Source organism: Lottia gigantea (assembly GCF_000327385.1).
Source record: "Lottia gigantea unplaced genomic scaffold LOTGIsca_38, whole genome shotgun sequence".
Taxonomy (NCBI): Eukaryota; Metazoa; Mollusca; class Gastropoda; family Lottiidae; genus Lottia; species Lottia gigantea.
Window position 1 is genome coordinate 650,112 of NW_008709295.1, and position 72,089 is coordinate 722,200.

At 33.9% G+C, this 72,089-nt stretch overlaps 2 protein-coding genes across 2 annotated transcripts; both read right to left on the reverse strand.

Moving 5' to 3' along the window:
- Positions 1-12,132: 12,132 nt before the first annotated feature.
- On the reverse strand, positions 12,133-16,719 carry LOTGIDRAFT_163128 (hypothetical protein; the record flags this gene model as incomplete). Its single annotated transcript, XM_009059194.1, has 4 exons — positions 12,133-12,203; positions 13,913-14,098; positions 14,890-15,117; positions 16,560-16,719. 4 exons carry the CDS (start codon positions 16,717-16,719, stop codon positions 12,133-12,135), a joined length of 645 nt encoding a protein of 214 aa, XP_009057442.1.
- Positions 16,720-53,986: 37,267 nt separating this feature from the next.
- LOTGIDRAFT_121808 (hypothetical protein) lies at positions 53,987-54,241 on the reverse strand (the record flags this gene model as incomplete). Its single annotated transcript, XM_009059195.1, has 1 exon — positions 53,987-54,241. The coding sequence occupies one exon, from the start codon at positions 54,239-54,241 to the stop codon at positions 53,987-53,989; it is 255 nt and encodes an 84-aa protein (XP_009057443.1).
- Positions 54,242-72,089: the final 17,848 nt, after the last annotated feature.

The window sequence follows — 72,089 nt, forward strand, 5'->3', positions numbered from 1 at the left end:
TATTTAACACTTAAACTGAAAATGTTAACGATCTAACACTTGCTTTATGTTAATCTATGATTAGATTATTGGACTTGTCATATATTGTGATTATTGTGACACTATTTTAATGTGATATATAATGATGATGCCCAGATTTTGGGAAATTTTACGTATAGAGTTTTACTTTTAGTGCCATTGACCGAATACCTATTAAATAAATCAGAATCTGAAATCCTATAATCTTTGTTCTATCGTTAATCCAATTTGTTTGCACGGTTCCGTTTGAGTCTAAATATTTTAACTAAATAGGAAGTGAAGTTGTTTAATCTTTTGGAATTAAATGTATTATCACACTATTAAATACACCAATATAAAGAAATGTTCAAGGATCAATCTTTAATTCACAATCCTGATTAATCTTATCAGTAACCTTATATACTTTCTAAGACAAATAAATCAATAGTTATCTCGTTTTTTCAAGATTAACTTTTTGATTTTAAATTTTAAGTCAATATTCTACTTTTAAACTCCAGTGTTTTGGTGCGATAATACAAGTATAATAATAATGTATTTTTAAACAAAATGGATAATGGACTTTAATATATAGGTACAAAAATTAAGTAGACATATTCGGCATTGTCAAAGTGGTATAGTACCTTGAATATCAGATTTAACCTCATAAAACTGTCATGTTAAAACTATGATGTCGGGAAATGAACACCGACAAAGAGGGCGTTTGAATTGATAACTAATAGAATTTCATAATTTACTAAATAAAATATTGATTATTTTCTATGACCGTTATAATTATTGATAAATTGTACGCGTTATTTATGAATCTCCAGATTCGGAGTTTTCCTCATCGTTTCCACTCGTTAATATGGCAAAACGCTTAAACTAACTTAAGAAAACCTGTCAGATGAGCCACTTTCTAAGAAAAATAAATCAGTAGTTATCTTGTTAACAATATCAAGATTAACTTCAGTGTATTTGGTTTAATTCAAAATTTTAAGTCAATATTGTTCTTTTCAGACACCCGTGTTTTAGAAGAATGCTACAAATATATAATGTCAATGTATTTAAAGAAAAGATGGACTGTGCCTTCTGTTGAATAGTGACTAGTTGCCTGTCAATAATAACTGGTGTTAGGGTGTATTGAGACGAGTCTCAATGAAAGCACTGGCCTAGGGCACAGAGCAAACTGGTGTTAGCATGAGATGGTTTCACGCACAAAACTTCGGCATTGAAAACATGGTAAAGTGATTTTCTTAAAGGAATGATAATTTGAATAACAGATTTAACATTATCAACTACGTTCTCATCACCATCTAACACAACTGTCATGTTAAAAATATGTTGTCGGGAAACGTACACCGACAAAGAAGGCGTTTGCAATTATTATAATATAAATAGAAGTTCATAATTTACTATATAAAATATTTATTATCCTTTATGACCATTTCCATTATTGATGAATTGTTAACGGTAATTGTCCATCTTTAGGTTTAACACCTTTTTGACAAGAGTTGATTTTTGAGGTAATAAATGTCCTTATTTTGATAAATAGCTGTAGTAATGAGCTGCAAGAAAAAAGATTTTTTCGGTCGGTATTCGTTTATGTGACTAAATTATATATAACAAAAAACACCAGGGAATATTATTATGGTGTTAATCAGATGAAATGAAGAAGTGGGGGTAAACATGAATAAATAAGTAAATATATAGCAATCAGACTTTTAATTATGTTGATACAAAATTGGAAAGTGAATCAAAGTGAGATTTGAATTGATCGACACTCAGATTCACTGAATAAAAATACAACAATGGAATAAACGTTTCCCCGAAGAAGCCTTCCTACAGTCTAAAAAGTTCAATAGTTCATATTGTACTGACTTTATATAAAATCAATGCCAGTGACAGGAAGAAAGGTGATTAATATTATTTACAGGTAGTCCCTCTTTATAATTGTTTAAAATGAAGATATTAAACGAATGCTTGTGTCATATGACATTTATGAAATGAGTTGCCGGATTCTAATATTTGGAGCGGGAAATACTAATTAATCCGGATACGAATTTCATATGACAAAAGCACTGGTTTAAGATCTTATACACGAGTACGACCACGAGTGACAGATTCTATTAATCACGCAACTGTCAATAAACGAATATTTTGCATATTCAATGCACAAATTCTAAATAATAGTTGATTGCCTTCATTTCAAGGTTATCCTTTTTGTATCTTCTGTAAGATGCCCTTGTGCGTTACAAATAAGATCGTAGTAAACAAGTTCTCTAATTTGAAACTTTATAATATTTGGAACAATTTGGTAACTATTTCATGCCCCTAACCTTCAATTTTAACTGAGTCAAAAACAAAGGATGTCATGTTGTTTATATAACCCAATTTGCATAATTATTAACCTATGCTACGAGTTCATATCGTTTTCACGAACTTTGGGACGGTATATTAAATATTTTGGTTTCTAAAATTTATTTTTCTCAAATAATTCTGATTCTTAGTATATTTGAGTGGAGAAAATGTAAACTGTCACTTATTGTATAAGCATGCCACATTAATAATAGTAATTATTATGGTTTAATCTAATAATCTCTTACATTTAAAATGATTAGATCTAGAAATTAATAAGTGATAATCTGTATAATATTTTGATATGATCTAGTGATGCTGTAAGGCGTGTCATACCGAAAATATGAAATCTAAGGAGTAGATTATTGGATATGATCACTGTGGCACTAATATAATTAGATTTGATCTCTTTGGCATAAATATTATTCGATATCATCATTGTGACACCAATATAATTCGACTGATGTTTCTGAAGAAAATTTTGCATCACCAACTTAAAGATTTTTACAAACGTGACAATTATGAATATGCAATGCATTTTGTTTTATGACCAGTCATAAGTCTAAATGAAACTCATGTATCTGATAAGAGAATTTAATTACAGAAGCAATAAAAATAAAATAAAACATTAATATTACTAGAATTGACACGAAAACTGTTTACACAAAGTGCATATTTAAAGTAACAAATTATTTCGCCCATGAACCCAACAGAAAATGACCAAAGAAAACAAGCAAACGAGCAGAAAAACGACCTCATCATATGTTGCGATGAATTTTAAGCAAGGTAATTAGACTAATCAAGTAAATTTTACATTTTTTCAAAACACAATGGCAGGGAAAACTTTCCTAATGAACGATATACTTTCCTGCGCTAAAAAAAATCATTAATAGGCATCGATCCTTAAAGTTAAATGTTACGTATATGGAAAATACAGATCGAGAACTCGAAAATTGTTGCTTTACAAGTTTTTACTATCATATAATCTATTTCTCAAAGTAATCTCGACAACAGGCATCTTAATGTTTTCCCTACTCTAAAAATAATATTACTGTTTCTATCCCGAAGGCTAATTTTTATATATAGATTTTAATTATAGATACTTATTATTTTTTGTGAGAAAATACCTTTCCTATGGTACCCCAACAAAAATACATTGAATTACATTTTTTAATACTTGACCATGTTTTTATGAGCTTTTTTTTTTATCTCACTGTAAGATAAGACAGTTATCATAAGAAAATAGTCGCGTTGTCTTGCAACATGAATGTAAAATATATGGGCCAGTGCTTCTATAAAACCTGATACTAGATCTTGGTCGGCGACTAGTCTTAGCAGAAGTTCACCGACGGCGGTGGGCACACGAGGAGACACTGTGTCCATATTCACATGCGGATCATGCAATGGAAAGGAAAATGAATCTGATCGAATGATAACGCTCTGTATTGAAAACGATAAAATAATCGACGACAAATATCAAACTTGTTTGCTATTATAAAGGCTGTCGGCAACGCGGTAATCTTGTGGAAGCGAGGGCCACACGGGATTTTACTCAAGATTCGAGTATTAGCATCCGAGACTTAGTTTCCCCACACCCTAACATGGCTAAAATTAGACAGAGACATATGCACACAAATGTTATCATATACCGTTCTATACACATCGTGTATCACATTTAGTAGTGACCAACCATTGATCTTTGGTATAGTTATATATGACACAGATATCATAAAATGCTTACACTTACATCTATGAACTGGGCAATAAAATGATGAAATAACGGTGTTTACTTTTACTTGATATTTTGATTTAGGAAAATTAGTCATATATTAATTTTCAGATACTAATGGTTCTTGATACTAATGGTATGCATTTAACATAAAAAATCTTCGTAACTGTTAGTTAATTTACTACAACGGTTTCTTTAATGTATAATGTGTTAAATGAAGACGACAATGCAAAACAAGTGAGGTCATTGGAAACCCCCAAAAAACTACGAGTAAACATACCAGAATATGCACAGGGAAGTTAAACGAAGTGTATTTCCAGTTTTTAGCAATAATTACTTCAAAGACTTCAGGTGTTGTAATCAACAATGGTGTGTGTGTAAACAGTAGAAGATTAAATCGTGATATGCTTTGAGGATGTAGTTTCTTACTTTTTTTTAAGAAAAGAGGGAAGTTTCCCTCTTGCTATTTTTGTCTGAATTGGTTAAATTGACTGCAAGGCATAATAAAATCATTATTTCACATTAGTAACAATTTTACCCATTTGACATAGTTTAGCATAATATGGGTACCACACAAGGATGCAATTTTATTTCCAAAAAAATGAGCTTCTGTCAAATTTTGATGTAAGGATGATGCTGTAGTGATCACTGTGAGCAGCACCTCATCGAATAGGCTGACCGTCATTATGCAACTGAAACATTGGTTGCTACGTTTTCCATTCTAAATATTATTACCCCTTTAATTAATCATTATATTTTGTTATACCGATTTAAAGTCGAATGGATAGCTTGAGGTTCCAGGCATATCAAAATCCAGAGATGCAAAATGTATGGTTTAACTTCAATAACAGGGTCACCCCTTAAAAAACAATATAAGAAGCAAGACATGTTATTGTGATTTAATACCATTCACTTTGCATCTCTGGATTTTTACATGTTGTAGGGTAGAAGTTACTCTTTGCTTTCGTTTGTAAGTAAGGTCAAGGTCGGGTGTCCCACAGCGTCAAGGTGGAAGGTCGCCGAAAAGAATAATCACTCGTTGACAGTTAGATAGACAAAGTCTATAGCATTTTACCTTTCCAATGACAACAATTATAACTGTTAAGGTGACTGAGCTATGTCCATTCGACTTTGGGAGGTAAGCGAAAGTCAAAAGTCCGACCCAATTTGAGCTTTTTTCCACCATAACTGCTAAATGACTCCACATCGCTTTTAAAATTCCACCTTCATCCAAACGTGGATCATTTTTTTAAGGCTATGTAAAATGTATGACACAAAAATGTGCAAAACAGTGATTTAAGGATGACAATCCAAAATTTTGATGAAATAAAAGCTTAGAAATACTTTGTATTCCTTAAAAAACATAACGTGAAGCAATAGTTTTCCATCCAGAGTATCCTTAACTGCTCAGACAATCTGTGATTGCTGCATTTGTCATTGTCCGAAAGACTCAACAACTAAGTTGGAGACATAGCCAACAGCCAACCAAATTATGAACAGAAAGAAAAACTGTTTCGATTGAAGTTACTAATTCGCACGACGAGATAACTATATTTGGCCACGTTTCGTAAAATAATGGCGGCCATGATGCCAAACTAGTTTTATATGGGTTTTATGATAGCGTGGTAAAAGTGTGATCGACTAAATTTTTGCAGATAGTTATTTTTTAAACCATGAAAGAAGACGAAGAGGGCAAGATTTTAATGTGATATGAAAATAAATTCTACAAATATACATAACATGATAATAATTCTACATAGTCAATGATACATTTCAATTCAGAGGGTACTATAAAATGTAATGATTTATGATGTTAATACAGTCCAATTGTGAGGACAAAGAAAAATACAAGGGTCGGCTGAAAAGTTCTAGAACTTTGAAGGGCTCTACCAGATCTAAAGTTTCATTTATTTCTCTACTTAATCTCCATCAAGGTTTCCACACTGAGGCAGTTATGCAAGATTTTGGATGCAAGCCTAGAAAAAATATTATGCAGCAACCCTTAAAAAGTCATGCACAGCAGAAATGACCATAAATTTAATAGTCGACAGGAAACTGTCACGTTTCTGAAACACTGTCAAGAGCTTTGGAACCAATCTTGTAGATGTTTAGGTTCACATGATGGTCTGGTACACCGAAAGTAACACTACAGATCCAGTTCTTATGTCTTCGATTCATTAATTGAGTGTACTTGTTGGTGGTTAAAGATTGATCAATCCGATTAGAAAATTTTCAACCATCCCTTGGAAACTTCTCAAGTCATTATTCGAAAATAAAAAGCATAAAAAGTCAGAAAATTTATCAGTATTAATTCTTTAAAAAAATTATAAAGCTTTCTATCTATTAATCTTTGATAAAGGTTACATAAAATCCTCATAGAGGCTACTGATTACCAAATATGGTAGACTAAATTATGACCTGTCAAGTATATTCCTCCTGCTACAACAGGAAATCATTTTTTGGCTTTCGAAAATATTGATGACATATACATAGAATATTCATTAATATAGTTGAACAGATGTAAGACAGTACAAGTAATGTCAAGGCAAAGCAAATCCACAGCTTAGATTTACCAGCATTTAAGTCGGGCATTAGATAACAACTTAGTTATCATTTATAATCTTATCTCAAAATGCATCTTTAAATCGCTTCTTAAAACTGTTCTCATAGCCTAATGATATTTTTCCCTTGCGTTGCTCAATTGTTAATACTAAAATAAATATTTACATAGAAGAATAATACTGTAGCGATGGGATTTCACATAATTCTTTTTTTTAAATAAAATGGAAAACCCTAACAGGGTGGCGGGTAGTTAAGTAAATACCTATCGACTAGTACTGAATACACGCATGGTTTGTACAGTTTGAATTCATAGAATCCATATTGAAACAGACTACCTTTAAGTGAATATATACTAATTTTGAAGATGTATTGTGAAAAAAATTTGATTTAAATAGAATGTCAACAAAATACATATTTTCATTATAGAAAAACTATGGAATTCCTGGTCTACATCCTGGTGTTTTATCATTCGTTGAAGATGACATCATATTCCATATAGGGGCTCGAGCTGAAAACTTATATACTAACTTTTTTCCAGGAACTCTTTCAAGTATACCAACTTTGTAGTAATATCTATGAAAAATAAATTTTAAAATAAATTTTATACTATTTATATTTGTATGATTCATATAAAATAGCAATGAGAAATTTTTTCTGTCGAGACGTGTATATCCTTGACTCTTGTTTTCAAATACATTAAATTTATTTGTACATGTAATAATGAATATATTAAATTAACACGACAACTCAACTATGCATATTTCAGAGAAGCTTAAAATATAAATTGGTTTACTGCATAACATGTAGATAGCTATAAATGTGCCCTTTATAGTGAATGATTTAACCTACCTAAATCCGCGACTCATCTTTTCATAATTCATACAAGAATTGTTTTTGCATATTCCCCATCGGCGGGCTATCTCATTTGGATCAACTAAAGCAAACATTCCTTTTGATCTATCTACCCATTCAATAAGAGATGGATTAGTTTCAGAACTTTCTAATAAAGTCATAATGAACCTGTATAGCCTTGGTTGACCTTGTGTTTCTGAAAAATTAAGAAACTATTGCTGCAAATTTGTAAATGCTTAACATACACCCAATCAAATAAGCAGCAAAAACTGCTCCAATTTTTTCACTAAAGAGACACATTATTTATGAAGATCTTTGCCAGCTATTCAAAATCAATTGAAATAATAGAGTTTTACGCCCTACTTTTTTGAACGTAATTGGGCTAATGAAGACCCCCCCCCTTTGCAGTGTGTGGGAAAATTTTCCAGGACTGAGGCGATAGCCTACTCCGTTTCGATTTCCAACTGTCGAGGGATCTTTAACGTGCTCAGCCTGTAGCACACGGAGCCTAGGTGTATTGTCCCATCCGAACGACTAGACGCTTTTTTCATGTCAGCCCCTCCGACCAGTATCTCTGACGGGAAAACCGGGTTGAAAAAATCTCGACCTATGCCGGGATTGAACCCGGGACCTTCGGTTTAGCGACTAAGCCATCGCGGCTTTGAGGACTTGGCAACAAAAAAAAGTGCTTATCAATATCAATATATTTTGATGACAAAAAGGAAACATTGTTGTGTGTGAGTACCTTCAAGCTATGCTTCTATTGGTAAAATGCTTGATCGGCTAACTAAAATGTATTTTTGTGACAGTTCTACCTAACTTGCATCGCGAGGGATTTTCGACTCACAGAATCTATATTATTCATTAAAATTGACCTTTTATGTGAGCGCTTTTCAAATCATCCAAAACGCATTGCATCATCTTAAACTTAAGCTTTAACAAATTATAGTCACACAGTCACAATGGTTGACATTGACGTTTTCATCCAGTTAAAAATAATAACTATTCACAAGTGATATTATTTCTCTTGACACATGTGTTCTCTTTACAAAATACTAGGGTATTTCCCTATTTTCCCCCGTTTCATTTTGACGATCTAATAATAGTTCACCTAAGTATGATACCAACACTCATATCATAAAGTACTTCAATATCGTCACGTTTTATATTCACATATTATCGTGAAATAGTTTTTACTTAGAATTGTTGTCATTGCACATCTTAAGGGTCTCGGATGTTATGGTGGCTCAATTGCATAATATAAAATTTCTTATATTATTGCTGCTAACGAAATCACTGTTTACTCGTTAAAGTAATGCAAAAAACCCTGACGTCACGAATTAGGTGCGAATAAGTTATATGTCGTCTTCCTATCAAGTTCATCTCGAAAAAACTTTCAATTGATGTGTACGCATAGCATGTTAATTTCCCAGTAGCGTTTTCATTTATAATTGTGTGTTATTTACACAATCTAGACAGCACATACCAGCACAAATATGCATGTAAATAATAAGATGATGTTATTAGTATTCTTGAAAACATTGTTTGTAATGGACGAACAGAGAAAGCAGTGCTAGGATTGTTTGCACCGATATCAATTAATCGTGAGTCAATTGCGTGATAGTACACATTATTCAATAAATAACCTTGCAATAGCTAAGTCACTGTGCCAACATGTACAATGATCGCATTACTTTGTCTAATAATTAAATATCGATATAGCTCATGTCAATGCATACAATTACAACCATTAACTGCAAATGCATTGTAGAAAAACTGTTCGTTTGAGTATGACATTTTGTATAAACATATACTAAAAAATACAACGCTTTGGCATAAACAAGGTCCATAATCAATTCTTCACTATCTATTAAATGAATGGTGATTTGTTCCTGAACAGTGTGGATATGTGTGTAACGCAATTTCTTCCCTTTTAATCAAAATAAACTTGGCCAAATTACATTATCGACTGAAAGGAAAAAGAAATACTGAAAATCCTGATCCAATTGAACAGAAACTGTCAGTTACATTTTCTGTGGTCAATTAACTTTCTTCCATTTTGTATTTTAATTGACTTACATAAGCCTTTGTAAATATAGATGTATGTAGGATACATCCAAATGAAGTTTCTGTTGAAATACTCAATATTAATGGGACGTAACTCCTGTTTGCCGCCCAACCACTGCACCCACAAAAATGTTTCTTTAATGCAGTCGATTTTGCTTGTGTATAACTAATAGGTACCTGATCCAGGAGCAACCTTTTTGGTCAAATTTTGCCCGAGGCATTTGCCTTGATGTAGTTACGGACGGCCCTGGGTGATATTCGCATATTAGATAAACCAAAACTTTAATGACACCCTTGTTCATAACAAACTTAAGTCGATAAGTTCATATTTAATTAACTTTCACCCATTACCCAATACCTGCTCCAATGAAAAAATTACAATTACAATTTCTCAATGACGTATGTGTTCCTTCCCATAACTGTACATGTTAAATTGTTGACAAGATACTAAGAATTGGCCAGAGACAGAAATGAAAATCAGAAGAATCGAAAAAATATTTAGTTTGAGTTATTGCCCTTGTTCTTAAAAACGCGTTCTAATTTTAGCATGTAAACACTAAGGAAGGTACAATTCTTAACAGATTTTGACTAAAATTGGTAGTATTATACAGTATAAAGGTAGAATATTCCATACTAGTTGTTTGTGAATATGATATAGACTACAGTTTTGACCGATCTTTGTCGATACTCTGGATTTTCTCTCGTGTTTAGAGATTGTGGATGATTTCTGGTACGAGGTTAACATGTGAATCCTTTCTTCTAGCCGGTACTTGGCTATTCCTCTTGGCATGGATTTTCCCCCAGATTATCAGTAAACGAAAGGTTTCCCTGCTTATGAAAACAGTGTTGTTTGCAACCTACCTCCATACCTAACCGGCCCACCATGAAAGTCTAGCTAGCAGTCTGCAACGGAAACCAGGTCTGCTGAGTGCTACATGTCATAGTGTCAAGCTATTACGAAATAAGTGTTTTACCGTGACTAGAATATTCACCTTTCTTGTTTCACACAAGTGTGTAAATGAAACGATTTCATTGGTTTGTACGGTAGCGGATACCGCCAATAAAGGGCCTGTATTCTGTGATACAAGAACGGTGGATATTTCAGGCAAGGTATAAGTCGAAGTTCGTAACAACTTGTGAAAATACATATCAAGTGAAGTTTAGTCAGGTCAAGTTTCATGACTTGCTACTGTGCTTTCAATATTCGACAAAGCAGATAAGTCTGGCATACGCGCCAGGTTTCCAGAAAAAAGGCGCCGGGGAGGCTTAATTCCAACTAAGTGAGCTAGGTACATTTAATTTTCATGATTCTAGGGCAACTTATTTATAATCATAGAATTTAAATCATATAGAAATGAAGAAAGGTTATGTCAAATATTCATTATAACCTGGAGTATATAACCAAAAGACGAAATGAACGTTAAACCTCAAGGGAGGTAACTTGTTAGAGCATGAGTGGTTTTGTGCTCGATAGCACTTTTGAGCCTTCTTTTAAGAACTTTGAGGTGTTTCATCATAATCCAATGGTACTATCTCCGGGGTAGTAACTAACCTTTGCGCAGTTAAAACAGGACAAATTTGTTCGTGAACACAATTGAAGCATCAATCGACGGTGGATGTAAATTTCGAATTCGCGAACTTTCCGCATTGAGTCAGAAAAGATCTAAGAATCGAGACAAAAGTTGCGCCAAAGGCTAGCCACAAATATATGATCAAATTTCATCAGAAACTCATTATTTTGTAAGCAACTCTACGAATAAAAGGTACCCGATCCAGGAACATCTAACATGTGAACATTCGAATGTAATATATTTAATTTCATGCAAGAAATGCCCGAAACAATATGTAGGAGAAACTAAGAATAATTTACGAACTCGTTAACTCATGTCAGACATCAAATTAAAGAAAGACAAGCCTGTTTCTAATCATTTCAACCTCGACGACCATTCAATAGACGATCTCACTCTAATCCCAATTGAGCGTATAGAAATAGACTTGCCCGAAGATGAAACTACCAAATTCCGTCAATCTAGGGAAGCCCATTGGATTCAGACATTGAATACAGCAAGACCTATAGGACTAAATATTCATCATAATGTAGGCATAGCACCCTTTGTTGTCCCGTTTAATACAATCAGCAATCGAGCAAGCAAGATAGTTCATGCCCATTATAAGAGCCTTCAAGAGAAATTCCCCCATGTCTATAAGCAGAAAATGATAGTTGCATATTCAAAAAATAAGAACTTAAATGATAATATTGTTCATAGTAAACTAAAAACAATCAGTACATAACAGATAATATACATAGTGTCTGCTCCACCCTAGGCCTGTACATTTGGGAGAATCAAACCCCCCCTTCCCCGAAAACTAACAATCAGCTTGCCCATGGATATGAGAGCAATACCGTTTCTTAAAATCATAAATTCCAGTCTGGTTCAATCAGTTTTACAGCTTCCAGTCTGTCAGTTAATGGTCATTTATTGCACGATTTGGGTTAGTCCGTAAGGTTTCTCTAATCTTTTATGTCAGTCGACTTTGCTAAATATTAAGGAGAAAATTGTTCAACCTATTCATTCCCTGCGACCATATGGGGGTGTTAAGTTGGAATAATCAAGTTGATTATTAACATAAGGCAAATTATCTGTTCAAGAAAAACAATAATAACTAACATTTTATACAGACTCTAAAACCCATTTCATAAGAGAACAGATTATGTGTCTTCACGGCTTGTTACCCCCATTCTTGGTCATTAGGTGTCGTAAGATTCCCCGTTTTCGGAAATATAGATTTCCTCCTACTCAATCTCAAGCCAAGCAAATAAGATTTGGGTATCGATGACTCTGTTTAATGTTCATGTTGATAATATACTAATTATTAATTAAATTCTATCAATTGATCATCAAAATTATAATGATTAAGCTTACTAAAATATACACGAAAACAAAATTTACTTTAAAAAATATTATTTCGTTGTTTTGGCGGAATTGAAATTTAGATTCGTAGGTATTTTTTCTGACCCAATTCGGAACATTTGGAGGGTTCCGAATTCGGAAGTTTACACTCACAGATCAATCAATTTTGATGAAAATGGGTGTTATTAGTGAAATTGATATTTTCGATAGATTCGAATCAAACAACTTTTCTATCAACAATTTTTGGAGAGGTAATAACCTTATTCAATGAAAATACGTAAAAGTCCTTTGGTGATACAATAGAAACCGAATTTTCAATCGATTTTGATGAAAGTTACACGACGAAATCTTACACAAGAATAGTTTTGGAGTTATTGCCACTCTCGCGTTAAATTTTTTTCTTCGAACAAGACATTTTACCGATTCGCTATGATTAATGAAATTGATAAAAATTAAACAGAGACTTTTTATCTGATGTTAATTAAATTTTGTGTGATTATTTATATTATTGAGATCTTGGATCTTCGAATTTGACGATTTTTGTTTGTTTAAAGGAGTAATATCTCTTAAAATTGACATAAAATTTGAATCTCAACTTTGGCCAATAAAAGTAAGTATTCATTAGTTACCTGGTGCCAATTACTAAAGAATAGAATCTGTATATAACACGGTACACCCATTAAACTAAGTAATTTTTGAAAAACGCTTTTAAGCAGGTAGATATTAATTAGTTTATGGATTTATTAGATTATAGGGCGATTTTATCATATACCAGGTAAGTCCACTGATGAACAAAGACTCATTTTGGCCAAGTTTAAAAATTTCAATTTTTTCGTCATTTTAAGAGATGACATGCCTTTAAATCAACAATATCTTCTTAGCAGCCTCTGGGTAGACAGCCACTGGTTAATTGAATTTGATAATTTGGATTGAGCCTTGAGATACGTAAGATTGTGAATGAGTTTAAATTTGATGTTTTATCGAATGAATAACAGCTCTTGGTTATTGCTCTTAAGTAGTTAAGTCAGATGTTTTCTAAATAAACCGTTGCTGTCCTTCACCTATTTGAAATTCTTCTGTTTGTGCGCATAATAAAAGCTAAAGTTTCTATCGATTTTGGTTTGATTATTTAGGGTAAGAAGTTTATTACTTTTGGAATGAAAATTATCTTAGTTATTGAAATCAACTGCTCGGATTGAACATGATTCAGAGTTTAGCACATCAAGCCCGGAGCAATGTTCTGCCATGTACAGGCTTTTATGTTGCGTACTACATCCGCAAGAGATGTGGCATGCCAGTACGTCTTTTGTTGAAATATGCCAAAAATATACCGATAACTCCCGATTTGGTGGCAAAGCTGTAATGGACACTGGCTATTGTTACAGCGAAGAAATTAGTTGCGTTGACGCTGAAAAAAAATAATTGAAATGAGACCAACCTTTGCACATGCTATGAGATGGACATGAAGAGGACGGCTGTAAATGATGTCGTTGGTGGTGAACGTTGATATGAGACGGTGGTGTGGTACCAGCTACCTTTGGTCTGCTAGGTTCCAACAGTCCGAGATCTTTGAGAGTTTTATCAAGCTGTTCATCGCTGATTCCGTCTATATCTGGAGGTGACCCTACAAAACAGACCATAGCTTGAAAGGCGAGCTTATTATCCTAAAAGTGTAACATGCAATTGGTTTCTGTCATCAGACTGAGTTTTAAAGATAGCGTAACCCGACCCGAAATCGATATATTATGTTTAATATATATTATACGATATGTATACAACATTAATTCATTTTAAAAAGTAAAGAATATTCTTTTTTTAAAAATTAACCGACAATATTAATTCCAATAAAAGGGGTATGTCCGGTAGCTCAAAATGTGAACTATTAGATAATAATAACATATAAACACCTGAATTTTCTGTTATTATTGTCTTATTATTAGAAAGGTACCGTCTGTAAAATCTGGGTCCCTGAGCTATATTAATAGTAACATTTGGCACATGTTAAAAAATGTCAAAACTTTGAGTACTGCGACGACACTCTTGCTAAACCGGCATTGTTTTTCGGCCCCAGTGTATGTCGGATTACTCAGTGTATATTGCATAAAACGTTAGATAATCCCACACTTTTGTGAAAATCGTTCAAAGAAACAGTAAACAGAAGACTACGAAATTGAGAAAAGGATAGAACCTATATGCATATTTAGTTATCTTTCAAAGAGTAGTCTCTTTGTCAGTACAAAAGATTTAGATTTAACAAAATAAATTATAAAAACGGACTTATTCCACCGTTGCATTTACATGTAAGTTCTTGACCAAATGATATCGAAAACTGGAATGGCGAGAAGTAATAAGAATCAATAGAACACCTATTTTGTTCTTCATTTTGAAGAAAATAAGTGAGCATGAATTCCTTACCTCCTTGGACCTGGTAAACAGTTGATGGTATTGATGGAAGTGTATGTGATGATAAAGTGGATTGATAATTGCTGGAAAATGGCGGATGTTGAGGGTAATATGTTGGTGAGACTGATTGGGACTGCGGGTAATAATATTGTGCTTGATAAGGTGAATAAGGGGGATATCTAGATGATTGGTGTACGTAATTATGTGAAACGTCCATCATTGTAGTAGTTGAACAAGGAACTGAAAAAAAATGTTATACTATGCAGTAAGTGTTACTTATAAATTAGATATCAATTTTACGAGATATGAAACTTAACAATTTCTTCCGCAAGGGAATTCGAGACATACATCTTTTCTCAAGAAAATGTTTCACGGGGAAAATTTCAAGTTTTGAAAAACTTTAAATCAAAAACACAAATTTGACAATGAAAATAGCGACGAAAGAAACTGAAATATATATGAGATTATATTTTTCGAACAAAATTCCAACACGTTTTCAAGTGATCTCTTATTTAACAATGTTCCGAAAATAAGCTACTATAACAGATATAGTAATTGTCAACTGTAGATAAATTATGACTTAATATCAACTATCAATTTAAGCTATATTATGTATTTGTGCGTAAAGGTTATCTATTTTTATCTTTTGCTTTTTATTTTCTATTTTTTGTTTGCTGAATTACAATTTAATTTTTGTTATTTCAAAATTTTGTTTCCGTTTTACACTCTTCCATAAACAAAAACTTAAACCATATAATTCATTCAACAAAAATTTAGAAATAAATAGTAAAAGAAATGCTAATTCAGTAGAAAAATAATGCAGTAAACGAAAATGCCTCTGATTGATTTTCCTTCAAAACTATATTCGCAGTAAATTTTAATTCAATAATTTTATTTCGTAAACAATATTTTAATTCACAAATATATTCAAAGATAGCTTGCCAGGCAAGGTAAACATATCTCCACACAGCAGCCTTGTTAAAACTTTTAGATTCAATAAAGAGCGACATGAACCATAATGATTAATCTGTCCCGCTTCTATTCAATACCCAGAAAAGTAATCAACTCAAGACCTTATTATTATATCAATTCCAATGATCACACAAAGTTTCAAATCAAATGAAAAATGGACTTTATTGAGCGCAGAACATATTGACAGTTAAAACTTCCGGTAAAATGCAAACTTTTCCAATATATCAAATAAATATGATCACACAAAATTTTATGCGTTTTTGACAGAGTCAAGGAACAACTCATCCTTTCACCCGTTCATCAAAAAATCCCTATATTCGAAGTGTCCAAGATTTCATCATTATATATGATTACACCAAATTCCATTTTAATTTAATGGAAACTCAAAAACCGTCGATTGAAAAATCGTTTAATTCAAAGAGATCGTTTGCGGAATTATTCATGGTAAAAGTTAGCTTGCAATTAGTAATACGTTTGACACAGTCAACGCCTCTGTCAAGACGTGGTGAAAAACGAATGGTATGTCGATTTTGTTAACTCTCCCTGCTTGTAAGGTCACTAAGCTCAAAGCAAAATCATTCATTTCAATCCAAAGTTTATAGCAAATTCTTTGTTGTGTTTGATGGGTTTGCTGGCACTGGGAAAGTGAGTGCTTAGGACGAAAATGATGTGCAGGACGGTGTTGATAGGATTAAGTAAGTGATTCAAACCTCTCTCGCTGCTATGCGGTACTGTATGATGATGGTGATGATGACTATGCTCAGTTTTTACTAAACCAGACAATACTGCATTCATTATTTCTTCTGCTTCTCCAGGAGGCGATGAATTATACTGAAATTTGAGGCCACCAAATTTATCTTTCTGACCCATTCTTTCAGCCATTCATCAATAAAAAAAATCTAAAATAGAAAGTGTAGAACCTGACTATATGCTTTACTCAAGTACAGGTATATTATTTAACCAGCCTATTGAGAGTTAAAATTACAGTTCCATCCAAGGGTTGTGTTTCTTAAGTCAGTACACTGAAGCATACAGGGCTACCATTTATTGCCTCTAACGCATTTCTCAATTCTTGGTTGCCTATGTTTCCATGTATTGAAGAAACTTTTTTCGAATCAATCAACTCACAATATCGAATATAAAAAAGAACATATTTATCAAAGTAAGAGACGGTATCCTTCAGAGCACGTAATGTCCAAATTTCTTAACAATTGCCTTGGAACCATAGGCCTACCAAAAGTTCAAGCTGTAGGGAGGGAGTATTCGAAGAAAAAAAATTATACTCGGCAGATATACCACAACGGCATGTTCTGCTGTGGACGTTGTTAAAAAATTTCTTCAACAGATTTAAGTCGGACACTCCCGGATTTTCGTCAATTCACATAAGATAATATCACCCGGTATTTCCTATCAGTTTCTGTTTGTTTTGCACCTTGTGAGGAATCCTGAATTACTTTGTACAGGGGATGCAAACTAATTCTGTGTGGTGGAACCACTGAATGACTGAAAATACTTTATTGTTCGCACTTTCGTGTCAAGAAAACTGGCGTATCTTTCATGTAAAACATATTACACAGCTCTCTTGGATGTATGAAAAGTATATATTCATTGTCTTTGAAAATGAAAAAAAATGTGCATCCCTTTGTAAACAATCTTTTTAGCCGATCTCTTGACATCCATGCAAATGCCTAGAAAGATGGAATATTTTCTGATAAAGCTAATCTAATGTTTGTATTCTGAATGAGTTGACGACACTTGATGTAGATTAAGTCAGTACGTTTTTTTATTCGTGATAAATGTCGACTATAATATTAAACTTAAAAAAAAACTCAAATAAAAGAGTCAAACAAGCTGCAATAAAATGTAATACATTTAAAAACAAACATGTTTCAATGCAATTAATTTTGATCAGTGAAATATAACCCACTTTTAAGACATTTTACATCATATAAAGCATGATATATGGCATACATCTTACAGTAAAGATTTCGACATGTCGTTTCCTCTTTTGTTTATTAATGGGGGTCGGTATGGAACAGAATGAAAGATGGGTTAGATGGTAGATGACAAGTTAACGTCTAGGTAGTTGGATCAGGATCAACTGGATTCTTTTCAAGGCGCCCTCTCTGATAGTTATAAAGACCTATATTGAAAACTCATCTATAAACTGAAGCCAAGTGTACAATCGATAAAGGCATAGCATTTTCCTCATTTGCATTGTCCTCGTTTGATGCTGTATGGTAATGTCTGCTGTCTTCAATAGCCCGATGAAAGTGTGATCTGAACTTGTAGAACGTTTTTGTTAAATCACAGAAGAAACGAACACTTCATTTAAACATACATGGAAAGATGAAATTTAGCTCGTGAAGCAATTATTTCAAGAACCTTTTTGAAATAGGATTATTATTGAGTTCGTAGAGAAAATGGAAATTAAATACAATTCTTTCGTGAACTTTTTTTTAATGAAATTGATCTTCTATAAAAATTAAAATAAACAAACTGAATTTAGAATTGATGATAATGGGTTACCGTTCATCATTACAGATTCCTATCATGCTTAACATTTTTCATTTCACCTAATAACAGATCTTCCAAGAATATCCCCGAATTCTGAAGTACATGTTTTCATTGACTTGTAGTCTTCTTTCTTTTTGTCCTATCGTTCATATGGTGCAGAATAGTAGGACGTAAAACTCCATTTCATTTTTGTCACCTTAATAAATGGCTCAAAAAAAGTAAAATACTTTCTCGCTAACCTGAAGGTCCAGGGTTCAATCCTGGCATTGGTCAAGATAATACCTTCGGATTTTCAACCCGGTTGCTTCCTGCCAGGGATGCAGGTAAGAGCCTGACATGGAAAAAGCTTCAAGTCGTTCTGATGGGACAATAAACCGTGGTCCCGTGTTGGAACATTTGGAAATCGAAAAAAAGCAGGTTAATGCAGCTGTCCTGGCAAATTGTACCTCGGGCGTTGCCCGTCTTCATTAGCCCACATGGTACAGAAAAGTTAGACGTAAAACTCCATTCATTTCATTTTTTAATCAATAACCGCTTAACGGTTAATTCTACTGCGTCGTACCTATGTAGCAAAGAATAAACTTTCACCGTGTCCCATGTGTTAGATTAAGAAAAGGTTAAAACTTACTTAAATAATTACTCCTCAAATTCAATTACGAATCATCTCAACTGCACAACACCCGAATTAGAAAGGAGAAAAGACACAAATTACATAAATGTATAATATTATTGTTGAATGATTTTTTCTTCTTCATTTTTGTGACAAAACGACAAAATGTTCAACATCATCAACTGTCAGATAAATCACACTATAAAAGTATAGAATATCATCGTGATTTTAAAATTATGATAAAACACCATGTTAACCTATATAAGATTTTAAGTATAGACGTCTGTCAGAAAATGATCGTAATTGTCTCATCAAACTACTCGATTTTTTTCCTTTTTCTATCCCAAAAATTGTCATCTTAGAGCATGTTACATATTCTGCACATTTCACTCATAAAAGTTTCAAGTCGCAGTAGATCAAAGAGTAAAAATGTATTTTATGAAACATTAAATAGTGACATGACCCTCTATTGCAGTAACCTTTACAAATCTTCTGTAGCCAGGTGCTTTCATAGTCAGGAGCAAAATCAAATATGTTACGTGCATATCTACTAAATTCATATTTCCGCTAAGACACTCTACACGGAGTGAATGTTTAGACAGTGAAAAAACAGAAAAAGCAGCCACTTGCAAAGTCAGTAACTATCAAAAACTTGGTAAGTGACAATCGGACTTTAAGGTCAATCAACCATAGCCAAATTTACCGTTCGATAACAAAAACCGATAGAAAGGGCAAGGTTTCAAGACATATTACACAGCAGATATATTGTGGCATCTACCGGACAAGAAACTTGCTAGAGTAAAATAAAATATTTATTCTACATAAATCAAATTTTGATCATTACTGAAAACAATATCTTCGATGATTAACACTGAAAATAACACAATAGAGATGGAATGTATTGGAAAGTCAAAGTAAAAGCATTTATAGAAATTTGAACATAACAAACAGGCAGTTATATTATCACATTGTTCACATTGTTAATTCATAAATCTATACCAAGGCGGACTTCTATCGTGACAGCATAAGACGTAATTAATTGAAATATTCTCAACTGCAAACTTGTCAGATCTCATCAATTCACATAAGCATACATAAATTCATCAGCAAGTCGAGGGCAATGACCATGAGTACAGATGGCATAGGTGTCTATTCGTCAGATCGGATGAAACATTTTGCTTCTTATCACAAGAAAGGTTGACGTAGAACAATCTTACATTTTAGTGTAATGGGTTATTAATATCATGTATGTCTTGCGGTAAATTTAGTCCAGTAGATGACTCTTACGCCAGTGGACTCATCTTTCATTATTGAAATGGATGAATCAAGACTATGAAAACACAAGGCAACAACACGAGGTCCAAAATAATGGAAAAGTTTTTTTGTGACGCTAGTTTAAATTATCCAACATATTCATTGCATATTCGACGGTTAAAATGCCGAGATGATCTGATTTTATAGCATATTTACAAAATGATACATCTCAAGTCGACACGCACCTGAAGATTGACTTCTTGTGTGTGTTAATGTCATCTGGTTTCTGTCAACATCAGTATTATGAATATATGTTATGTATATATGTGTAAAACTGTATTTCTCTATAGAGTTTATTGTTTATTAACGTTTACCTTTTGAAACTGAACTGCAATTAATGTGAATTTTACTTTCAATGGTAGTAAATTCATTATATAATGTCTCATCATTACACACCCTTTACTTTTAGCCTGATAGATGAGCTGAGAGCTGGGGAAAAAATTTAGTTTCATTTACATGCCTAGTAGACTTTCTAGAAAAAAAGATCCAAGGAATCTCACTTGTTTTTTTAAAATAGGGATTCGGTATTCAAGTCGATGACATGATTTTCTCAATCATATGTTTTCCGGGTCACTGAACCCAATCCAGCTATTGTTTTTCATATTGCAGCGATGGGGATCAAGATTTCTCAGATGACTGTCAAAATGGCGAGACAACTTCACTCGAAATGTGGTGTTTTTCAGAATTAAATAAAAGCGACGTATTGATAATGAACAGACTTCATCAATATTACAATCAATTCAATGGTATGATTAATGACGAACAAGATGCTTTTCCGATTTTATTCAACGCTCTCGACCATCAAAACTCCTGCTTTGCAACAAGCATGTCCGTGATAACTGGTGCATTCAAGGCTAGATTTGTGTGGCACTCCTGGCTCATCGATGAACAAAAGAATCCTCAATCCATCTTCCAACCCCACTGTAGAAACTTAGTCTGCATGTATACATAGATGAGATTTCGGTCAAGTTTAAAATTGGTAATAATTGGATGAGCGATTTCAATTGACTTGGTATAAAAAAAAAAGGCAAAATATACTACAGTTTTAAACTTGGTATGCATGTATTTATAGATGAGATCTCAGTTAAGTTTGAATTGAATCGGATGATCGATTTTGGAGTTATTACCCTTGACTTAGAAAAACACTTCAAATTTGGCTTGTAACCATTATAGTATCAGACAGGGTGCAGTTTTTTTTATCTGATCTTGATGAAACTTGGTATGCATGTATATATTGATGGGATCTCGAACTTCAAAAATGATAAAGAATGATATTTTAGTTATTGTCGTTGAATTAAAATTCAATGCGTCCAATTTGACCTGTACAAGCTACATTGTTTATCTGATCTAGATGTTACTTGGTATACATGTACATATGGACAAGATCTCAGTCAAGTTCGACATTGGTAACAATCGGATGAATGGTTTTGGAGTTATTGCCCTTGAATTAATCCAATGCGTCTAATTTGGCTTGTAGGCCGGATTCTTTGGGATTTTTTTCTACGAAGTCTACTAGATATGTACTTTTAAATAAAACAAAAATCATTTCTTTGTGAATTTTTTCCCTAGGTCGTGACAAATGCGGATTCGTCTACCAGGCTATTAATGTGGACTGTAATGTTAACCTTAGTTTTGACCAACAAGAGGCCTACTTATAGTTATCTTGTCTTGTGGTTCTATATTTCCGGTTCCCAACCTTGGGTGTTTTCACTCCCTGGAGGTGTCGAGTTGTAGCCAACTGGTGTAGGAGAAGAATTTTGTTTTGAATTGAGAGAGTATCTCACATCACATGCTGCACCTGCTGGAAATGTGGATGAAGCAAAATTTGTTGGGGTGTGAAAGGTCCAGGTGATTGCTCCAGGGAAGTGTAGGTTGAAAAGGGTTGGGAACCACTGTTCTATATCCTGGATGAATCGATTGTTTATTCAATAGTATTTTTACCCTTTTCCCACAAGCATATCACATATAATTTTCACTTGCAATTTTATTTTTGGCAACACTTGCACTGACCTTTTGTTGGCGTTTTTTTGTTGTTGTATGGATATATGTGTATTTTGATGTCTGTACATTCTTGCGGTCATGTACTTAATCACATTAGCATAAACTTGTCCATCTCATACACATATTTTCTACAATATTAAATAAGTGGGAGCTCTTTTATGGATGTACTTCTCTTTTCCTTGATTTTTGCGGCGCTTCAGTTCAAATGCGGGGATCTTTGTCCGGCGATGGTAGTGGTGGGGGATAGAGCAGCAAGTGTATGCGTGATGAAGGCTGTAGCTAGCTGCGATTGGATGAATGGGTGGCAGTGAATGGAAGATGGCATGCTAGGTAATCGTGGGGTACGGGGTGAATGAGCTATTGTGTTCTTTGTGATTTGGTTGACTGCAAATAATTGTGGCGCTCCATTGTCTGCTGGTTCTGGCGTGTTTTAGTCTTTGACTGTTGTTGTTGCTGCTTGTTTGTCGCTGGTCTTGGCCTGTTGTGGACGCCGACTTTTTGCTTTATGTATGCTTTTTCTATCGTTGTTTTGAGCTTGATGAGATCCTTGTGTGTGGGTTTGGGCGTTGGGGGGAGGGGGTATCAATGGTGGTGTTCTTATTTGTTTGGTGTATATATTATTTATATTGTGATAGCCTTACATCTTTTTGTGGTCATGTATTTTTATAGCACTAGCACATGTACTTATTTCTAAATAAATTGTACATCGAAATATTGTGTTTATTTTCTTTTTCTTTCTCATTCATTCATTTATCATATCATCATCACCCGTCTAGAGTAAAGATAGTACCTGTAAATTTTTCTACCGTTTGCCGTTGTCATTTATGCTGGTCCGGGGACTAATAGCAACAGGCGTCTAGGGCGGATAAGGAATAAATCCTTTTTTCCTCATTGCATGACATTTGCCCGTTCTCATTACCTCAGCAGGTGTACATTTACAGAGCATTATTTTGGTCCCGATTGCACCAGATACTTTTTGGTCGATCGGCTGTATTTATTCGAAAAGGTCAGAGCACCCCCTTTTATCTACGCGAGAAAATCGCGTGCGATCGCCTCAGTCCTCAGAGGGTCGGGTACCGAAAAAGTGATCGGCTTCTTGTCAATCGATCCGTCTGTTGTAATGTACCACTTCCAGTCGTCCTTTTTTACCCGATGAGTCCCAACCAATTGACCATTATGGGGGATGAATAACGAAAATTCTAATAATTTGATATTGTCACGTGGTAGAACGAAACCGAAACAGCATTCATACAATACCATAGAATATCGTCTAACAATTAACAATATTTTAGGCGAATAAACATTTCAAACTTATTTCAATGTTGGCGGTTCATACTGCCTACATTGAAACGAAAGATCATACATTTTGGAGATGAAGTCATTCTTTGAACGCGCGAGTAAAATCTGGAGATTTATTTATTCAAAAACAATTTAACGATTTTAAAGGCGTGCGAAAGTCAGTGGTTAAAAACCCTATAAGTGTGAATATCAACGTCCTTAATCAGAATATGTCAAAAAAGTTACGGTTTGCAATGATATTAATGGCAAGTTGATCCATCGATGCGACAAGTTGAATTTTTTGAGTGAAGTTGACTGGCTCTTTAATATTTTTACTTATTGCTCTTGACTTGAAATATGGTAGGTATGCTCTCTTAACATGTTAAGTAAAAATAAGATGAGTTTCTAAAGTGCTTCGTGGCACGTTTAATCTTTCTTGAGTGACAGTCCGTAAAGTTATTGCCCTTGACTCAATAAAGACACAAAATCATCTAAAGACGACAGACGCTATAATTTTTAAATACATGGTGTATTATTTTTGTCTTAGAAATATATTATTGCTTTCATGGGTTATTATAGTTTATTGAGGGTTATGTGTTGTATGTTAACCATGTTGAATAGACTACTACTTGTTAAGTGGTACAATGGAGAAAAAATAACTTTGATAATCGAAACTATAAATTCCTAGAGACGTTATTCGAATAATTTAACCAGCTTTATACAGACTCTCGCAAGTGAACACTAAAAAATGCAGGTTATCTGATTTTGACTTAACTTGGGATGGAAATAAATATTGGTTAAATCTGTAACTAAACATTAATTTTGCTAATCTAACTAGCATTGAAATCTTTTATTGATCATCAGTATGGATTACGCCACAGATTTCACAACTTCCTCTTAGATTATCACATTTAGACATATATACATATCTTGATGTTTAAAAAATAAGGTGACATTAAAATCATTAACAATTTTATGGAACAACAATAGTTGATCATGTTTTCGACAACGTTTGGACCCAGATGTCACAGTTGTCCTTGTTAACAAAACACTATAATCTATTATTGTTGTTCAATATCATTGTGTCAATATCGCTGGTATCTATAACAACTTACCTTCAGCAGAGCGTTTCGATCTTTCTGAGACCATTGAACAGTTTGATATAAACTAGCCGGGTTGGAACACATAATTCTTATTATCTAATTTTATTTCCCCAAAATTCTTAATTAGATACTATGCTATTAGCACATATTGATGACGAAATAAAAATTGAAATTCATAACGAGGAAGTCACGATCTCGAATACTGAATGAAAGGTCAAAGGTTATGTTTACTATTTCAACCAATCAAAATGGTTAAAAATACCGACTATGAAGGAAAGATGCTCTTCATTGGACTATTATACTATGTAAACCCACTATTTACTGTAGTTTCATTGTAATGAAAAGTCCTAACATTTATACTATTGGTTAATTTAATTTTTACTGAGACTATAAATAGCTCTCAAGTGTTACTAAATAAAGGTGCAAGATCTCAACGGGGGATTTTGTAATTTCACATTATTTCGAATTACATAATTTTCATTGGTTTGATAACGGTAAGCAATAATGTTTGGATCTTAAATGTCTTCCACGTTTTCTTGAGAATATGCTGGTTTCCAATCCGTTTTAATAATTAAAATTCATATCTATGCATTCTAGAAAATACCGAAATTATTTTTTATTGTTAAACATCTAATATGATAGTTGATGACTCCGTCAAATCCAGTTTCACAATGAGGGAACATCCGAACCGTAACAAATTAATGAAATGAAGTTATTGAACTGGTTCCAATACCATGTTAGAGAAATGTTGCCTGGTGTAGATCTTATGCCTATCTATTGCTCTGGGACCTAGGCCAGTGCACCCTTACGATCCTAAGTGGCAGTACATAACATTATGATTTCGGTGAAGGGAGGGTTTGAATCTCCCAAACATACAGGCCTAGCACGGAAGAATCACTTTATTAAGAAAATGGCATAAACGATCTGCAAATGATGGTTATTTTTTCTGTTATGACATGAAATTGAATAAAATAATAGGTTTAACTGTAACATACAAATGAGCTTAAGTTTGCTATGAAAAAGGTTCTGTTTTTGTATAATATGTGACCATCATATCATCATTAATAGACATTGGTGAATTTCTCATGCGGACTCTCATATTGGGCATGGACTTTCTTACTTGCTCGATTGCTGGTGGTATGGAAGACAAGAGAGGGTTCTATGTCAGCATTATGATGAATATTCAGACCGATCGGTCTCGCTGTATTTAGTGTCTCAATCCAATGGGCTTCCTTATCTTGAAGGAATTTTGTAGTTTCATTTTCAGGCATGTCAATTACTATGCGCTTAATAGGGGTTAGGATAAGATCATCTGATGAATGGTCTTCCAAGTTGAAACAGGCTTGTCTTTCTCTAATTTGATATCTGGTCTGTAGGCAGGAGAACGAGTACGTAAATTATTTTTAGATTCTCCTACATATTGTTTGGAACAAGTAAAATAAATTTGATGTTTCTCATGGATACCTTTCTTAGTGGATTTACTCATGAAGAAGTGTGTTTTGGAGATAAAGGGACACGATAAGCATCTATTTGACTGACAAGCCTGGGGGTATTTTGACAATTATCGATAAGCCGAATTTTCATTTTGAAAAGAATTACTGGTTCTACAAACCAGTATTGGAACAATTTCAGTATTATTAAGGGAGATAAGAGTTTGTTTAATTACCATGTGACTAAATATATCCGAAAACGAAAAAGGTACGAAAAGGCACCTTAGTCAACTTCACTCAGTCAAAGTTCTATGCCATACGCTCCGAAAACGCTAAGTAGCGTATTCCTCTGTTTTCTTTGCACAGTCTCTTAGGGAATACCAACAGTTTCTATTTTGGTAAAATCCAATTCAGTGAACTCGTGAACATCGAGGGTTAACTTTATTCCAGATTTCTTCATCATGGCTCCAGAATTAATACTAATCAATATTTGACTACAACGTGAGAACACCTTGATAAATTACTACAAAATCAGAAAAATCTAATACTTTACAACCTGGTTGACGATTCATTTGCTGTCCTACCTGGTGATGGACCCAATTGGCTGACATAAATGTATGCCCTGGTTCAAAATATTTCAAGTTATGTCTTAAGTTTAAACATTTTTTATACGCCTACGTGAAATGTGGGGCGTATATTGCCGTCATCCGTGTCCGTCGGTCCGTCCGTCCACAATTGCTTGTTAACACTCTACATGTCACAATTCTTTAACGATTTTGACGAAACTTGCTGAAATTGTTTATTATCACCCAAGGATGAACCCTATTGAAAATCAATAAAATTGAAAAATATTTATTATGAATTACTGCCCTTGTTCTTTAAACCGCGTTCGATTTTTAGCTCGTTAACACTCTACAAGTCACAATTCTTTACTGATTTTGACAAAACTTGCTGAAATTGTTTATTATCACCCAAGGATGAAAAAAGAAAGAAAGAAAATCAATTAAATCGAAAAATATTTCATATGAGTTATTGTCCTTGTTCTTTAAGCTTGTATACACGAAACTTGCTAAAATTATTTAGGATGAACCCTATCGAAAATGTATAAAATCGAAAAATATTTTAGGTTGTAAACACTCTAGAAGGCACAATTCTTGACAGGTTTGGATGAAACTTAGTGAATTGTTTATTATCACTTATGAAAGAATCCCTATCAAAAATTCAAAAAATTACAATATTTAATATGAGTTATCGCCCTCTTTCTTTAAAACACATGCAATTTCCTCGCAGACACTCTAAACGACACTAGTATTACTAAAGGATGAACTCAATGCACTTTAAAAGACACTGTTCTTGATGTATTTTGAAATAATTATTGCTCAAGGTCAAAGGGATGAACTGAACTGAATTTTTTTCTAAAAATAAGTATAAATACTTGTAGCCTAATATTCAAAGAGATGTTTTCACTTTTCAAATAGATGTCATTGTCCTGAGAAATTTGATTATCAGATTATATATTAAAAGTAGAAATAATTTTAAAAAACAAATCAGAAAAATAAATTTAATCATTTAACATGTCAGTATTAACCTACCATACATACTATGACATAATAAAATCCTATAAATGGACTGAGCATAAAATACTATAAATAGACTAATGGAAATCCCAACAAGACAATTATCCAATCATAGCTCAGTAGGTATATAAAGTCATGTGACATTGCAGCATGTTACTTTATTTTAGAATTGAATTCAACAGAAAGGTTTGCTTATTCATTTAATTTTGCCTTGTAGTGTTAATACAAAAATGAAATTCTATATGGTTTAATTATGTCATTCAATATTGGTCAAGGGGGAAGGTTTCTTGGCATGTTGAACTGAGTTGCTGAATGATATTAGATTATGCTACAATAAATTATGTCAGACTGTGGTGGCTGTGTTTTACCAACTTGCCCACAGTACTTCTCAATATTATTCAAGATTTTGTGATATCACAAGCTCATTTTTAACTAAAAAATGACAGTGATAACAACTTTTAATGCAAACATAATTATATTTTAATATTTTAGATTAAGTTTATTATATATGCCAAGAACAAAGAAGCAAAGTAAATTATCCAGACGAAAGAAGCAGGAAGAGTTGATGTCTGCATTGAGAGAGAAAAGAGACATAAGTGATGACTCGAACCTCAATGCAGATTGTTTTTCTGATGTAGTGGAAGAGATGTCCATTGCAGATGATGGAAATGTCAGCCCCACAAATGTGATGAATTCAGATGTATTGGAAGGAAATCCTTCTGTTACAGATGATAGTTCCCATTCTTAAAAAAATGGGTGAAAACTTGAAAAAATATTTTAAATTTGAAGAAAAGCAGACAAAGGTGATTCGACTGAAAGGGTTAAATTCGGATCAATAAAACAGTCGAAAGAGGTATTATAAAGAATACAAAAATTTGAGAAGAGCTGATACTGAATTCAGAGCAGCTGAAAGAAAAAGTGAAGTCTGTCATAAACAGACAAAACGGGTTGATCCCGAATTCAGAGCAGCTGAAAGAAAAAGTGAAGTCTGTCATAAACGGACAAAACGAGCTGAACCTGAATTCAAGTTAGCTGAAAATTTGAAAGGAACTCCTAACGAGGAGAAAAAGAAATGAAGATCCCGATTACAGAGATTTGAAGAGAGAGGTTTGAGCTCAAAGAGCCAAAAGAGCTGATCTTGCTGTAAGAAAAGCTGAAAGAGAAAGGGAAGTCTATGGTAAACAGACTAAGAGAGCTGATCCTAAATTCAGAGCAGCTGAAAGAGAAAGGGAAGTCTATGGTAAACAGACTAAGAGAGCTGATCCTGAATTCAGAGCAGCTGAAAATTTTAAAGGAACTCCCAACAAGAGGGGAAAAGAATTGAAAATCCTGATTACAGGGATATGAAGAAAGAGGTTGGTGCTAAAAGAGCTAAAAGAGCTCATCCTGATTTCAGAGAAGCTGAAAGAAAAGACGAAAATGTGTCAAAACTTTTTCGAAGACAGAATAAAGAAATGTCATCAACTGATGAATTAATTGCTGAATTTCATAAAAATATTGAAAATGGGCCTACTTATGTATGTGTGTCTTGTCACCAATTGTGGTTCAGACATAGTGTAAAAGTAATTCAAATGAAACTGCAGAGCTTTGTTTGAAGAATGATGGATTGGTATGTGGTACATGTGAAAGGTACATAAAGAAAAACAAAATTCCACCTCGTTCGATTGAAAATGGAATGAATTTTCCAGATAAACCGAACAATCTGGAATTATACCCTTTAGAATGGCGACTTTTGTCTCCAAGAATACCTTTCATGAAGGTATATGCTGCTCCCAGGGGAAAACAGAAGAAATGTTGTTAATGTGCCTGCTAATGTCACTACAACTGTCCGAATGCTGCCTAGAGCAACAGATGACACAATGACAATTGCAGCTCAGTTGAAAAGACAATTGAAATACAACCATGCTGTGATAACTGAAAACATTCGGCCCTACAAAATCAGAGAGGCTGCCGAGTGGCTTCAGGAACATGGAACTTTGTATAAAACAGAAGGCATTTGCTTTGAAGAAAATTGGAATCAGGATCTTGAAAATCAAGACAATGGAAAAGTCTTGAATGATTCTGAATTTGACGAGATTCCAGTAGTCGTAGACTCTGATCTAAAAAAAAAATGATAGAAAGGAGGATCTTGAAAAGCAAGGCAATGGACAAGTCTTGAATGATTCTGAATTTGATTCCAGTAGTCGTAGACTCTGATGTCAAAAAAGATGATGGAAATGATGAAAATTCTCTAGCACAGTCTAATGAAGATAACTGGAGTGAAGATGAAGGTGATGTAGAAGTTGCGAGCTCTAAAGACACATTTCTTACATCACCTGACTTTATTGAGAATGATGAGAAAGAGAGAGTTCATAATTTTGCTCCAGGAGAAGGTAACTTTCCCTTGAGTATATTTATGGACAAAAACTCTGAAGAACTTGCATTTCCAAACATTTTCTTTGTGAAAGGTCGAACTATAATTTCTGATAGACCTACTAAAGTTTATTACAGTGAAATTTGTAAATCAGAATTGAGAAGAGATGATCGGAGGGCAGCCAATTGCATTGACAACATTTTTTTTAAGTTAAAAAAGTTGCAAATGAAAACATTGCTTGGCAGTGCTCAAATTGCCCTTCGAAAAAACAAAACTGATGAACGGAAAATAACAGTTGGTGATTTAAAAAATTCAGCAACTGTTAAAAATTTGATAAATTTTGATGATGGATATATGGTGTTAAAAAGACTAAGAGGTTCACCTCCTTATTTCAAAAAGGCTCCTAGCGATTTATTTGCTATGATTAGGCAGCTGGGGCCTGCAACTTTTTTTTGTAGTTTCTCAGCTGCTGAGACTCGTTGGAGACATTTGTTACGGATTCTTGGTAGAGTGCAAGATAACAAAGAATATACTAATGATGAGATTGATAACATAGATTGGGAAACGAAAAGTAGATTGGTGTCTTCGGACCCTGTAACTTGTACTAGGCAATTTGACTTCCAGGTCAAACTGCTTTTTAAAGATGTTCTAAAGAAAGAAAACTCACCTATTGGAAAAGTCACAGACTATTTTTATAGAGTCGAGTTCCAACACAGAGGCTCACCACATATTCACACATTGTTGTGGTGTGCGGAAGCTCCTGTGTATGATGAAAGTAGAAATGATGAAATTTGTAAATTTGTAGATTCTACAATTACGTGCAGTAGAATGATGGACGATGATGGACGATGAAAAGTTTGTGAAATACCCAAACAAGATACTGAAGATGCCATAAAATTGTATGAAATGCCAGAAAATGAGTATAGGCCATTTGATGAGATCTCTAAATGTGCCATCAGCTCAGCTTCCGTGTACGGGTAAATTTTTGTAAGATTTTGGTCATTCCATTCATGGCGAAAAGTTGAAAATCAAATGTGTTTGATAATTTATTCCACGAATGAACAAATGCTTGTGTGTGCCCGTAACTAAAGATATCTGCATAGAGGTAAATATATCTACGCATGCGTAGTCACGTGGCCATTCAAAATGGCTTCGCCCTGCGAGTTCGTTAACGACGCTATTCTCGAAGAAAATCTTGTTGACATTTGGCCTGATTATGCCTGTCTTTACGACGTAAGATCTAAAGATTTCAAAATTAGGGAGAGAAGAGAGGCTGCAATCACTGAAATAGCCGAAAAGCTTAATCAAACAGTTACAGTAACTATCGTATTGTGAATAGCCTATTAGCCTATTGCAGGTCTAGAGTAGGCCAAGGCCGGCAAGGACAAGAAGTGATAAGAATTTACTCTGCTTTGTGAAACCGTTTCACATCTGTTGACATGTATTGAATCAAATTGGCAAACTCCATATTAACTATTTAATCACTTAACCTCTAGCTAGGTACAGGTAAGCTATTAGCCTACATCTCAAATCACTCTGACCTAGGCCAATAGACCTATTTCCCTGTATATATAAGTATTATGAATGCCCTGTAAACGTATTATAAATTATAGCTATTATACCTATAGGCTAAATACGCCTAATAAAGCGTTCAGATAAACCTTTAAAAAATAAACTTTATTGTACCCACAAACCCTTTTAACAAAACATTTTTCTGGGCTAAGGCCTACGAACTACGACGAAGGCCTATATATTAGGAAATGCCTATAATTCATATTATATGGCGTTTCAGTTAAATAATTTACCTGGTCGTTAATGGGTGGTCGTAAAATTTAAGCAAAATGTGTGTTAAAAAAAATTAAAAGTCTAGATTTTCTGGGACATAGGATTATTAACAGGTTACGGGGTGTATACAAACGATCGGTCGCCTAAAAGAGTGCAGCCTTTGATGCATGCAATATTTGTAATTTTTCTTGTGTATTTAAGGAGATTGGGTGAGAGCAAAACTAAAGACTTTGAGAAATAGCTACACTAAAGCCAAGAAGCCACAGGGAAGCGGTAGTGCTAAGAAGAATGCGGGTAAACGGACAACTTGGCTGCTTGAAAGATTACAGTTCCAAGCCCCTTACATAGCAGTAAGGACGTCTGTTTCAAGCTTAAATACTGTTCCATTAATAGTTAATAGTTTACAGTTCTATCATGCTGTCCTGCCATGGTACGGATCCAACCTTGGATTGGAAATATGCAGTTAGACGTTCACGTTGGTCCTTGGCGTTTTTTGTGGCATTTCTGCCCATGCAAGGAATCATTCCTGTTAATAATGGGTCATTCCTCCATGATCCCGCTGTTACCCTTTACTGGGTAACATCTTCAATATCTCGTACACTAGTGTATGTGTGTTTGTTTTTTACCACCATATAATTGTGAAGACAACAAGCGGCTAAAATAAAATACGTAACCTTTTCGGTGTTCAGAGTGATTGTTGTCAGAAACACTCTAAATCTATTGGCAAAATGCCTTAAAAGCATTTTCAACAACACGTCTTGCACGAGATAACCAATAATTGAATATCCTCTTCTCCTTGCTAAGGTGTCGATATGGGGAGGGTTTCATCATATTTAGATTCATTGGAAAAGCGTCGTCTCCAATCATATGATAGCTTACTTTTTCCTCAAAAATATATTATCACTATCAGCTGGTGGTGGTATGTTAAGGGTGTTTTCTGAAACAGCCTTGTTAAGAACAGAATCGTTGAACACACATTCATCTCCTGCTGCTCCGGCATCAACGCAGATGAATTTATAATTTGCGTCAACCAGAGCTAAGAATAAAACACAGAAAAAATGTTTATAATTGAAGAACTCAGAGCCACTGTCACAACCGAGGCAGTATGGGTAGTTCCATTTCAGTTTGAATTCATCAGCAACCCATTCTTCTTCTGAAGGAGACAAGATATAGAAAAACATAAGATATAATATCTAATATGTTTATTATTTCAGCACGAAAAGTTCACTTGTGACGTTGAAGACGATATTCAGGTCGATGATGGTGACATAAGTTTTACTCAAGATGATGTGGAGTCCCCAACTACCACGCAATCAAAATCAACAAAGGAGTCTCTGAAGTCTAGAGCATAATCACGAAAGAGACAGGCAGGTGAAGAATATTTATTGATCTAAGGTCTGACTCAGTCGATAACGGAAAGAAAAACTAAGAAACAGAACTCCGATGATGCTTTTGGACGATACATCTGCGAGACATTGGCAGAGCTAGATCTATGAATTAGGAATTTAACGAAACATCGTTTCAATGATGTATTGTATCATGCTCAAATGGGAACATTAAGTCAATATGAACCACAGAGGCAGAACAGCCAATCATTTAATTCTTCATTCCCCCAGCATACATCTTGGCTCTCGAGCAATATGCCTCACTATGCTCAGAATTCCCGGATGCAACAGAGCCCATAAGAAACACAATCTGAATACACTAACATGCTGTCTCCACAAACAAGTTGGAGGGCTCCAAACCAACAGCATACGAATAGTTCCGAATCAGAAAATATATAACTTGATCTAGTTCGAAACCAATCTAAATTAAAATAAGATTACAGTTTGGTAACTTTTTGGTTTTCTGATATTTTAGTCTACGTTATCATCTACCAAAGACCTGTCACAATGATGTAAAGAAAACCAGGGTCTTGATAAGAGATCATACGATACTGTCATACTTCCCTACCTTAGGTTTCGCTTTCCCACAATTCCTTATTGTTTGTATCAAGAAACGAGTTCTACATGACTTTGATTGGTTGAAAATACTACCTTTGCTAGACAGTGTGTTAGATTACCATGGAGAATAATAATATCAGAAAGATACATTTTAATGTAGTTTTTAGATTGGTTCTAGGCGCCCGATACCACTTTTTATAATGAAATATCGTTCATTAATAATTGATATCTCCAATGTATTGCTTAACGATTATTTTGGGTTTTCGAATTTCGTTTGTTTAGCTGATACTATAATTAAAGAGGCATTATACACAATTTTTATAATCAAAAACGTCATAAATTATAGCTGAGAATATTTCGTTGTCTTACACCTACCAAAAATCTGAAAGGGTTTAAAAAGTTTACGTAAACCTTTTTGAATTGTTTTGGCGTTAAAAATTTGTGACTTTCTGTCATGAAGTTTTCGGAAATTTGAGCAACAAAATTTACCAAGCAACCAAAATGCTCCTTTCGATTACCAAATCCATATTATAAGTACTTTTGTAAAAATAATTCATTTACAAAAGATTTATAACATTCAACGACTCATTATTATACACTTAAGCATGTTAGAATGGCCTTGTTTGAAAATCCCACTGCGATGTAAGAAATTACCTTTAAGAATTGTATTAGTGTATTGAATATTGCTATGCTGGTCTCTTCCACTATCCCAGAGATCGTTCTTTCACCCATTCGAAATTAGAACGAAAGACATCGGAACGATTCTCCTGAAATTTAAATCTCTGTGTCAGACCTATTATCTGTAGCCAGATAACATAGTATAACAGCCAGATCCAGGTTCGAACCCATTCCTTTCTTTCGACGTTGATTACGGCGTAGTAACAGCGTTAATAGTAAAATTTCTTCGTCTTCTGAAGACGATGAATTGCTATCCATCAAATTCAATTCCATGGGCACGACCATTTTAAGTTGTCACATGACTACGCATGCGTAGATAGATTTACCTTTAAGCAGATAGCTTTAGTTACGCGCACACACAAGCATTTGTTAATTCGTGGGAAAAATTATCAAACACGTTTGATTTTCAACTTTTCGTCACGAATTACCAAAATCTTACATAAATTTACCCACACACGGAAGCTATCGCCTTAAGGAGAAGTGCATGAATGAATTCTGCCTGAACTGATGGCTCGTGTGTGCGCCGGACTTTACTAAGAGAAGAGTATTTACTATTTACTGCTTTTTATCTTTGTTATTCCGCATAAAATGCAGATAATATTGAATTTCACAGTCGTAAATCTTCGTGATTATTGAGATATACGTTTAAGTTGTATTTATAATAGTATCTACTTGTCACTGTGATACCTATAACACATTTTCGTCACAATTGCAGATACTGACTTATGACTTTTCTAAGGCGGCAAAGCTCTTTCAGTTTTGAAAAAAAAAACAATCTTGAGAGCTTGGTTAAAATAAGCTGATCTTGGGCAAATTCTGTGAAATCGTGAAACCTGTACCTTAATTAAACCAGAAAAGGAGGTATGCCTGGTGAAATGATTTCTTTTGCAGGAGTTATTGGGTATCATTTTATGTTTATTCGTGTCTCCTTTGTAGACAGTATTATCTCGAAAACCTATGATTTTGTGACTAAACGTTTGCAGTGATATATGGATGGATGATGATTGTGGAGAATTTCAAAGAATTCCCAAAACTTTTCTATTGAATATTTCCAAACTATGAAAATATCATCAAAAACCGACCATAAAGTAATGGGTCAAACGTTCTGAAGGTTACAGGTATGTTTTACAACTGAATGTCAATTCATTGAGACTTTAGCAAATCTCCAAGAGTTGTAGAATTTCCTCATCTGGTCTGTCTGTCCGGGTTTCTCTCAATTCCTTTACGGACTTCCATTTACATCGATGTTAGTGCACATCAATGGAAATCAAGACTGCATAGGATCTGTATCGCAGATAATGTCAAGGTCTTTGAGCAAATTCCTGGAACTATCTTGTTATCACCAGAGTGTATTGGGCAGTTGACATTTTGACTGTTTTATTTTTAATTTATGGTTTTTGAAAAAAAATATAAATGTGTACGCGAATCGTTTTCAGCCATCCTGAGTGCAACCGGATTTGCCGGATACGAAATTAGTATGGTCAATAGAGTCGCACATGAGTTATGGAACGAGCATGAAATGTCCTCTGGTTGAGGACGGCTTTTACTACAGGCTGAGAGTTATGCCGTTCTCCCATAGTTCTAGTCAGTGTTGGCCTAAAAAAATGCTAAGGAGAAAGAGGTTTCTGATCATACTTAAAAACAAAAATTACAGATTCAGATCTATCTACATGTTTTAAATAAACGATAATTATCTAATTTGGGGGTAAATTATGAGATCAGTTTACAATCTCAAAGTCTCTGTTTGAAATTTACAATAAACATTTTTTTTTTCACAAACATATTGACTATACCACACATATCCGTATCCATACGAGAATAATAACAGTTTTACGAACGTTGTCCACGTAACTCTTCCACTTCCAGCATCATCCCACATCATGACATAGGTTAGGATACCTAAGGTTTGACATTCCCAGCAATTTTAACCAAAACTTTATGCACTTTAGGTTATAAAAAATCTTGAATGCAGTTCAGTTTAGATTGTAACCCCCCTAGACATAGCTGAAATATCATTATCGGATCTCCTTAAGGATAACAACTGTGAGGAAATATACCGGGAAACATGATTGAATTTAAAATTAGATCAAGATGGGATGACTTCTATTGACTGCTTCAGATCTTCATTTACCATCTGGACCTGAAATTTTAGTTTACAGTAGACAATATTTCTGCTCTGGTTATATCCATATCGCAGTTATTGCTGGTGTATCCATATAGAGTATCACGAACTTCTAACTCATCATCTAAAATAGGGGATTTCTCGGTAAAAAGATCTTCGAAATATATAATATTTTATTGGCATCAGATACTTGTGTGGATTTCTTCGTGCTTTCAATTGTTTATTCGGGGTTCAGAGAAATGATGTACTCTGTCAGTCAATAGCCGATAATATTAAAATTATCTAAGGGACGTAACCCACGAGAAGAAAATGGCAGTATGGCGAGATATTTCGGAAAAGTAAGTAGATCTAGATCTTGGTGCCTCTGGCTGCATACTGTAAAATAGGTCTATCTAAACTAGACTAAATTTGAAAATTCACATCCCTTGATACAATATTTTCTGAATCTAATTTTGGCAAACATTTCAAAAAAACAATATAAGATAGACCTACTACTCAACTGACCGAGAGTCATGGAATTGGATTACCTTTGAATCTCAAAGTTTGAGTTGATGAAAATGTCAACCACTGGAAAGATTATTTTTTGTAAACATGATTTTACAGAAGGGAATTTTCAGTCCGGAAAAGTATGTCATTTTCACATGAATTTTCTGGGAGGAAAGTGTGTCTATTTCAATTTATGTAACATCACTATGGCTGAACCTTATATTTCTTTGGACCCAAACCGAAGATATTTCAAGTCAAATGACATGTAGATCTAGTTGAAATTTTATTTTGAATATTTATGAATTGGAAAAAAAATCAATGTTGTCAGAGAGTAGATTCTGATATATCTACTAGTAATATCCTTAGAGATGTTGACCAATAAGATTTCATAATTATTGTAGATCTAGATCTACATCTGAAATATTTGCATCTACAAATCCTAGGTTTATTAGATCTAGGTTCTGTTTGCCTAACGCATAGTGTTATTTGTTTTAGGGTAAATGCAGTTAGGATATCATGCAAAATAGCAGTAGAAAAGGTGGCAGAATGCTTAAACATCAGTAAAAAAAAAAGAGAGTGAGAGGAAGAATGAGATAAAAGGCACAGGTGTAGGACCTAAGCCAGATGTTTAATTTCGAAAATGGGAGCTGATTGTAAGTAAGTAATGCAAAAATAGAATTTAAGCTTATGTGATTGCAATAGATTTTTTTAAATGCCATATAGATCTTCATATCGTCGAAAGTGACGATTACTAGTAGCCAATTTTTAAAATGTTTATCAAGCTTCACACTATCACCTACAGCTGTCGTATGGATAGAGGGACTAGTGGATACCAGTTGTCATCCAGCATATTGTGGTAACTATTTTTCTTCCTTTTACTCTCATGGTTGGCAAATGTGGCCATAAGAATCTATTTTTCCTCGATTCGTTGTATTCAAAGATTTCTCTAAGGATAACATTTTATGCTTTTGGCTATTAAATGTTGTCATTTCAGGGAAGAGTACATTTTTGTTCCATTCTCAGTTATTTCTATTAATATAAACTTCATTGTTTTAAAACGCGGCTATTTTTATTAAATTTTTTATTGTGTACTTTATGACGTCATAGTATCACGTGACAAACAACAAAGCATGTTATCTAATTTTCCTTTTTTTCTTTTGATAATTCAGGTGCATCAAATGTCATTCCAGAACAATGTGAAAGTGAGATCATCAAGTGTACTGTGAATAATAAGTATACGAAAACAAATTCTGAAATGCATAGTCATACATTTCACTTTCTGATTATGTAGCTGGGTTGAAAGTTTTGTCCGAACTGGATATATATTTCTTTATTATAGAAAAGACTGTCAATGTTTTACCTGAACTGACTTTAAATGATATTCCATCACCTGACCCCATTTCTCAATATTACATATAATATACAATATAATACAATAAATATACACAATAGAAATTCCAATAAGTTTAACTCTGATCATCAAATCTCTTCGCCATCCAGGAAAAACTGAATCGGAAATCTCTACCCTGTTGTAATACAAAGAGACTCTCAACGTACGTTGGGTGTACGTAGCAAACTTCTATAGAAACCTTCACAATTACATTTACTAATCAGAAAATATTCATGTAAACAACATCGAAAATAAACTAATTTATATAATCAACTAAATTTTACACCCCAAAATACAAAGTGAAATAAAAATTACCATAAACATCTTTACAGCGTGCTACCAGCTGCATGGTCACCAAACAAACACTTGACTATCCATAGCTACTTACCTCAATGTTACACACAACAACTCTCTTCTTCGTTTCAGCAGCAAGGTTTATTTTGGATAGATAACACACTGCTACACCACCCAGGAATGGTCCAATCCAATACACTATAAAGTTTTCCCAAGCTATCGTTCCCTGACATCCAAGCTTGTGACCGAGCCGGATTGAAATACATCCCTGTTGAGCTCAAGCCGATGATAATAATAACACTTCCATTGGCGTTTTTTATCAATTGAATGAGGAGGAACATATTGGTAACATTGGTCTGAATTCCATTCATAGTGACAAGTGTTATAGTTCACAATAAATACAAACATTAATGAAAAAAGTATTAACATAAAAAAAATTCAAAATCCTAATAAAATTATTTGATTTCGGAGAAGTGAGGGTGTGATTATTTTTAGTTTCTCCTACATATTGTTTGGGGCATTTCTTAGAATTTTAGGTATCACATGTTAGATGCTCTTGGATCGGATACAGGCTACATTTCGACAATCAGAGGATTGCGCAAAGTGATTGAGTTTCGGTATTGATAGCTAAACAATTCCATGGAAAATAAGAGCTTATCTCTTTGTGTGAAAACATATCTTACATCGTGTTCCGACATAGAAAATTGGTCCACAAAAAGTCCAGTCTTCATGCGCCCTTTTGAATGTTTGTCACCACATCAGCATAGTTCAAAATGCACTATAAAACTAACCCCTTTATATGTCTTCCAGCTTCTTTTCTTATTTCTTATATTATTTTCACATAAATCACATTTTAATTTTTTTTAATTACTCTAGTGTCATCATTACTGTCGAGCATTGTAAAATCTTTCGAAAAATCCCACTTTACAAAAGTTCTTTTATTAACATTTTTTTCCAAAACCTACTCAGAGCCATAAGATATAACTTGGTCTGATAGAACTAGAAGCAGTGCTACTTTCATAACATTTAAAATATTTGACAGTTCGTAATCATAATCATAACTTAACATTAAAAATTGTACCAAAGAAAACGTCTGCTTAATACCGGGTGATACTCACTCCGATCTAGAAATTCAAATGATTTAGTATATCAGTAAGTCACATAACCGAATTTAGAACTTTGCGTAACCTTTTAATATATACTATACTCGTATGCTAATAAAAATATATAGTCATCAGTTACCTCCCTTGAACTATTAGATTTGGTGGTTCAGTAATCAATATTTTTTATTATAGCTTTCTTGTTAGTCGTGTATGTTAAACAGCTATAGGGAATGCTTACTCTTCTAGACACCTGGTACCACTTCTTTAATAGATACTTACTCACTTATGATTTGGTTTGAACCAAATAGAATCTGACTCTATTCGGTTCGACTTGCTTTTCCATCTAGTAAAGCCTTTACACTGTCCAGACAGGTTATTCTAGACCTTCAAGATAACTTTTTATGTTAGTAACACAGTTGATGTAATTGAACTAGGCACTACAATGTTCATCATTATAGAATGTGAAGATAATAAAATATGAGTATTTGCTTCCTTTTTTGATGCATATTTTGTGTACTTTATAATTCCTTTCTTGTGAGTTTCAAGTATTTCCATTACAACGCCCCCTATCAGTAGAACTCATTTTAAAGTGTTTATTCACGCGATAAAATGATTTTCTTGATTAAGTGATATTCTTATCCGAATAACTTCTTGTTTGTTATTGATATACTTCGTCAAAGGTTCGTTAGGTGCTACTAATGTTTCGTCAAAATGTTGTGTGGGTTTCGTTTTGCGTTTTGGATCGATAGTGCTGTTTATTTATTGGTTTCGCACATTTCTGGATCGATGGAGGTAAAATTTTATATCTGGATAAATTCTTCTTGCAAAGGGTATCAAGGTCGGTCTTACTCACGATGTCATTTAATGGTATGAAAATATTTTTTTTCTGGCAATCTTTGGCCAACATTAGCAAAATCCAGTGAAGAATTTACCTCATAATTATGTGCCATATAATTCATTTACCCGTCTCTTTACGATTCTATCATTACAGCTTTTCAAATGAGAATTCGAGTAATTTTTATTTTAAGTGCTGTGATGCACCATCAGAAACATTTTCTGGAATAACTTGATGATAAATATGCAACAGCTATTTATCATGATATTTATTATCAGACTTCATTAGATTAACATATGGCCGAGATATTGAAGAATATTCCGATTGTGAATCAATATTGAAATAGAAAATTCAGGTGTACAGAGTTGAAGCATAGTTATTTCATTATACAGACTGGATTTCTAGCTGTTGTTTATGTGCATAGTTCTCACTGAAATCATTTTGAGGAAATAAATTTCCAAAGGGCAAAGACGATTGGATTGCACAAGCTGTATATACAAATACCTTACAAAGGGAGCAAAAAAATGGCACATTTATTTTCTCCCACATTTTGCCTCCAATCTTCTTAAGCCAACATCTTTAAATCTTAATTATTACAATTCAAACAATCCAGTTCTTCTTCTGGATGATCTTCTAGTGTAGAGCATTCTTGTGGGTTAATCATCCGGTTTATTCCTTTTTCTTTTTCTTTGGTTCCATTGTTTTGTTATGTTATCAGGTGAGGTCAAGGCAAATGAATAACCACACAGTGGGTGCCGTTACAAAAGTTTATTTTTACAAAACTAAAACCCTGAAAGTACAATAAATATGATTATATAACAATCAGAGAAATGAATAAATTAAAATAAAGTAACTATGCTAATACATAAAACATAATTCTAATGCCACTTTAGTCACACATGATGAATATAATGAAATATTAAATATACAAAATGCTTACCCAGAAGTTGGGGGTTTAAACTAACTATGATAGCTGGCAAATAATAAAGTGATATATCCTAAAAATGAATATGAAATTAGTAAAACTGCAAATTTCCCGCCAAAACCAGGTAGAGAAAGAACTGAAACAGTCCTTTCTGTGTGAAAACTAAAGGCTTAGTGGCAAAAAGATAGAAAATAAGATGTTCAGAGAGATGAGATCACATGTTTATTGGAATAAATTTGGTTACAATGTTTACGTTTTCTTTCATTTTTTCCATTTCTCTGCCTTTCTTCACTTAATGTTCCATGAAAAAGCATTTCAAATCAAATGAAGGCTTCATGCATCGTATCCCGCATACAGGTTATGACATAGTCTTGTTAACCCGTATTAAACTTCCGCTACACTTCGGATGGTCAGCGTGGAAATGAGATCGGTGCTATTTATGTCAAATTATAGTTTAGGGATGAAGAACGTGTAAACAAACACAAAACGACGGAAGCAGATTGCAAAAGTGCGAGAACATGTACACCATGTACAAATCGCATAGTTGACGTGAAAAGCCACAGGAATTGTATAACATTGTTTAAATGTTACGCTGCTTTCGTTTCGTTCACGAAAATTCCGTTTATAATTGGATGAGATTTTAGAGCGACATATTGGGACAATATTTAGCTATGAATACGTAATTTCCATCACATATTTAATAACAGGGCCGAAGGAAGTATGACGAATTGTGTTAAAAAATAAATCCTTTTTTTATTAAACAAAAAAAAAATAGTTACATAATATATTTTTAGATTTTTTAATTTTGAATTGCAAATTGTGACAAACAGAGGTTTTTGTGACAGATTGGATAATTTCAAATCCAATTTTCACATTTGTTGAAATAGGCCAAATCTTTTTAAAAATTACATAACTATAAATTAAGATACCGGAGATAGCTATCAACATTTAACTGATAAATGTTACACCTTTTTGTTTATTCATAAACTTTTCAATGTATTCTGTGACAGACGCGAAAATACTTTATTAGACCCGGTTTTAACCAAGTCTACTAAATCGCTTTTCCGGGAAAAAAACTTGCCAAAGAGTATAAATTTACGAAGTATATCTACATCATATGTTAAGAAACAAAGTTAATAAATTTTACTTGTAAAAATAATTAAAGATAGCTTGCCAGGCAAGGTAACTTACGTCCAATACCAGCTCTCAGAAATAATAGCCAAGTCTTTAGTGACTTAATGAACTTTTATTGATTGAAATAATCTTAAAAATATTTATAAGTCAAGGCAAAACCTCAAATTCAAACATGAACAAGGTTTTATCGACGTACACACAAGTGCATTTACTCTGGAACCGTTTATCGTATAAATACCAATTTCGAACATCAATATATACATGCATACCAAGTTTTATTAAGATCAGTTAACAACACTGTAGCCTTTATCGTGCCTACAAGCCTAATTTGACGCGATTATATTAAGTCAACTCAAACACCGATCATTCAATATATACATGCAAATTATGTTTCATCAAGATAGGTTAAAATCTGTAGCCTCTATTGTGTTTACAAGCCAAATTTGAAGAGTTTTTACAACGTCAACGGCAATAACTCTGAAACCGATCATTCGATTTTTATGTAAAAAAAAATATAATCTCTGTCATGCCAAATTTAACGCGTTTTTACTAAGTCAAAGGCAATAACTCTGAAACCATTCATCGAACTTGATCGAGATTTCATCTATATATACATGCATACCAAGTTTCACCAAGATCGAATTAAAACTTTAGTGTCTATCGTGCATTTTGCATTTTGGTAAGTCATTTCCATGTGGGCGTATAAAAAAAAATAAAAAAGCGTCCGGTCGCGATCGTGACCTCTCACGAATCAAATTGAAGAGGAACATCTTATCTATCGTCTTTCATTGGATTTTCCAATAAAATTACCCCTACTATCACGCGACGTCAGAAAAAAATGGTCGCGATGGGAACATTTATCGATTGGCACTAAAATAGACTTTAACTCGCTAGTTACCTTTATTAATTTCGACGAATTTATAATTATTGAAGAGATTGTTATTTTAAGAAATTAATTATGAAAAGTTTGTCTGAAAAGTACGAGTTAGAACGGAAAAAATCTTTGATAGAAAATATGAAGCGAGCGGTAAAATAGAAGCCGGTTACATCGAAATATGACGTCAACTGAAACCTCTAATATGTAGATGATTACTGGATTATGTGAAAATACATACTATAATCTCCATGTAAATGCTTGATTACTATAGAGCAAATTAATTTTAGCATGCCAAGATGTGGAAAAAAATAACATCAATAATTTTAAATATTTCAATGATAACACTTACTCAAACATTTAAAATCATTTTAAAATGTTTCTATTCTATAAATCTTGTCATTTCATGATTCCTTGGCATCTCAATTTTGTAAATAGGGAACATTGCTTACGTGGGCGAACTTTGAGGAATATGTAACATAAAAATATTTGTAACTGATACTGCCATATGGCACAAGCGGAACGTTTGTCTTGGTTGTAATCTGGGACTTAATTGGATCTGAAATTAGATAAAAATAATAAATACTCGTCCAATGGACAAGAGGTTAGTTTGTTATATGCTAATGGGCTTTAGTATGCAATGAACATGCAAGGTTGTGACTATCATCCTTTGTTTATACACGTAGAGAAATTTCTCTTGTTGACTCTTATAATGACCAGAGACTATCTTTCTTGTTCGATTACTGGTGCTATGCCTGCATTATGATGAATATATAGTCTTGCTGTATCCCGTGTCTTAATCCAGTGGGTTTCGCTATCTTTAAAAAATATAGTTTTTGACTTGAAGGGAAATATTTTGCATCTGTTAGGTAAACACGAAAGTACTATTTAAACCTGGAGGCATTTCGGAATGTAGTGTCGCTGTTTCTAGAGACCAAAAAAGGTTATCAACTGCTTCGAATTTTTTTCGATGGGATGGAAGTATCGTTGCTTCGTTTGGAGTCCTTTATCCTTCTGCTGAGCTTTCTTTTTTAAGAGATTGAGTACACTGGTAAAGATTATCTTAACGCTAGGGAAGGTATGTTGGCTATTGATGGGTATCTGAGCTTGGTCGGAGGAGGAGGTTTTTTTTTATCTAACTGGTTGCGGTTGTTGAAACAACATGTAGGATAACGGAAGCTGCTTCAGAATCACGGTCGTAATTTTTGAGGATTGACTGATGTGATGAATTTCGATTTCTAAAGAAGTCTTGGATCCGGTTAGAAAAGCCTATGATTTAGGTGGGTTTTGTACGGCAGGGAGATTTTATGTTGATTTGTCCTTTTAGTTCACTGCTGGGGTTTGGCAGCGGAAAGAATTGGAACGGTGACGAGCACTGGTTTTGGAAGCTGTTGAAAAGGACTTGGATGGTGTTAATTAGAAGACCGATTGAGGTCTCTAATGATTCAAACAGCTCTTTTCGGGTTCATTTTCTGAACGGTCATTAAAAGAGTTTTAAAAGTAGTATTTTCATATAAACTACAAAATATCGAACGTCTCTCTCAGGGACATATTTTGGGTGTTTAGGTGGTTCAGTAACAATAAAGAGGATTGATTGATCGGAGATATGTTATAGTTAACATGCCCGCTACCAATAGTGGATCCCACCCCGACTAAACAAAAAGAGAAAGGATTGTAATTTTCATATTTTATTTCTACTGTCTTAAAAGATAGGAGATAAAACAAATGCAGCCACTGCTAATACTGCTCTATCATCACCCAATGAAGTGTACATTTGCCGTATGGACTCCACTAAAATATTTTATGCAAATGATTGTATATGAATGTAGTGAAGGCTATTTTAGTAAAGACTATTTTTAGAAATGTTCTTTCTCTTTCCCTCTTGGGGTTTTTGCATGTCTATTTTTGTGTCATTTTTGGTCTAGATTTGGAATTTGATGTTTGAAATTGCATTATCTTTAAGATTTGGTGAGATGATGAGAGACCTAAAGGCGGAAGGATAATTCTAAAAATAGTCGTTTTGTGAACAGCCAAACTCTAGCGGATGAGTATAACCGGTAGTAGTCAACATTCAATTTGACTAGCTCAAAATTTTCAAGGTCATCATTTATTGAATTTTTTAAGAGACATTTAGGATTGGTCAGGCTTTCATTCAACATATTGGAAAGCTTCAACGAGATTTCTGGAAAAAGTTGTAGAAGGTTGAATTTCGTGTTTTAACATGGGAAGAGATGGCAGATGAACAAGTAGTGTTTTACACTAGTGACAAACGGAATATTTCAGACATTATTTGATGAATTTTTTTATATTTATCACCAATATTGCTAATCCTATCCGATATAGATCATCGAGGCTTATTGATGATTTGTTATGGTCCCTTATGCAATTGCAACTAGGTTTGCTTTTAGAATATCTTGCATAACGTTTTAAAATATTTATATAGCAATATTGTGTGAAGGTAGATAGATTACCTGGACCATTTTTGTTTTGTAGATATATACATGTACATTAATACCCAATCGATCTATTATGTATTCTTATAAATCACCTACGACGTATAAAGCATAAATTGGTATAAACCCTCTGGGAGTAATGACATTATTTTGCTTTCTACTTGTTGGCTGGAATTATCATTGAGAAACAGCTTACTAATATTTGTGGAGGAATATGTTTGAAAAGGGTGATGTCATTGTTGCTGAAAAGGGATTTTAAATTAGAGATTTGACAACTTTAAGGGAATTGAACATTGAACGTCCTTATAGAACGAAACAATTCGATCCAAATTTGGTCAAGATTTTCGACATCATCAACAAGAACATCGATTCTCACAACAAGTCCGACCTGTGAGCATTAAAACGAGTTCGTAAATTATTCTTAGTTTCTCCTACATATTGTTTGGGGCATTTCTTGCATGAAATTAAATATATTACATTCGAATGTTCACATGTTAGATGTACCTGGATCGGGTACTCGTGCGTAAAGTCTGTTTTTAGCTGCTATCTGTGCTAAGGTGGAATTTTTTTTATGTTTCGTAAAAATCGTTTCGAGTACCCACGCTCTTTCAGTTTTGAGAAAACAATCGTACAGGCTTGGTTGAAATCAGAGGATCTTGTGCAAATTCGGTGAAATTGTAAAACTTGTGACTTAATTATACCAGAAAAGGTATGTTTTGGGTGTGCAAGAGTTGATGAGTATCAAGTTTCTTTGAAATACACTTTAATATCCAGTTTATGCGATGTCGACATGCTAGAGGTAGTAAGAAATGATCAATGTATTCTGACACTGCTTAGACTCACAGTCTGCTATGGAATCTCCCTTAAAGACAGTGGTATCGAGAAAGTCTATGCTTTTGTCACTCACGTTTGTGGTTAGTTTGATAGAATTATGGTGGTTGTTGAGAATTTCAAAGAATTCCCAAAACTGTTGGATAGAATAAGACCAAACCATAAACATGTCTTCCAAAAATGCGTCCGTTAAAAAGTGGGTCAATTGGACAGAGGGGCAATATCTCGCGTTCTGCTATTAAATGTGAAATCATTCCGAATTAAACAAATCTCTAAAAGCTGTAGAATTGCATCGTCAGGTCTGTTCGGATCTGGGTTTCTATTAAAAGCTTTACGAACTGCCGTTAAACCAGCAGTGTTATCGATATTGGTATACATAGAAGAAACGTCGATAGAAATTAAAATAGCATTAGAAGGGACTCGAAGATGTTTTATTTTATTGACAAAATCGGTTGTTTTTAAGGTATGCGCGATGTTGACATGCTAGAGATAGTAAGAAATGATCAATGTATTCACTCCCACAGTCAGATACAATTGGACGGCCTTTAGGGATTTTATTCGAGATAAACCACTCATTGGTTTGATTCTTATGGATTTTAGGCAAAGTGTACAGATGTCTCTCACGACAATCAGGTTTGGCAGACAGATAGTCATATTGTTTCTGTTTGAGATAACTAGTTTTGACTAAATCGGCAAGAATATTATTAATCATGTTAGCAGTTTCTTTGAAAATTGGTTTCGGTAAAATTGCATAATGTTTAGGATTATTCAGTTGATTCTCTGCATTTGAAACGTAATCCTCCCTAATCAGAATGACACAACATGAACCTTTGTCACTCTTTTTAATTACAATGCTATCGTCTTTCTTAAGTAAGTTTAACGCTTCACGTTCCACTCGTGTGAGATTAAGCTTTTCGTGTGTTATGGGAAAGTTTAACTATTCATACTCTTAAATGCTTTCAATATTTGAGGATGGATGGCGGCCTGACGGGGTGTCCACGTGGATTTAGGAATAAACATTGTTCTAGCAACACGTAGGGTTGGTTACGAAAAAAATATGTGCAGCTAAGATTTTGTTGAAATCGTTCAATGGGTGGTCGGAGATAATTTAAGTTGGCTACCTTCGGTGTCAGAATAAACTGACATTACGGAATTGGCCGTACAAACCAAGTAAATAAATATTTCTCCTCGAGCATAGAAAAAGATGTATAGTCCAGAACATCTTCAGGGTTTGTAATCCTTAATGTATTTGGTTTCATATTTGGGTGGATTAGAAGGGTCATTCTAGGACTCGAAATGTTCTAAAAATCTAAGATCTTTTTCCCATGTCAGAATTTTTGCCTGTCATCTTACAAAACTTGTATTCTGGTTCCATAGGTGCATCATATATACCCATGTTATTGATGCAGAATGAATATCTGCACCTTCTTCTCTACACCGTCTCTTTAACGTCTTTAATCGAAGACCTATACTCTTCCATGTTCGGTGTTGCCATCTAGTACACAAATCATTTTGACGAGTTGACTCAAAGAAGTCGACGATTATATTTGACGCATGCGCAGTATTCTGGAATATAGTCGGCTGCAGTAACATACATTCGTATTATTCCGGTTCTACGCTGGACGTCTTATTCACTATGCCCACTGCCGACTTGAAAACTCTACATGTTTCATATTGTATACTTACCTTAGTTGTTGATATTGTATATTACCCTCGTTGCGGATCGCATATACCTAACCTAGTTTGAATCTTGCTTACTTACCCTAGTTGTGAACCTTGTATACCAACCCAAATCTATTGATCGTGTATACGGACCCTTGCTGCAGATCGTGTTTTTTGTGAATCTTGTATATTTACCCTAGTTGTTGATCTTGTGTACATACCCTAATTGTGGGTATACTCAACATCTTGTAAAATTAACGTTTTTCTTACTCTAGTCTCAAAATTCTGAATTTGATCAAATTACTTATTGAAGGCCAACACAGCCTCCAATTAACCAGCCCGGCTGTCTCTGTCTGTAACTTTGTTTGTGCTTGTGGACGTACGGAATTCTTGGTGATGACGCCCCCTGTCTGGTGTGGCTACTCTATGCACTTTATCACATTTTTCCTCATATGTTTATATACATAATCAACTGTGGTAACTATCAAACTACTTTATTGTTAAATTATTATATATATTAGTACGCTAATTTACTTATTTATCTATTTATTTATATTTTCTGTATTTTGGTACATTGTATTTGGAGACGGATTAACATAAGCCTTGGCTTGTTCCGAAACTCAACTACTGTAATGATTTTCATTCACTGTCCGATTCAGGTACAGAGATGTCATCAGATTCAGCCAACGTATTTGTTCTGGAAACACATAGGTTAACAAACGGCCTTTTTGGATTTTCTGTTCACATACCATTGTTTACTTTCGAAAGTGCAATACGCATCAAATCACACCAAGAAGGAGACATCATCAGGCTGAATTCACGCTTTACACACGCAGTTCGGAATGAAAGAGTTGACACTATTTTAATGAGAGCCAGGATGTTTTGCAGATGTGACATTCGGCTTTCATTCTTATTCATCAACACTCGCCTTCATTTTTGGGGAGTTATACCTTTTTTGAATAAGCAAAGCCTTGAAATGTGAGTTCATTTGTGTCGTCGTGTTCCGGTAAATTTGTGATATCGAAAACCGTAAACAAACTAATGATAGGACATGTGCCGATGTTGCTATCATTCAAAGGTCCAAACCATTTAATATCCTTGAGAATAGGAAATAGGATGTTACACTGATCCGTTAATGATGAACCATTCCTGTTTTGCATTTGGTCATCGTCGGATCAACGAGAAGCCTTGGACCTAGTTTTTCAGCTGTTGCGCTCAAGATCCGTTGTTGATGATTGTTATTGTAAAAGGAATGTAGCCCTTCAAGTAAAGTCCTTAAATGTCAGTGAGCCACCATGAAATGTGCCCTGTAAGACACTTGCACTTTCCAGGTGTGTCAGATCGATTTTGTAAGAAAGCTCGACCCTCAACGTCTTGAATGGTGAAGATGTCGTTTTATGGGTTATTGTGTTCGTCAAGATTTGCCGGTCCAGCCATACATAATCGGATCCTTGGACTGATTGTAGAAGTTTATTCAACTAAGTGAATATTCTGACTTATGTAAAACAAATTTCGGTTTATGCGAATTTGTAAGCAATTCGGTAGCAATTCAATAAATTATGCAGTTTGTAGTGTATTTCTACCTCTATATAGAAAAATTTTATTGCATTAAGATATACCCTCAACTTTCTGGTAAAACGTTTCACTTGTCACCGTCAAGATACAACGTGCATTAATTATTGATTGGGTGATTTTTTAAATTAAATACTAAATTATTAGAGCGTAATTGGAGAATTTGTATTGTTTAATACTACATATTATAGAATTTTTGAATGTGGATTAGATGTGCCAAATATTTCTGAAAATTCCAGGAACGTTTACACACCGATTGATCTTTCAACATAATTACCAATTACTCGAATTCGGAAACGGTATACATGTGTAAGTCGGATAATGACTTCTGAGTCGTTTTTTACGAGTTAGGAAAGCCCACGAAAGAGGAAAGCTTTTCTAACTCGATAAAAACTCGTCCGATGTCATATCTTTCGGCCTTCCCTTCAGAAGTTTCCAGACATTCAACGAAGAAACATGGAATGGTAATTAAGTAGCACAAATATTTACGTGTATTCTTAGTTCATTGTTATAACAAAACACGCATTCAATATACATATTAAAAATTAATGAAAATTGATCTTAGGTTTGCTCTAAAATTCAATGAAACCTTCAATTTGTATATGCATACTTTTTTGAATTTATTTCTTTACAATAAAACCTACTAGAAACCCACGTTGGCGTTTTACTCACGAAAGAATGTGGGGCACAGGTTGAATTCCTAGCATATAATTCCACATAACATCCATTATAGAAAATGTTATTTTTTTAAAAATCTTTTTATTTTAGAGCATCTTATTCGAGGAAAGCAGTTAGTTTGAAAATATCTTATTCATGCGAGCTTATGCTTATATTTTCGGTAATCCTACAAATCCTCATGGTTAATATACGATAGTTCAGTTGTCCTCTTTCAACCTCATATTGAAGAACAATCTGCTTTAAAATAAAATACACCCCCAAAATGTTTAACTAGATTTAAGAGTGGTCATTGTGTATATGATCTTTGTTAACTATACATACGATGTCTACTTAAACAAAAACAAGAGACATCGTTATAGAGCGACAATTGGTGGTGTTTTTGTTCATGTAGCGCGTTGTTGCATACGAATTTTACTAAAAAAATTCACGATTAAGCATTTCCAATCTAGTTCTGTTGTGATCCTTCTTTAGGGCATGTCTCCACATCCATTAGTTAAGCTTTTGTTGAAACTGCAATCTTCTAATTTTTTTCCAGAATGAACAAGTTTGACATAGACAGAGACCACAAATAGTTAATACAAAATATACTGAAAAAATCCTATGTTCGTTAATATAATGAGGACAATGTTAGTCTAGAATTAAATATTTAAATAATTTTCAATTGAAATAACAACGACATTATTTATTATTTATAATAGCCAGAATCTTTTCTTTTTTCTACTTGTGGAATCTAATTACTCAGTACATTTTGTTATAATAAATGATAAAAATAGATCAATGCTACTAGATGAATAAAGTCACCACCATACGGTGAGCGGATATTCAATATACGTGATCATCACATTTCTTCCATCACAAATCACATGCATTTATATCAATCCTAAAATTCAACTTCTGTTTCGTTAATTTACACGATCGATCAATATACGTCACTTGACCAATATTCGTCTGGATCGGATATGCACCTTCGACCAGCCAGATCAAAGGCAATAGCTTAACTAACCTTGTCATAGAAATACTTCGACTTTTTGAGAAAATATGCATATATCTATGTTTGCATATATAGTTACCAAGATATTTCCAGAAATAAGTTCCCTCAAGTCTTGATAAATATAACGAAAATATTGTTCATGTAGATACTGTCAAGGAACCAAGTCCCAAAGACTACAAACTCGTCAATTTGATTACATTTCATAAAGATTGACTCACGACAATTTGGGAGGCAAGGTAAAATTCGCCCACAGCGACTGTTAGAAACTAAAACAGTGTAAGTAACTACTAAAATACAAACACTAAATATCTTTGAACGTATTTTAGTAATAATAATATATCGAAATGCACTATACACTAAGCTTCTCAAATTAGAGAAAATGTACCCAATACATTAAAGGGATTGTAAAGAGTTTTTTTTATGTGTATTGGGGACACTGATAGTACAATTTGAACCATTCCAATTTCAACCAGATGTCTGTGGTCCCTGCAATTCTTAAACCTAGCGTCTGATGACCTCACTTATCGCAAAAATATGCGATCTCATAAAGCCTTCACGACAAGCGACGTCATAAAACGCTTAATTTTAGTGGAATTGCAGGAACCACAGACGTCTAATTGAAAATCGGAATGGTTCAAATTGATGCTATCGGTGTCCCCGATACACATCTTTTTGTAGAAAACTTCTTTACAATCCCTTAACCATATCAAAACTTCCTGAAGTATCATGTTCACAGTGCCGTTGTGTTAAGGTACATTTTATGCTACCTTAATGATGAGCTGTGAGATTGCAAATCAACCATAAAAACATGTCCACCAGATATGGTGATTTTTTGCCATAACTTCTTGACCTTTGCTGTATTTTGCCCACGTGACAACCACGCGAGTGGCCTGTCATTTAGTCGTTATCACTTTAAATGGCATTTTAAACTACTTCATAATAATATATAATAATAAATAATCACTTTAAGAAGGTTAAAAATCTAGTTTCTATTGCAATAATGAACAGAATATCAATTTTACATTACATCTATAAAAATGCTCATCCCAAGTCTCGGAAGTTCATTGTTTTCGCAAAGAGCAATATTTGAACTCATGTAACTCAACAACTATAGCTAACTTTTTATTCCACATGGGAATGATAAGTGTATTAAAGACATTCAATATACAGCAGACAAGATTTTGATTGCATCAGAGTTCTTTGGATCTTTTAGACAATACGGCCTCTATATTTGTGGTAAGTGCTGGTAACGAACCTCATTTTAGAAGTAAACGGTGGTCAATTAAACTGCGATGTTTTGTCTCCGGTAATAATTGCATTGCCGCCAATATTGTTGAGGCGACAGGCCTATTTGTTCATGGTCCATATCTACCTCTCCACAAGCCTCCAGAACTGAGCTAACCCGATGATAAATTTCCGCTGTTCTAATGTCAGTTAACATCATAACATTGACGGATTAATAAATGAAAAAAAAATAATAACATTTAAGCCATAATATTTATTTGGAAATAGCACTCATATTGCAAATAACAAAGCTTAAAAGTTTCAAACACAATAACAGTTAAAGCACTAGTAAAACAATTGTAAAATTTGGTTGATTTTGAAAACTTAGTATCTTTACTCATCGCCCATACATGTTCATTAGAGAGGTCACCTGTCTCATTCGGTCATAAGTATTCTTAAAACGAATGTAGTTAATTTCACAACATAGAAAAAAACAGTGATTCCTTAATTCAATCTATTATTTAAGGCTAAACCAAACACTAAGATCAGACTTAAATGGTTATTAAAATATATGGATTTTACAATTGAAGTTATTTTACACTTTCGTCCGCGTAATTATGCGTGGCAAGTCGTGCCATTTCACAACAGAGCGCAGAGTTAGAGCATTGTACTGACATAAGTAACGCACTGTACACGAAATGCAATGACACTATTTGTGTACTTATAGGTGAATTATTGTTTGCGCATTGTTCACCGTTAGCAGAATTCATTCTAAAGGTAAGAACAATTTTGGGAAAATTATAAAATCCTCTGTACGACATAGGACGCAGCCTCGTACCCTTGACACACAACTTCGAACGACTTCACTACTAAAAAATCCGAATAAAGAACTATATTTGGTCACGTCTAGATAAAAAGGCATCGTGAAACTCTTTGATAAAGCGCTTACTAATTTGAAGGGAAAAATTGAATATCTAGTAATGTAAGACATGAGAAGAAAATTCTAGTCTGTTTTCACATACTTTTCCACAGGCATTGCATTGCCATGGGTTATTCACATTATGTAATCCCATGTGAAGCTGATAAATTGTTCGATCTAAATATATGATTTCACAATATTGACAATAACAACTAATGCTACGAGAAGCTAACAATTCCTTTGGGATGTTAGGATTGCTTTCTAATATCGGCGACGCCTCTTCTGGTTGTTTAATAGTAGATTCATCCATTTTGCTGTGTAAAATTTGTTGCCGTCTCGCAAAATTTTGTTTAGAATATTTTCGTAGCAACCTGCGCATCTTCAGCCTGTGGTAATTTTTATATTTTCCGTGATATCTTTTTTCGGATATTCTTGGAGTTTTCATTCCACCATCCAACGACCTTGGTCGAGCATCATCGGCTTTGTTTAAGACTAAATCCATTGGTGTATCCGAATCGTCTCTTGCAAAATCTACTGCGGTGTCCGATTTTGTTTCTTCGATATCACTGGAATAGGAGCTAACCCCCGAGTGGTTATTACCAATTCTAAGGTCTTGGTGAACAGAGGGTGGTGTAATAGGAGACATGTCTTCGGGTATGTCTTTAGATGCCTGTAGTTTAGAATGTTCAGTTCTGTGATCAGCATCATTTGTAGTTAGCCCTTTAATTAGAGAGTGTGGTTCGAACGCATGCTTCGAAGAGACATGTGGATTTGTGGCTCTAGCTTCAAAGTAAGACATATTATCCGTCAGGTTTACCGCTGCCTGATGAAATGCAGCTATATTTCTCGCCGCTTGCAGTTTGTTTCCTGCCAAGGCCAAGGCATTGGCATACTCTCTCATTGTCGGTAAAGCAAGCGGTGGTAAAGGAAGTGGTTTAATTTGATTCTCTTCATTTCCGTCACCTCTTGCATGAAATAACATGTGCATAGCCAAGGAATCTTTACTATGCATAACTTCACCACAAACAGAGCAGGCTAAAGTATCACTTGTTCCTGGATGGGGTCTTGGTAACTCTTGTGATGGTCTGTAATCAAATGGTTTTCTTAGCGGCAACTTGTGTAAATCCATTGGATTCCACGCGGAATGTCCAAGAGAGGACAGAATGGCTTCAATATTCATCTTAACTCGTTCACTCTTTTCCTCTTTAAGATCAAGGTTTATTTGTGATAATGTTGCTTTCGAAAGACTGCAGTTATCATTTTTCGCTCTAAGCATCATATGCATAGCATATGTATCGCGACTATAAAAAAGTTTTTTGCAACCATCACATTTAAATGTTCCACTTGTCTGCGGCTGGGGTTGTTCTGCCTTTGGAGAAAATTGGCCTGAATATGGTGAACAGGGTAGAAATGACGCAGACTGACCCTCGCTGGAATACCGATGTGCATTAGTATGCCCGCGAAACGCTCTTGCTGATCGAAATTTAGCACTGCATATCTGACATTCATATTTCAATTCACCACCAATGTCATCACTGAAAGCTATTTTGTCACTCTCTTGTGATGTTATAGAATCGGCGCCATCTCTAGAAGCTATTCTCACAGACAAAATATCAGTATCAGACATCTTTGGTTTCTCTCTTTCTTCGTTATAAGACGACTCATTTACTGCAAATGGTCCAATCAATTGATGCCGATAGCTTTTCAAATTATCTTGATTTTCTTCATCACACCTTTCAAATGTGTCTAGGGGTTCCTTCTTTATATTGCCAAGAGTGACTGGTTCGCTAACTCCATTCATGTCTTATCCTGAAATAAGAAAAATGAATACAAAGAATTTTAAAATAATCAATAGAATTTCATATATTCTTTCAACGTTTATTGTCTGTATTGCTTCAAATAAATAATTCATATGTATAAAATCTTCATGAGCGATAAAAGCCAGAAGGATGTGTATTGAGATTAGATCTCAACTCTGTCAGCTTGGCCAAATATGGTATAAGAGGGTACTAAATAACCATTTAGTTAACAAGCTGAACAGATATTATAATAATTATCATAACTTTAGGCAGAAATCCCTTTTTGCATTTAACTACGGTAAATCTTAAATTGAATAGGTTTATTTGATCTTTTTATCGGTATAGTATTTCACAAGAATAATTTGATTAAACCCAGTTTATGAATCGGAAGCATTAAGAAATCTAAAGTGACAAATATTACGTCATTACTTATTCACAAATCACGTCAAGAGGTCTAATGCAAATTTCTCTTTAAATCAGCACAATTACATAATGGCAACCAAAAACTATATTTCAAATCTGAACCGTCTTGTTTATTGACGCGGAATAAATCCAAGGCGTGTCTAAGCTCATAAAGCCATTTTAAAATTTCAAAATGTTCTCCTCGAGCATAATTATTATTGTCGATTGTGATACAGTTTTAAGTCAACAAGTAAAGAAGAAATTAAAATATTAAAAATTAGGATTTGATTCTTGCAAACCATTCCTTTTCTTAAACTTGAATATTTTGTTTTATATCTCGACGGAAAGGTTAAGGCACTGAACTTAAATCCCTAACAATAGTTCTTTAAGTCGTATTTAGGTTCTATTGATAACCCAGTCATTAAAGATTTAAATAAAATCATTCAGCAGAAAGAGAGTATAAAATTTACATTAGTTTATGTCTGATAATTTTAATACTCTTGTTTAAAATTCATCCATAATTAACTATTCTCTGTTTTATCGAATAATACCGCTGCTGATGTGAAACAGACATAACCACTGAATTTCTTAATAACATTTCTATTATTCATAAGGTCAATTTTACCAAAGGTATGTGCGCTATAATGTCACGGGCTTTGCATTGCGAATTCTTGTAAGGAAAACATTTGGTTTTATCGTATCGGCATAAACTCTCCTTTTCTTAAATTGAATACATGACATCATTAGCGCTTAATGCTAGGTAAAATCACCATTCTAGGACAATCAATTCCTTGATCTGAAACAATACGCCTGTAAGGGTACGTTCGTTAAGAACAATACAAAGCGAGATCTTCAAGACGTTTATCGCGGTCGTGAAGCAATGTTATTCTTCAAGAACATTTGATGCCATTCTGCCACAGATTTAGTCAATAAAAAAAAACGATGGAACTATTTACACTATTGTTCCAAGGCAATTAGCTCGAGATCATACTTCTACCTTATAACTAAAAGTACACGATTACACATGCATTAAATTTAAATGAAATGAATGGAGTTTTACGTCCTACTCTTCTGCACCTTGTGGGCTAATGAAGACGGGCAACGCCATGCAGGGTGCCAGGAGGGAAATTTTGCCAGGACAGCGGCATTAGCCTGCTCTTTTTCGATTTCCAACTGTCGAGGGATCTTTAACGTGCACAGCCTGTGGCACACGGGGCCTCGGTTTATTGTCCCATCCGCACGACTAGACGCTTTTTCCATGTCAGCCCCTCCTACCTGCATCACTGACAGGGGGGAACCGGGTTGAAAAATCCGAAGGTATTATCTCGACCTATGCCGGGATTGAACCCTGGACCGTCAGGTTAGAGAGCAAGCGTCTAACTCACTGAGCCACTTGCATTAAATTTAAACGCAATTTCAATATGAAATGTGTCGATACGGTTAGTTAACGCGATATAACTTAACGAGAGATATATTTAAACGACATCTTATTTTCACTCTCATAATAAAGGGACAGGTTGGCCACCCGTTAAATCATTCGTACCTTAGTTTCAAGTAGATTTTTTTTTAACGAAGCCAATCAATAATTTTTTTCACAGCTCACCGTCCAAATTTGAGCCTTAAAATCAATGTTAGAAATTATCGGCGTCTGAAAACTTAAAATGACATTTCCGGAGGCCATATATAGAAGAGACATATTTAAAAAAAAGAAAGTGAAAATCCAAGTTTGAGGTATTTTGGCTCTAGTACTTCTGAAGACTCTTTACGTATATTTCAGATCTAAATCAACCCCTAAATAGCGAATCTGTACCATTAAATGCATTAACATTAACAATTCCAGTTGTACATAGAATTGAACAATTTATTTAAGCATAAATACATAAACATGAAATCGGGCATTCACGCAGTGTTTTCTTAGGAATTTTGCCTCGACTGAGATTGTTTCCGACTACCACACACAAAAAAATGTAAATGTATGAACATAAGAGTTTTATAGACAGAATTTTGATATTTCTTACCGAGTAAAGTAATGATCTATATTTATTAGTATTGATTGAAACAAACTATTAATTTTTAATGACAAGTCCAATGTTTTATATTCACGTTCACGTTAATGACCTATTATAAACGTACATATCAATATTGGATGAATTTATATGAAGCTTTTATTTCTTGTAGACCGTAACACGACAAAATTTCATTATTAAACCAGAATACTATTAGGCCAGATGTGTTCAAAAATTGTAATAAATATTTCTAATATATTTCATTACGATAAATATATTTGTTACACCACATCAAACATATTTGTTATTACTAAATCATTCGATTAATATATAACTATTCATTACATCTTTCTTTAACAGTACTTGCAAAATGATATTACAGACAAGATTTCATGTCATTAATATTCCAATTTAATATATTATGTATAGTATAAAAGGTTATAAATGTTCTGAACAATGTCTAATTAGTACAATTCTGTGACACACGGTGAAAAGAAACAATTTCTTACTCATAAAATCTAAAGTCATAATATTCAGCTGCGATTTATCCAAACACCGAAAATATTAGGCTTGGCAGATATATCCTATCGACCGAGAACTTTGAGAGACAATAACCTTAGTACTTTACATGTTTTACAGCCATCTAATCAGTGATCTTTATCGTGAGTAAGCATAATTCCTTCGTGAGAAGTGGCTAAAATCTCATTCATTAATTTTAACACATAAAACACCCGTTTAGTTTCAAAAACTCATAAGTTTTGATCCGTGGTCAAAAATTAAACAATCAATAACATTAGTCTTATAAATTTTCGCGACATATTTCAATTCTGGTTGAGATTTTATACCTACCCGTCATTATCAGATACTTATATTATTAAAATATAGTTAGATAACCTGTTCCTTTAGGAGTCTCACAAAAGTAAGAATTATATCCCAATAAACATCGTCGATAATGCCATAACTTTTTATCAAGAAATTGAGAATATCGTACGTCATAGTATCCTAATATATAAGACAATAAGAAGACAGTAAATTTTATCCATCAATACGAATTTCAAATGAAAGAAAAAAGTACTCATCTAAGTACTCGAGGTTTTCACGTTTGTGTTGGTATTTCCAAAAGAAAAACACTGCTAAATTATATACGCGTATTGATGAAGAAGATATATGATCCGGCTCGCTAATACAATGTTTACATGCTTAAGGGAAACATTAAAATATGTAAAAGTTCTGAATGTGCTTAATAGACGATGTCCAGAATAAAACAAATAACCTGCCCAAAATTGAGAGTTTAAAACTATTATTCTAATCCACGTGCAACATGAACGTGATTTGGCGTTATAGATTCATAATGTTACTTGACTAAATAACTGACATGTACAATCACTGAACTTTGCTAATAAAAATGATTTCTGTCAACTCGAATATAAAAGGCATCTCTTGGTAGAAATTGAAAATGAGCTAAATAGATAAGGTCACTGAAAAAGAATGAATTGTCAACAACGAGGATATCTTATCAAATAATGGCTTCGAATACCAAAAATACCAAATAAACAGAACAAAGTATGAATATTCGGATTGATTTGATCTTTAACGAATTTCATAATTTCGATTTCCATTTCTTAAATTGCATTATGTTCGAAATGAGCAGCTTTGTTCAACTTTGTAAGATACTTCATGTTAACCATGTTGTTATTTAGCTCATCCTTTTAAAACAGAATCTGCAGATTTCACTCGAAACTAAGTGTGATTATTGAGGTTCTTTTTTAAGTTAAAGCTAGGATAGATCATAGACTTTTTATTTGATTTCCCATCGGCTTGATAAATAAGAGTTCGGAAAATTTTAACGAAAGTATCGCATTACTAACTTCCTGCTATAAAACTAATTTTTCCTTCAAATATCAATTACAAATTCTTGGCTTTACTTCAAATTATCGAGCGTCCAAATCGGTTTCGAAAACAAAATCTACTGTCATCTACTATAGAAATGGTCCGAAGACTCCTACATATCACGTACATCTTTAATGTGATATTTAATATAAATATACCCAGCTGTCCTGTGTTAAATTAGTATTGTTAATTCATTGAATCTACGTTTTATCACCATAAGTATGTAGCGATGGACTCTGTCCATCACATAATTTGACAATCTTGTTCGGGGCTACTTCATCTAGGATGCAGTTTGTCTGAATGAAGTCTGTTCGGCCAAAGGAGCTCATATTGTTATTTGTAATATAATTAAGTCTTATTCCATTCAGTTTGTATAATTTTGATTGCCAGGAAATCAGTCTCAATAAAGCCTGTTTATGGACTGATATAAGTCTCAACCAATCTGTTCACTACGTCTGTCCAGTTTGTTCATTGATAAGTCTAGCCTCTTTAGGTGTACATTATTCGAATTTCATTCAAATACATTCTTGTTTAAATTTTACAGTTAGAAAAAAAAACCAATGTTATTAGTCTTGAACATGCGGAGTTCATGTAAAAAAATGTTATTAAAAAGTTAAAACTAATTAAAAACGGAAATAAGGTAAGGTGAATTACTATTCAAAATCACCAAACTGCTTGCTGGCATCCTTCAATACATTACATAACATTTCTAAATGAAGTTAAACCTCTTACCTAAATTGTAATACAATATACATTCAATTGCATTTAAAAGATATCCCCAATGCACTGTTGAGAATACAAGTCTATGCTATTATCCCGTGAATCATTTACAAATATCCATCGTGAAGCATACCTCTTGTCTCAATAATTAAAACTTAAAAAACATTCGGTACATGCATACGAAACATTTGCCACAAATAATACTTAAAATGTTAAATTTAAAATATGAACTAACAATCACGGCGTTTGTTTTCTTTTAAAAAAAAACATTCCTTAACAAATTGCTGTTATTAGCAAACAATTCCGCACCTAAGCTTAAGTACATGTAGTTACAATTGTCTCGTGTCGTTTGTCACTGTAAAATCATTAAAAACTCTTACCTATATTGTAATGTAATATACATGCAACACAATTACATAGCATTTAATGGTGTTTCTATAATGAAGTCTTACTAGCAAGTGTCGAGATAGTCCCAACCTCCTACATTAGTAGTATTGAAAAGTTCAATCGGAATTAAATGAATATTGCTATACAATGTAGAGAATAAAGTTACATTTATTATTAATGTCTGTGTTCGAGCGGCGCATTAATTATTTAAGGCACAGCATATTAAAGTAGTTCTGTTTACCGAATTTCCGGCGGTTGATCGTCAATGTCATTAATAATAAATGAGCCCTTTCGAAAAGACCGAGTCGCTAATCGTTGGCAGACTATATGTCTAAAAGCAACACAAATAACTGAAATTGTACGTATTTCTATGCTTATGGCTATTGTCATGAAATATAGATTAGTTGTAATTTGGTATATCGAATATTTTCAGATTTTGGCGTAAATTATTAATTTCTCCAATCAAGCTAAAAGATTTTTGTGGAGAATAATTCCAATTTCATTCGATTGTTAAATTAATAATTAATAAATATTGATAATACAAAAGTTTTTTTCTCCCATTTCACATTATGCCTTATTATACTCATTTCACTTGTGATATTTGAAATTAATAAGATATCACTTAAATAATGGGGAGTGTTCCCATCCAAACAATGGGACAAAACTCTGGAGGTATCGTAACTTGTTATGAGATGTAATCATGATTAAAATAGCAACTCATTAACACATAATGTAATGCAATCATGTCTACACATGCACACAATACGTACGTTCAAAGATATAGATAATAATGTCATTTATATATACACACTATATATCTATCAACAAATTAGATTGAATTAATTGAAAATTGCTCCATGTACAAGAGTTACGTGTAAGTCAACATCAAACCGGGGTTGTTTTCCGGTGAAGCATTAACAAAAATAATATTCAAGAAAACTCCTAGACTCACATTTTTGAAGAAGGTGAGTATAGAATAATAAAAAAGATCAATCAAGTGTGAAAAAATTCTTTTGTCTTGACGTAGACAGAATATACGGGCAAAGTTTAAATGGCGGCCAATGTGTAAGGCAAAACACATAAAACCACAATTAGGCAAGTTATCAAAGGATTTATTGAAAGCATGTGCTATAACATGAGCTTAATTTAAGGGTTTTTTAAGCATTCTTAATGGTGGAATCCATATTTCCTGTTGTTCAATAGAATAAAAAATCATAATTCTCGAAGAGTGGAGCTGCCCTGATAGTCAATTAGCATTAATTGACGACTGTATAGCAATATAGGGTAATTTCCGACAAGTCGACAATAGGTTTTTGCTAAACTTATCCATTACGCAAAGAGAAAGAAAGAAAATAGATAATTATCAAAACGCAACATAATGAAATACTTTTAGGGTAAATGACATTGATTTTATGTATTCACTACTATACGTTTAAGCATTCCTACATTTACCTGCGACCTGACGGTGAATATAACATTTTCTTGTATCTTCTAAACTATTTAATGACTGGTATATATACATGGCATAAATCATCTATTACTAACTGACCAAAAGATAATAAGGACTCAGGCCGGTAATTCAACCTTCTCTAACTTTTTCCGAACATCTCGTTGAAAACATTCCAATAGTCACATGAAAGACTTAGTTTCTGACAAAATTGCAATTTATCATGAATGAACAAGAAAATCTTGAGCTAGCCAAACTGAAAGTAGACCACTAAATCTTATCAAAATCCGCTTGACTGTCACTACACACAAACGACTATTTTTAGAATTATCCTTCCGCATGAATATTATCTCTCATCATCTCACAAAATGTGAAAGAAAATGCAATTTTAGACATCAAATTCCAAATCTAGACCAAAAATTACTCAAAAATAGACATACAAAAACCCCAACAGGAAGGGAGAAATAGGATTTCTAATAATAACACGAACTACATTCGTAATTTTAGTTGTCCATAAGTCTTAAAAAATACCCATTTTACACAATGGTGGAGCTCAATTTTGAAATAACCGAATCTCTTTTCAGTGTAAAAAAATACTGTACAACGTCATTCATTTCATCATAGACGCACTGTGTAACTGTCGTTTCTTTCATAGTTTCTTACTATTTATTTATTATTAATGATATCATATAACAGTAATAACTGTAGGAGATAAATGAAATAATACACCATCAATGTTTAGTCTTTTCAAGTTCTTCTCTCCGCCTTACCACTACATACCCAAATTATGAAGTCTGATATCGATTTATTCTTGCAAAATGTCCGACATAAGAATATATAAGCAAACTTGCTACAGTTGATTTTATATTATCTCTGTACTATTTACCTATGATCTTGATTTTACTGAATGATAAAAGCAGCTCATAGTCAAAACGTTGCACGGATGATACCATTATACCATACGCCCGTAAGTACGACAAGCACTTAATTGTTTTTTACGTTGCCCTTCTGTTGTTAGGGACGACTAATGAAACCTTTTCCAGACCAATTGCACATAAGAAAAATAGCCATCACCCTAGTCTTGGTGCAAATACAAAAAAATCAAAATATATTGGTGTCAAAACTATATTACAGAATCCCTCTATAATCCAATAAACTACAAAACTAAGTAGTAATCCTTTAAACAAGTAAATTTGAAACATGCTTATAAACTTGTTTCAATAATTATTTAAGTTTAGTGTATAAATCGTCTTATATAGAGATTCTATTCTTCTATCATGGTAAAGTCTTCTGCCTTTAAAGTTTAAGTCCATTCAATGAACCTTTCAACATGGATATTTGCCTTAGTTTTCTCCTTGTCAACTGTTTTTTGTGGTGTTAATTAGTTTCTCAACTGTAGAGAGGGTGGGATGTTGAGACCCATCTGTAACCCGCTCACTGTAGTGCTTCAGTCTTGACACTACATAAGAAACATACTGCGTCATCTCCTGTCTCTCTATTTGATATTATATTCATAATTGCAATAGTCTTACAACGGGCTGAATTCAAGCGAAGATTTGTTTTAAAACCATGCTTTCTATCGTAAGAGAACTGAAGCACCGGCTTTCGATGGTCTTGGCGGTGTTCGAATCGGTGAATGGTTGGATCTAAAAATATATATCAGAAAAAATTTTCTTTGTATAAAACTTAGTTATTTTTTTCAAAATAATTTATATTAATTTAAATCCAAATTTATTAATTTTATGTACATGAACGTACTTTAATATGGTCTACTTCTTAGTTTAACTTTATTCTTCGCAACCAATCAGAGACAATAAAACAGATGACGGCATTGCGTTGTCGAGTCTAAGTCGTCTTCAGATAAAGAAGAATTTATACAAGTGATTGTAAAGAGGTTTTCTGGCATTTTATCGTGAATCGGGGACACCTTTGACTTCTATTTGGAACATTCAAATTTTTCGTCCGATGCCTGTGGTCCCTGCAATTCCAGAAAGAGTTAACCGGAAATGACACAGCTCCCGCAAGAGAATTCGTAACCAACCTACCATAATAACATCATAATATATGTTATCGCTTCAAAGTTGAGCTGAAAATTCTTTGCTTCGCATAACAGACTATAAACTTGCCTAAAATACGAAGCTTACATTCGACGTCAGTTCGTTTCGTCTGCTTTTCAGTGTATCTGGTTGAAGGCAATGAAAGGACCAAAGCGAAGTGAAAAAGTACGACCACATCTACTCCGTCGCTTACCCTGAAAATGAACTTGCGAAGGAATAACTGTAGTAGCTGTGCTTTGAAGCTTGCTTCTCTCAAACGAAGGAAATTCTGCACTTCGCTTTGCGGAGTATAGACCGACGTTTAGGCAAATGTTTATAAATGAAATAAATGACAAGTGTATATTGTCTCAATTTAGTACAATAACTGATGCACTGCACTTTCTGACAAATTATTAGAAGTGATTTAGTCCCAGAATACACTATCCACGCCTCAATCTATCTAGAGTTAAGAAAAGTTCCCTTTGCTTTCCAATATTGAAGATTATTCACCGCCCCACTTTTGTTGTCGGGTGGGGGTTAAGGGTAGAAATAACCACGCCGAGGGTTCCCTGGACTAGATGTTTATTACTAACATACAACAAAAACCCTGAAAGTACAAAGATTATGATTACTAACAGGCAAATAAATATATACATTAAAATGGAATAAGCTTGATTCCTATTAAAAGAATAAAAACGAACACCAACTATGCAATAATTCAATACAGCCTAATACTAATAAATAATAAATATAAAGGCACCATTTTGCATAGTTACAATCTTTAAGGCAATGTTAATAAGTATCTAATAAATGTAAAACAATATAAATATATATGATAACTAAACCTACCCTGTACAAGGGTTTAAACTAACAAACCAATGGGAGGGAAAGTACCTAACCAGGGGTGTAGGATCTGAAAATAAGATGTTGAAAAGGGTTGGAGTGCATTGTATGTAATTTAGTAAGAATAGTTAATTGTAATAATGAAAGAGAATATATATGTAATGTAATTTATAAGACATAAAAGATACTATAAGATATAAAACTTGCAGAATACAACATGGCTGCCACCCTAGTAACCAGGATAAACAAAGGTACCAAAAGATAACTAAAATGTAACATACCTTGAACAAGATCAATCCAAATCCCAAGAATATATTGAAATAATATAAAACCAGGAAAAACACTAAACTATACTATCCATTACAACATTGAAGAAGATTCAATGTAACTTATATATATTTTCCTACACCAATACCACCAGTCTGACAAAACTAATACTGAATGACAAAGTTGCCAACCAGAAAACACTATTCAAAAAGAGTTCAGAGCTAGGAAAAGATAATCTGAGGTGAAGAGAACTCAGAGACAGAGAAAGATAGAGTAAAGAAATAGAGGCAGTGAACTGTGACTTAAAGGGACTATTAGTTAATACTGTGCTAAATAAACCATACTTATACAATTAAACCATTTTACTTGTACACTTCAACACCAAGAAAATAGAAAAGTACCGTGAATAAGTAACAATTATTTTATGTTGGTTAGAAATATACATTAAACGCATAGTGACAAGTAAGCACAAAACCTTGTGAAAGGGACAAGTTCAATGCGCATCATTAAGTCCACACATCTATTTAATACTCGGAGAGCAGAAACTGAGTTTTTGCTTCCTGGGAAGAGTTTCGTTTGGATCTATTTTGCCACGCATTCGATTCAATCAACTGATTTATACTACTGTTTTTATTGAATGACGTGAAAGGTAAAATCATTCATGACATAAATATCAAGTATTCACCAGTTTCATCCTGTGTGAAAACGGGCAAAAACATAACCCCATTTTGCATAGTTTTGTATGTATATAAACCAGCTAATAGATATTTTGCGCGATGAAGATATCGGGAATTTTTACTATTCAAGACATATTGCTATTACTTTAAGCGGATGAAACGAAAAATTAAGATTTTAGAATTGTTTCGTAACAATTCGATTTAATAGTTAACCTCGCTAAAATAAAGGTAGTGGTATTTAGAAATGGGGGTATCCTTAGAAATGTATTATAATAACCATAAAGTAGAGTGTGTATCGTACGACAATTATTTAGGGTTGACTTTTTCCTCCTGGTAAATATGGAGTAAAGCTGTATCCAGTATGTCAATAAAGGCAAGACAAGCTCTACTTTTATTCAAACCTTGCTTCGTAAAGTAGGGTCACAATTCATGTTAGCTTTAAGATTTTTTTTAATGTCATGATAAATCCAATAGTTTTGTAAGGCAGTGCTATTTGGGGATATGAATACAGGAATGATATTGAAATTGTTCACTCACAATTTTGTAAATTTGTTCATGGGATCCAAAAAAGCAGTACCACTATACATTGATCATTTCGTACTACCTCTAGCATGTCAACATCGCGCCTACCTTAAAGACACAACCGATTTTGTCAATAAAATAAAAAATCTTCGATTTCCTTCTAATGGTATTTTAATTTAAATCGACGTTTCTTCTATGTATACCAATATCGATAACACTACTGGTTTAACGGCAGTTCGTAAAGCTTTCAATAGAAACCCAGATCCAAACAGACCCGACGATGCAATTCTACAGCTTTTAGAGATTTGTCTCAGTCGAAACGATTTCACATTTAATGGTAAAACATATTTACAAACTTCAGGGACAGCTATGGGCAAACGATTCGCCCCTTCGTACGCAAACCTTTTCATGGCAGAGTGGGAAAGCGAGGTATTGCCCCTTTGTCCATTTGACCCACTTTTTTACGGACGCTTTTTGGATGACATTTTTATGGTCTGGACTTATTCTATCGAACAGTTTTGGGAATTTCTTTGAAATTCTCAACAACCACCACCCTTCCTTCAAACTAACCACAAACGTGAGTGACAAAAGCATAGACATACTCGATACCACTGTCTTTAAGGGTGATTCCATAGCAGAGACAAATAAACCGGATATTAAAGTGTATTTCAAATAAACTGATACTCATCAAGTCTTGCACATGAGCTCCTTTCACCCAAAACACATCTTTTCTGGTATAATTAAGTCACAGGTTTTACGATTTCACCGAATTTGCACAAGATCTTCTGATTTCAACCAAGCCTGTACGATTGTTTTCTTAAAACTGAAAGAGCGTGGGTACACTAAACGATTTTTACGAAACATACAAAATTCCACTTTAGCACAGATAGCAGCTAAAAACAGGCTTTATGCCGAAGTACCTCCAGGTTTAAGAAGTGCTCCATGTTTGTCCAGTAGATGCAAACTTGCCCTTTATATCAGAAACTCATTATTTTGTAAGCAACTCTACGAATAAAAGGTACCCTATCCAGGAACATCTAACATGTAAACATACAAATGTAATATATTTAATTTCATGCAAGAAATGCCCCAAACAATATGTAGGAGAAACTAAGAATAATTTACGAACTCGTTTTAATGCTCATAGGTCGGACATCAAATTAAAGAAAGACAAGCCTGTTTCTAATCATTTCAACCTATACGACCATTCAATGGACGATCTCACCCTAACCCCCAATTGGGCACATAGAAATTGACTTGCCCGAAGATGAAACTACCAAATTCGGTCAATCAAGGGAAGCCCATTGGATTGAGACATTGAATACAGCAAGACATATAGGACTAAATATTCATCATAATGTAGGAATAGCACCCTTTGATGTCCCGTTTAATACAACTAGCAATCGAGCAAGCAAGATAGTTCATGCCCACTATAAGAGCCTTCAAGAGAAATTCCCCCATGTCTATAAGCAGAAAATGATACTTGCATATTCAAAAAATAAGAACTTAAATGATAATATTGTTCATAGTAAACTAAAAACAATCAGTACATAACAGATACTTTACTTCTCGCTCATTGGACGAATTATTTTTTTCATAATTTCATATCAGAATCAGAGCAGAAGAAAACCCAATATCAAGACCCTTAATCCCAATTTCAAAATAACTGTATCTGTTCCACCCTAGGCCTGTAACATTTTGGAGAATCAAACCCTCCCTTCCCCGAAATCAAATTAGATTCTGTTGGCTGGATAACCTGGGCAACGAAAGTGAGACTGCTTTTGTGTTCAATAGGTTTTGGTTTCGGTTCGTATCAAGAAAGCATTGGCAACACCAAACTCACCATCAACACTCTTAAAATTCGTCTTACCGATTTTAAATTTTCAAGACTGGTCGTCTAAATTACATAACAATGAGAACTTAAGAATATATTTAATGTTTAAGATTAATGTATGTCGAAACATTACAAAATTAAGATTAAATCTATTTTCCGATGCCTGTGTTTTATTTAAAAGGAAAATTGTAAGTAGCCCTCGTTGTCCATTATGTAATTATTTGTCAAAAGATATTTTTCACTTTGTATTAACTTGTCCTTATTATCGTGATAAAAGAAAATAACTTCTCATAAAATACCATGTTTCCACTCCTGCTTATTTGAAAGTTTGACAATTGTGTCAATCGATGTCTGTGTTGAGGCGACATCAACCCGAAAGTGTTTTAGTACTATATGAACGTAAATCATTTTTAGAAAAAATTATCATTAATTACCCTCAAAATATGAAACATGTTGTTAAGGGCTCTTCAATATTTATTTCTGAAAATATGTTTAGATGTAATAATGTGCTCATATATATATGTATAAATGTTTGTATTATGATTGTATCTTTAGGCCCCTGGCCTTTGTACCGAATAACTATTATTATTATTATTACTATATCACCAGTATGGTTTGTGCTGTCCTTTGTGATTTGTGATGGAAATTGAAAAGCAATTAAAGCACTTCTCCACGAGAAGGGGTTTAGGAGGATTAACGTTTTCGATTCTTTCACCAATCAACCAAATTCTTGCTAGAGATGTCATTGATTGGATGACGTAATGTAGAAAATGTAGCTACGTATATGACTCATAGAACTAAAAGTTCAAGTGACTTGTGCAAGTTCTAAACATCACCCAACTTTCATTTTTGTCTCAGATGTCTTCTCACAAAAACCCATATTCTGCCGTGGTCAACTGATTGAGTCGTGAACGGAAATTTCCCATATTGACCAGAAACCGCCTACATGAGCGTACTTTCAGTCCATGTAACGGGGCCTTTAGACATTTTTATTAAAGAAAGACAAACCTGTATCTAATCATTTTAACAGAGATTTTACAGGAATTGTTGGAATTGAAAAAGTTGTTTTTTTTACATCGGAATATGAGAATCCTATTATTTAACTAATTGAATACTTTTACTTTTCCGATTATAAAAAAACTTTGAAAGCAGTTACGTGGTTCTTGCTGATAAAGTAATACCAATTAGGAAATATCACTTTGCTTACACTCTCTGTAGCGAGTCTCGTTGAATTTGAAATATATACTACTTGTAAGGATATTACTTTTTTAGTTTCGAAATACTGCAAAAATCGAGTCTATCAAAGATTCTTCCAACATTCTAAAATAAAAGTCCGGTTATAAATGAATGCGGAATATTCCTAAAAGTTCTCTTGAAAGATTATCGTTACCTGATATCATTATTCAATGTATGTAGGATGGGCAATGAACATCATTAGAGAGAAATATTGGCGATTTACGGTATAATCATGTTACTTCTTACGGATCCTCTTTCTCAATAATGGTTGTGATTGTTTTGGACCATTTTTTATATCCTGCTTTGTAGAATTGATATCACGAGAACTATTCATATCCAGATTTCAGAATCTTTGACCACTGACAGAGGTACTCCGAAGAAGATTTATTTTGAAAATAGTTTCAATCTTGTTGGTGCAAATTCTTGTAACAGATCATCTTCAGTTTTTCTGTTGAATAAGATCGCATTAATGGCATTGTAATCCATCAACTGCTTCTAGTTAGGGGGAGGATATGGGGAAGCATCATTGGTTTCAAAATGATCAGGCCTAGGATGTAACAAATACTTCACTAGGTTTTCTATTCTAATCTGAAATTAGATAAAATAAGATATTGCTAGATTGTTACATACCAATGGGCTTTAGTTTGCTACGAACAAGGTTGTAATTTAAGTTTTGTTTTATTTAAAATGCGATAATCATCTTTTGTTTATAGACGTGAGGGAATTTGCAGACTCTCATGATTGGTATGGACTATCTTACTTGCTCGATTGCTGGTGGTATTGAACAAGACATCAAAGGTTGCTATGCTGGCATTTTAATGAATATTCAATCCTGTCGGTCTTTCTGCATTTAGTGTATCAATCCAATGGGATTATCTAGCTTGACGGAATTCGTTGTTTCATTTTCAGGCAGGTCAACTACTATGCGCTTAATAGGGGTTAGAATAAGATCTTCTGATGAATGGTCGTCCAAGCTCAAATGATTAGTAACAGGCTTGTCTTTCTCTAATTTTGATATCTGATCGTAAAAATCGCTTAGAGTACTAACGCTCTTTTAGTTTCGAGAAAACAATCGTACAAGCTTGGTCAAAATCGCTTGACCTTGTGCAAATTCGATGAAATCGTGAAACCAGAAAAGGTATGGTCTTGGTGAAATGAGCTCTTGTGCAGGAGTTGATGAGTATCAGTATACCTTAATATCCAGTCTTTTCGTTTCTGCAATGGAGTCTCCGCTGTAAACAGTGGTATCTTAAATATCGATGCTCGTGTGACTAAAGTTGTCAGTTAGTTTAATGCATTAATGGTGATTATTTCAAAGAAATTTCCCAAAATTGATCTATCAAATATGTCTACACCATGAAAATATCGTCAAGAAAAGGACCATAAAACAATGGGTCAAATGGACAAGGGGGTAATACCTCCCATTTTGCCATGAAAAGGTTTGCGTATGAAGGGGCGAAACGCTTTTTCATAGCTGTGAAATGTAAAATCATTGCGACTTAACCAAGTCTCCAGGGGCTTTAGAATTTCCTCATCTGGTCTGTTTAGGTCTAGGTTTCTTTCAAACCCTTTACAGACCACAATTAACCCTATGGTATTATCATTATAAGTGTACATAGACGACACGTTGATAGAAATCAAGAATACATTCGGAAGAACTCTAAGGGTTTTGATTTTATTGACAAAATCAGTCGTGTCTTTTAAGGTAGGCTCGATGTTGGCATGCAAGTGGTAGTAAAGGATTCTGACACTGCATATGACTCACTGCTGCAGTCAGATATAATCGGACGACTTTTAGAGACCCGGTTAGAGATAAACCGCTCCTTACGGATTTAATGTAAAGTATATAAATGTGTCTTGACGATATACAGGGTAGTCATAGGTAGGCATATTGCCTTTGTTTAAGATAACTTGATTGCCAATTGTGTTGATCATAGAAGCAGCTTCTTTGAAAATAGGATGGGTGACAGAATGGTCTGACGGCGGAAATAATGGTTGTCGGCGGGGTAATTGGTACTTTTGAGCTGCGTTAAAGGCAGCATTGGGTACGGACTGATCTGTTTCTGGGAGAGGTTGGTCTGGAAGGAGATAT